Raw genomic sequence first — 72,089 nt, forward strand, 5'->3', positions numbered from 1 at the left:
CCGAAAATCAATCGTGACTACGTCATAGTTAAGGCGAACATTTAATTTTCTCATTCACTCTTTTACAATAGCTTCGTTTATACGCTTCCTATAATCAAATCATTTTATCCATATTATTCAGTAGTGATAAAACTTTATTTTTTTCAACTTATATTCATCATTACAATATTCTTGTTGTAAACAATGATGATCTCTATCAAACTTCATGACTATAATTTTCATGAACTACTCTCTGTTTCTTCTACCCTAATATTGTGGCATAAACACTCAAAGTTTTAAATAAGCTCAATACTATTTGATAATGCTAAAAACGAACATATATTTCATAGCATTATTCCTCAAGAAAGACAAGCTTTTAGTTGCAATTGTTCTATTTACAAGAGATATTCGTTTAAATAATAAAAGGTGAAGACAAAAGACAGATTCGACGAATTGAAGACGCAAACGACCAAAAAGCTCAAAAGTACAAAAGACAATCAAAAAGGTTCCAATTATTGATAAGAAACGTCTCGAAATTACAAAAGTACAAGATTCAAAACGCAAAGTACAAGATATTAAATTGTACGCGAGGACGTTCAAAAATCCGGAACCGGGACCAGAGTCAACTCTTAACGCTCGACGCAACGGACTAAAAATTACAAGTTAACTATGTATATAAATATAATATAATATATAATTAATTATATTAATTATATATATATTATATATATATATTAAAAACCGTCGGCAGAGTAAACTCCAAGGACTGAGCTGTAAATACTATCTCCGCGACTCGCGGAGTTTTAAGAGGTTTTTGCCGCGAGTCGCGGAGCCCCAAAAATCAACTCTGGCTATAAAGCCAACCGAATTCTGATCAAAATTCATCATCTTTTTCTTCCTCTTCATACGTAAAACTTATATATATATATATATATAATTTATATTTTAATTTTAATTTTAATTCTAATAATAAGGGTATGTTAGCAAATGTTGTAAGGGTGTAAAGTCGAAATTCTGTCCGTGTAACGCTACGCTATTTTTAATCATTGTAAGTTATGTTCAACCTTTTTACATTAATGTCTCGTAGCTAAGTTATTATTATGCTTATTTAAAACGAAGTAATCATGATGTTGGGCTAATTACTAAAATTGGGTAATTGGGCTTTGTACCATAATTGGGGTTTGGACAAAAGAACGACACTTGTGGAAATTAGACTATGGGCTATTAATGGGCTTTATATTTGTTTAACTAAATGAAAGTTTGTTAATGTTAATATAAAGATTTACAATTGGGCATCCCTATAAATTACCATATACACTCGATCGGACACGATGGGCGGGGTATTTATATGTACGAATAATCGTTCATTTAACCGGACACGGGAATGGATTAATAGCCACTAGAATAATTAAAACAGGGGTGAAATTACATTCAAGGGTAATTGGTGTAATTGTTAACAAAGTAGTAAAACCTTGGTTTACACGCAGTCGATAACCTGGTGTATTCATTAAACAAAGTATTAAAACCTTGTTACAATTCGAATCCCCAATTAGTTGGAATATTTAACTTTGGGTATAATAATAATTTGACAAGGACACTTGCAATTTATATTTATGACTGATGGACTGTTATGGACAAAAACCAGACGGACATATTAAATAATCCAGGACAAAGGACAATTAACCCATGGGCATAAAACTAAAATCAACACGTCAAACATCATGATTACGGAAGTTTAAATAAGCATAATTCTTTTATTTCATATTTAATTTCCTTTATTTTATATTTAATTGCACTTCTAATTATCGCACTTTTATTTATTGTTATTTAATCGCACTTTTAATTATCGTACTTTTTAATTATCGCAATTTTATTTTATCGCATTTTTATTATTCGCAATTTCATTATCGTTATTTACTTTACGCTTTAATTTAAGTCTTGTATTTATTTAATATTTTACATTAGGTTTTAACTGCGACTAAAGTTTTAAAATCGACAAACCGGTCATTAAACGGTAAAAACCCCCCTTTATAATAATAATATTACTTATATATATGTTTGTATTTTTATAAAAGTAAACTAATATAGCGTTGAGCTTTGTTTAAAGATTTCCCTGTGGAACGAACCGGACTTACTAAAAACTACACTACTGTACGATTAGGTACACTGCCTATAAGTGTTGTAGCAAGGTTTAAGTATATCCATTCTATAAATAAATAAATATCTTGTGTAAAATTGTATCGTATTTAATAGTATTTCCTAGTAAAATATAAACTATTTTATATACACCTCGCTTCACATCAAGTATTTTTGGCGCCGCTGCCGGGGAACTATCTTAAAAGCCGGAAGCGCAACGCTAATATAAAAAAAAAAAAAAAGATTTTTAGTTACTTTTATTAAAAGTCGTTTTTGTAAAAATACGTTTTAATTATTGAAAAATATAAAAAGAAAAACAAAAATATAAGTATTTTTAAGATTTTGTTAAATATTTAAGTTTTATAAGTTTCTTTATTTCTATTTTAGTTTATAAAAATATAAGTTTTATTTTAAAATCTTTTATTTATTTAAAAAACAGAAAACATAAAATAAAAAAAAATAAAGAAAAACGCGTAAAAATTATCAGCTGTCAACTGAATTTCTGAACCCCGCGACTCGCGGGGTTTTCCTCATTAATCACCGCGACTCGCGGAGGCCATCTGACACGCGCACAGAAACCCTAATCGAGCATTAATTACAGTAATTATTAATTATTATTATTTTACCCTAATTATTATTATTATTATTATTATTAGTTTTAGTTTTATTTTTACTTTTTATTTAATTTATGTATTTTGTTTAATTAGTTTTATTAAAATTGTAAAATTAGTAGTTTTATAAAATAAATAATATAAAAATAATATTTTTATAAAAATTGTACTTTTTATAACTTTTTGTATATTTTTATATTTTGTACCTTTTTAATCGTTGTAGCGTAATATTTGTATTTTTCTCTCATATTTAATTTTAAACTTAGTTTTTGCTATAGTTATTTTTATTCCTAGATTTTTAGGCTTTGCCGTAGAATTCCTTAAGTGCTTTTTCTTTAGACTAAGATTTAGGTGCTTTAGAATTTTGCGACGCCATTTTAAGTTTTAGTTTCTTTCCATTTGGGATTTAGTTTTTCCTGTAAGCTTTAATATTTTTAGACCTTTTACTATGTACCAATTGTCATTTCAATTAGTAATTTCAACCAGCGATTATAATTTTAAGTTAGTTGTAGTAATAAGGTTAGGTTAGTTAAGTATTTTTAAGTTTTGATAAGTTTCTTTTATTTTTCCGTCACCTTTTATTTTTCAACCATTTTTTTTTTTCGACCTTTTTCGACGAACTCTTTTTCTCTCTTATTTCTCGCCATTCTAGTTTTTAGGACTTAGAATTTTTTCTACTTCTTATCTAAATTTCTTAAAAATTACGAAAATTTATTTTGAGTGGTTAAATTGATAGACATCAAAATTTTCTGGTTCGTAGTAATAGTTGGATTTGTACGTGGACCGGGTTATTGGAGCCAAACAGTCCTCAATTATATTGAGACCAAATGAATCCTGCCCCTCTGCTGCATCTTTTGGCTATTCGAAATGTGGGCAAAATCAGAAAAGTCTATTGATTGGATAACTTATTATAATTTTTCTTTCCTTTTAAAAACTAATAGGATATTCAGTGAATGCACCGAGCAAGACGTTCATCACCTTTTGTACGTTCACCACCTGTAACTAGATCAAGACATCGTTTAACAAATATAACCGCCGTTGATTTTTCTTTAGAATCGTCATCTAGTCAACCAAGTACTTCAGTTCAAATTTCCGATAATCCATTTTTTGAACCCAACCTCACAATTGAGAATCCGGAAAATATTCAGGAACGGTTCATAGATCCTGAACCACTAAACTTTCCTCCGGAACCACCAATCATTCAAACAGAGATTGTTGAGGAACGAACCATTAAATCAGAATCATCTAGTGATACCGATTCAACAAATTCAATTATGGAAAATCTGGAACCTTTAAGTATGGAAGACCGAATGAGAGCTAAACGCACTGGCCAAGGTCACGCAATTACTCATCCAGACATTAATGCGCCAGATTATGAAATCAAAGGACAAATTCTACACATGGTGACTAATCAATGCCAATTTAGTGGTGCGCCGAAGGAAGATCCAAATGAACATCTACGTACCTTTAATAGGATCTGCACACTATTTAAAATACGAGAAGTGGAGGATGAACAGATATATCTCATGTTATTTCCCTGGACTTTAAAGGGAGAAGCCAAAGACTGGTTGGAATCATTACCTGAAGGGGCGATCGATACATGGGATGTTTTAATTGACAAATTTCTTAAACAATTCTTTCCCGCATCTAAAGCCGTAAGACTTCAAGCAGAAATTGTTACGTTCACACAGAAACCAAATGAAACTCTATATGAGGCATGGACAAGATATGGAAAGTTGTTAAGAGGATGTCCGCAACATGGTTTAGACACCTGTCAAATAGTACAAATATTCTACCGAGGATGCGACATCACTACAAGGAAAGACATAGATATAGCAGCTGGTGGTTCTATTATGAAGAAAACCGAAACTGATGCTTACAAAATTATTGATAACACTGCTTCCCACTCACATGATTGGCACCAAGAAAAAGATATCGTTAGATCATCTAAAGCAGCTAGAGCCGATTCTAGCCATGACTTAGATTCCATTTCGGCAAAGATAGATGCTTTCGAGAGACGAATGGAAAAGATGACTAAAGATATTCACTCAATACGAATTAGTTGTGAGCAGTGTGGAGGACCACATTTGACAAAAGATTGTCTCAGTATTGAATTAACAATGGAACAAAGAGAGAATATTTCATACATAAACCAAAGGCCTGGAAATAATTATCAGAATAATTATCAACCGCCAAGACCGATTTACAATCAAAACCAGAATTATAACCGAAATATTCCATACAACAACCAACAAGGTCCTAGCAATCAACCAGTATCCAATAATACTTACAATCAGCAAAGACCTAATTTTCAAAACAAACCACCACAACAAACCGATGATAAAAAGCCGAATTTAGAAGATATGATGACGAAGCTAGTTGAAACTCAAACGCAGTTTTTCACATCTCAAAAACAAACCAATGAACAAAATGCTCAAGCATTTAGAAATCAACAAGCTTCTATTCAAAATCTGGAACAAGAAGTAAGTAACCTAGCAAGGTTAATAGGTGAAAGAAAACCGGGAAGTCTACCAAGCGATACAAATGCTAACCCCCGGAATGAAACAGCTAAAGCTATTACCACAAGAAGTGGTACAACACTTAAACCACCTGAAATACCTGTAACTTCTGATGAAACTATTCCTACTCCACAAGAACCACAACCTGATCAAGATAAGGAAAAAGAACCGGTAGTTGAAAAGCTTAATGAAGATAACACAGTTAAGAATAAACCTTATGTTAAACCATACCAACCACCACTTCCTTACCCGAGTAAAATGAAGAAAGAAAAACTTGAAGCCGAGCAATCCAAATTCTTGGATATGTTTAAACAGATAAATGTAAATCTTCCTTTCATTGATGTAATTTCAGGAATGCCAAGATATGCTAAATTCTTGAAAGATCTAATCACGAATAGAAAGAAAATGGAAGAACTCTCGGCTGTTACTATGAATGCTAATTGTTCAGCAGTGCTGTTGAATAAGATACCAGAAAAACTATCTGATCCAGGAAGTTTCACAATTCCATGTTTTCTGGGTAGTCTTAGTTCAATAGAAGCATTGGCAGACTTAGGTGCTAGTATAAATCTAATGCCGTATTCACTATACGCTAAACTAGACCTTGGAGAATTGAAACCAACCAGAATAAGCATACAACTAGCCGATAGATCAATAAAATATCCTAGAGGGATAATGGAGAACATGCTAGTTAAAGTTGGTACTTTAGTATTTCCAGTAGATTTTGTTGTTTTGGACATGGAAGAAGATTCTCAAGTTCCTCTCATATTAGGAAGACCATTCTTAAACACGGCTAAAGCAATGATAGACGTGTTCGGTAAGAAACTGACCCTAAGTATAGAGGATGAGAGTGTTACCTTTTCAGTTGATAGAGCAATGCAACAACCACAATCTGCAGATGATACATGTTATTATATTCAAACTATAGATGTACATGCAGAATTATTAGAAGAATTTCCAGAATTACAAGGAACAGGAGAATGTTCTTTAGGAGAAGGTAATGAACCAATTGATGAAGCTGAAATGTTAGCTACACTTATAGCTAATGGATATGAACCAACAACAGAAGAAATTCAAATGCTAAAAGAAGAAGACAGATATCGATATAAATCATCGATAGAAGAACCTCCGAAATTAGAGTTAAAGCCACTTCCAAACCATTTGGAATATGCTTATTTACATGGTGAATCTGAATTACCTGTAATAATATCGTCTTCTCTTACTAAAAATGAGAAATCACAGCTCATTTCTGTGTTGAAAGCTCATAAACCAGCCATTGCATGGAAGATTCATGATATTAAAGGAATAAGTCCTTCGTATTGCACACATAAAATCCTTATGGAAGAAGGTCATAAAACGTATGTGCAACGCCAACGAAGACTAAATCCTAATATGCAAGATGTAGTTAAGAAAGAGATTATTAAACTGCTAGATGCAGGTTTGATATATCCAATCTCTGATAGTCCATGGGTAAGCCCAATTCAATGCGTGCCTAAGAAGGGTGGCATGACTGTCATTACAAATGAGAAAAATGAGCTTATTCCTACTAGGACTGTAACAGGATGGCGTGTGTGTATTGATTATAGAAAATTAAATGACGCCACCAGAAAAGATCACTTTCCCTTACCTTTCATAGATCAAATGTTGGAAAGATTAGCCGGAAATAGTTACTATTGTTTTCTAGATGGATTTTCCGGATATTTTCAAATTCCAATAGCACCCGAGGACCAAGAGAAAACTACATTCACGTGCCCTTATGGTACGTTTGCTTACAAACGCATGCCATTTGGACTTTGCAACGCCCCTGCAACCTTTCAAAGGTGTATGATGGCGATTTTTCACGACATGATAGAAGAATGCATGGAAGTATTCATGGATGACTTTTCAGTCTTCGGTGATACATTTAAATCATGTCTAGTTAATCTGGAACGAATGCTAATTAGATGCGAAAAATCAAATCTAGTACTTAATTGGGAGAAATGCCATTTCATGGTTAAAGAAGGCATCGTTCTTGGACATAAAATTTCAAAAGAAGGAATTGAAGTGGATAGAGCTAAAGTAGATGTAATTGCTAAACTTCCACATCCCACCAATGTTAGAGGAGTTAGGAGTTTTCTAGGGCATGCCGGTTTTTACCGACGTTTCATAAAAGATTTTTCTAAAATTGCCACTCCTATGAATAAACTCCTAGAAAAGGATGCGCCATTCATCTTTTCAGATGAGTGTATCAAATATTTTAATATTCTTAAAGAAAAACTCACTAATGCACCGATCATGATAACACCAAATTGGAATCTACCATTTGAACTAATGTGCGATGCAAGTGATTTTGCAATGGGAGCCGTTTTAGGACAAAGGATTGAAAAACGATTTCAACCTATATATTATGCTAGTAAGACATTACAAGGAGCACAAACGAACTATACAACTACTGAAAAAGAACTCCTTGCTATTGTCTTTGCTTTTGACAAATTCCGATCATATCTCGTTCTAGCAAAAACGGTGGTCTATACCGACCATTCTGCTCTTAGATACCTATTTTCAAAACAATATGCTAAACCAAGATTAATCCGTTGGATCTTACTCTTACAAGAGTTTGATATTGAAATCCGAGATAAAAGAGGAGCATAAAATCTCGCCGCTGATCATCTTTCTCGTCTTGAAAATCCCGAATTAGAAGTTCTAAATGAATCGGCCATACAAGACAACTTTCCTGATGAATATCTATTGAAGATAGATTATAAAGAAATCCCATGGTTTGCAGACTATGCAAACTACTTAGTTTGTGGATTCCTTGAAAAAGGATTATCGTACCAAAGACGAAAAAAATTCTTCAGTGATATAAAACACTATTTCTGGGAAGATCCACATCTGTTTAAAAGTTGTCCCGATGGAATAATACGCCGATGTGTATTTGGAGATGAAGCTAGTAAAATTTTAAACCATTGTCACACAGGACCAACAGGAGGGCATTATGGGCCTCATTTAACAGCAAGAAAAGTTTATGAAGCTGGATTCTATTGGCCTACAATTTACAAAGACGCACACCTTCTTTGCAAATCCTGTGATGCTTGTCAAAGGGCCGGAAAAATAAGTCAACGTGATGAAATGCCACAAAATGTCATCCAAGTATGTGAAGTATTTGACATTTGGGGTATTGACTTTATGGGTCCATTTCCAAAATCTCATAATAATCTATATATACTCGTAGCCATTGATTATGTATCTAAATGGGCGGAAGCACAAGCTCTCCCAACTAACGATGCACGAGTTGTAGTCAACTTTTTAAAACGTATTTTTGCAAGGTTTGGAACACCGAAAGCTTTAATAAGTGATCGGGGAACTCATTTATGTAATAATCAACTTGAGAAAGTTCTTAAAAGATATGGAGTAACTCATAAAATCTCCACCGCATATCATCCACAAACAAGTGGACAAGTTGAAAATACCAACCGAGCTTTAAAACGTATTCTAGAGAAAACCGTAGGATCAAATCCAAAGGAATGGTCCATTAAATTGGAGGATGCACTCTGGGCTTTTAGAACAGCCTACAAAACTCCAATTGGAACCACACCTTTTAGACTTGTTTATGGAAAAGCATGTCATCTTCCAGTAGAAATTGAACACAAAGCATTTTGGGCTTTGAAGACATGTAATCTTGATTTATATGAAGCCGGACGTCTACGATTAAGTCAACTAAACGAATTAGAAGAATTAAGACATGAAGCATACGAAAATTCGTTAATCTATAAAGAAAGAACGAAGAAATGGCATGATAAAAGAATCAGAAGTTCAAAGGAATTTAAAGAAGGAGACAGAGTTCTTCTTTTCAATTCACGATTCAAGCTATTTCCTGAAAAATTGAAATTAAGATGGTCTGGACCATTCATAGTCAAAAGAGTTTTCCCATACGGAACGATAGAATTAATAAATTCAAATGGGATTGAATTTAAAGTTAATGGTCACAGAGTTAAACATTACATACATGGTCCGATGGAAGTCGACAACGAAGTTAATCACAATTTCGACACCACAGCTAACTAAGTGTGGGGAGAATCAAGTCTTTAAAGGATAATATGTATTTCTGTTAGAGTTAGATTGTCTGTTTTCGTGTAGTTCTCGAAAATGGAACCTGAATGGTCTTTCCCTAGCAGACCCTAAAGAACTAGTCTTCTCCCCCCATTCTGAATTTTTATTTTTTTAGGTTTTTACGAAATGAAGACTGCCCGTGAACTAAACCATGGTCTAATGCTACACGCTTTGATCACTAAAAGAAATAATGATATACTACCGAGCGAATTAGTATCAGTAATCAGAGAAAGAATGGACGGAGTTAGAAAAGGATCCAGATGCGAAGATAATAAGTTACAATTTGGTAAAGGAAAATCAAAATCCGCAGCGAAAAGAAGAGCACGACACCTAGAAAGATGTCACAAATGCGGAAAATGGTCACATGGAGGTAAATGTTCAAATAATCAAACCTATTCAAATACCGAATTTGTTACTTTATGCATAGACGGACCGTTCATATGTTTAGAAGAAAAGACACTGAATGCTCGAGGTTACGCCTTTGGAGCCATGGAAAACCAATTAAACCGACTATCTTATGAATGGAATAGATCATATAACTAAGAAATCTATTCCACAGGTATGTCTGTACAGTTTTTAATTTTATTTTTATTTTTAACCTTTTGATAATAAACGCTAATTTGTTCGCTAAAAAGTATTAAATTGGTATTAAATAAAATTAGGTTTGGCGACCGAAATTATTGATATCATTCAAAAATTTATTACATCACTGCGAAATTTAACGTTTATTCTTAAGGTATAAATATCTTTAATCAATCAACCCAAAATATTTCAAAAATTCATCATGAGTTAAATTAGGTCTTGGAACCGAAATTACTTTACCGAAAAGAGGGGCGCATATTTTTGATAATATTTGATTGATTAAAGTGGGATAAAAAGACAAAAAGATTTTTAATTTTATTTTTACCATATTTTTAAAATTAATATTTAAATCTTAAATTAATATTGTAAACTTTGTAAAAACAATATATTTAAAATTGTAAATATTTGAAAAATTAATATAAGTTTGATATGAATTTATAAATTTTTAAATTAAGTTTGGTATGAATTTTTAATTTTTAAAATATAAATTTTTAATTTTATGCATTTCAAATTTTAAGTTTGGTGTGAATTTTTAATATTAATTTTGAATTTTATATTTAAGTTGTGTGAATTTAAAAACAAAAAAATTTACTTTATCTCATTAAGTTAAAAATATGATTTTTAAAATTCGTCGTAAGTTGAAGACTAGGTCTTTGAACCGAAATTGCTTTACCCGAGGGAGGGACGAGAACTTTTATTATCATTATTTTTAATCTTATTGATTTAAAGTATGCCAAAAAAATTAAAAAACCCAAAAATCTTAGCTTTTAAAACAATCGCTACTAAAAGACAAATTTTAAAATTTTGTCGAGGGACGGACTAGGACATCGATCCGAAACGACCTCGTCCTAAATAACAAGGGAAACAAAATTTTAAAATTAATTTCTTAATTGTTTTCAAAAGTTAATTATTATAAAAAAAAAAAAAAAAAAAAAAAAAATACCAAACTCCGCGACTCGCGGAGTTTGCAGTGCAAAACCTCCGCGACTCGCGGAGGGACCAAAATCCAGAAAAAAAATAAAAAGAGCTGAACGATCAGTTCACTCTCCCACACAAAACACTGCGAATTTCACAGCGAAAAAACCCGAAAAAACCCGAGAAAAAACCCCAAAAATCACAATTTTTAACCGTTAATCACCAAATCTTTTGCTAAAATCATGTTGAGAAGGATGATATCTAAGAATTACTCAAGAAAAACGGTAAATTTCTACACCTAAACACCATTTAATTCGAATTTTGGTGTTCTTGAGCTATTTTTTCCCCAATTTGATTTTGATGCTTTTTAGTGTAATTAGACTTAAATTGTTTATGTATTATGCTTGTATAATCTAGATTGATGATGTTTAACATGATTAGAAGCCTTAAACTTCAAATTTTGAATAATCTAGGGTTTGTGTTCTTGAGCAAATTTGGGGCTTTTTGATATAAACAGGTTATGGCCGATTTTTGTCATGAATTGTTGCTAAATTGAGTAGTGTAACATGTCTAGGAAGTTAAATGATCCAAACTTTGAGCCTAAACATGATTTTGAGAATTAAAGTGGACTTTTTCAAGTCTAAAATTCATGAACTTGATTTTTGAAAGATAATGCCATTTGAGACTTGTTTAATTGCTAGTAATGATTATTTTGACATGTTAATTGAGTTGAATGCTTATGAACTTGGCGAAAATTTTCGTATATGCTTATTTGAAAAAGTGTAGATTTGATAAAAATGTGAAAATAAGCTTAAGTTTGATATAAATTGATAATGTCATTGTAATTATTTTGATTGATGATTTTGCTGACACTAATGCATATTTGGATGCACAAAATTTGTGTTTGATGTGTTTTGCAGAATGAAAGGGATGAATCTTCATCCCAAGCCCGCAATGCTCCTGCTGAGAATTTGGAACAACAGGAGGTAGATAACTACTACAAGCAGGATGTACCTCATCCAGTCATGACCTTTTCCGATATGCATTTGGAAGAGTTGCACCCGAACCTGAGATTTGACAGACTTTGGATAGATTATCCAAAATATCAACGGGGTTTGCATACTCTTCACTCTAAGGTTGTTGAGGTACCGAGGGTCATAGAATGGGGACCCTTAGAAGCTGTAGAATTGGCCGGGCCAATTAGGGAATTACTTGTACAGAGGTATGGTAATTCTTCTTTTAATGACTGGATATGTTTATTCACCATACGCAGACCTGTATATAAAGTATGGTGTGAAGAGTTGTTTTGTAGTATAGAGTTGAATGATCGGGTAGCTAGTTTAACCGATCGTTCTTTTATTAGATTTTTGTTAGGCGGTTCGATGCGACACATGTCTTTACTGGACATGGCTCAGGCTTTACGTATATATACGCCTGAGGAGTTAGCGTCTGCCGATTGTAGAGGATTGATACTAAACGGTAGAAAGATAGATGAGAATTTTGATACACACGGTGTGTGGAGTCAAATGACAAGCCATCACCGTTTCAAAGGGGGAAACTACTCTTATTTGGATATAGATAGAGCCGAATTAAGAGTGATACATAGGTTTTTAGCTAATTCGATTACACAAAGGGGTAAGAACAAAGAAAAAGTAAATGAACAAGATTTGTTTTACCATATGTGTATTCGAGACCCACAGAGCGCTGTAAGTATACCATATTGTGTGGGTTATTATTTATCAGCTATGGTTCGGGGGATGCGACCACATAGCATAATAGGAGGTGGTATTTTTATTACTTTGATTGGTGAATATCTCGGTGTGGATATAAGTCGGGGGGGATTATTACTAGAAGAGCCGGAACCCCGCGATACTATAGGTTTAAATGTATACCATGGTGCGAAAGTTTTGAAGAGGCGAAATAACGCCGCAGTACGATACCATGGTAGACATCCACAGGTGGAGAGAAACCAGCAACAAGGTAATGTAGGAGGGGGGAATGAGATGCAAGAAATGCATAGGTTTATAGCTTCTCAGGAATACGAAAATGCTAGACAGAGAGCATTTGAAGATTGGCAAGTTCATCAGAACCAGATCATAGCGCATTGCCAACATATAGGTAGAAACTATATTCCTACACCGAAACCCGTCTTCCCTCCTTGGTCTATAGAGATGCAGCCACCATATCCTACGTATGACCCTGCCGAAGCATTCTATAGCACTTATGGTTATGCCTGGAACCCCTATTGGTACCAATATCATCCTTAGTTTACTTATTATTATTTTTTTTTTATTTTGTAATTTGTAATTATTGATACATTTAATATTTTTGTTAATATTGTAATCATTTTTATAATTATCTAACTTTTATTCTTAGATTTTAATAATTTTTGAATGTGGGGTAATAAACCAAACTTCAAAAATATGTATATATGTTTGCAGTTTATCTTATGTAGACAACAGGGTAAAACAACGCATTTTCAAAGACTGGCATTAAGTTCAGCAAAAGCAACTAATTTTGACGACAAGATGCAAAATATATGTGAAATAACAACAAGACGGAATGAACAAATGATGTGCACCATTTATCATTCAGCAAACAAACGCCAATATATTTGGAAACTTTGGTAAAAATTTAATCATTTTCACACAAATCACCCTCAATAATTTAAATTGTTACTGATTTCTTGCAAATGAGGGCATTGCAAGATCTTAAGTGTGGGAAGGGGTTAAATTCTTTCGGATTTTAAAATTTTTTACTTTATACAATTGGTTACCATTAAAAATACTAGTAAAGCAGTAGTTGTATTAGAATCTAGTGCTCTCTGATAAAAAAGAACAGCCCTAGTCTTATATACTAACTACCCAATTCTAGTAAAATTTTTCAAAATTTTCAATTAAATGAATTCAAATCATGTTTATACATATTTATGAACGATAAAACTAGGTTTTAACACCGAAATTATTGTTATCTCAGAAAGAACATAAATTAAGAAACAAACTAAAATGTCAAAATTCATTTAAAATGGAATAGAGGACGATAAAAAGAAAAATAAAAAGCCAAGTGTGGGAAAATTTACCAAGTTATTTTAAACATATGTCACATATATCTGTAACAAATAACTGAAAATACTTTTGCTTTGGACTAAACTAAACTGTTTTACCCAATGAAAGAAAAGAAAAGATGGATCTACACGATGAATCAATTCCATCATTAAAAGGAAGTAAAGTCTTCCGAAAAAGACACGCGCTTCTTGATTTAGGTCATGAAGTTGTCATCCAGACCAGCTGTAGGTTGACGAAAAATCTAGAAAAGTCATCACTAAAATCAGCAGGAAATCCACGGACCTCAGCATTAAACAGGGTCGCCAAGTGGTCAGATTTATCCTAACCATGAGAAGGATTTATCTCGTACAATGGGGGGGCACCGTGCAAATTAGCTTGATAAGACTAATGAATCAGATCCTCAGAAAGGATAATCTCCTTAAAGATTAAAAATCAGCTTTTAAGACTGATATTACTCAATCCTAGAGATTGACCTTAAAGATTGAGAATTCAAACTCATGGAATTCAATGATATCTAAACTCGAGCTTAAACGAGAAAATATTTTGATCAAAATTACAAACCGATTTGTTTTCTGAAAACCCTATTTTCAATGCGTTCATTACCATTGAACGTAAAATCCTAGGAATTCACCTGGAATTCATTAGGTCACCTGAACCAAATCGGGTGTCAACCGTAAGAACGGTGGTTGCATAGCATGGTCAAAGACAGGACCTTGTGCCAGACCGAAAAATTATAAGGGTGAGCTTTACTATTGCTCCTACCAAGGATAGTAATTGCGTCCGACACGTTATAGACCATAATCAAAAGCATGTCACGGGACATTGCCTTAACAGTTGCTTGTTCAACGCTTTCCTTTACAACCGGACGGTAGTTTGCCGAAAGGTAATATACGGAACAAGTAAACTGGACGTGTTGCTTTCCAAATACAAGGTTAGCAAGTGGGTGACACAAAACCGCAAGTTTTGAGCTAAAATTTTCAAATCTGAAACCCACCAAACCTACAAAAATATTTTGCAAACACCGGTAAAGGGTTATTCCGGAAAACTTATCTAGGGTAAAAACTAAATTTAATTTTCAAAAGATCAAATGTTTTCATAAAGATCCAATTTTCTTAATGGATCTAAATTTTTATAGTCATGTGGGACTGTAAACCATATCGTTACTACCATTGTTTATACCGCCGTATAGAAATCACTGATGTACAAAGTGTGAAGAATAAAGAAGTGATTCTAGTATTTCAAGACAATATTGCTTGAGGACAAGCAACGCTCAAGTGTGGGAATATTTGATAATGCTAAAAACGAACATATATTTCATAGCATTATTCCTCAAGAAAGACAAGCTTTTAGTTGCAATTGTTCTATTTACAAGAGATATTCGTTTAAATAATAAAAGGTGAAGACAAAAGACAGATTTGACGAATTGAAGACGCAAACGACCAAAAAGCTCAAAAGTACAAAAGACAATCAAAAAGGTTCCAATTATTGATAAGAAACGTCTCGAAATTACAAAAGTACAAGATTCAAAACGCAAAGTACAAGATATTAAATTGTACGCGAGGACGTTCGAAAATCCGGAACCGGGACCAGAGTCAACTCTTAACGCTCGACGCAACGGACTAAAAATTACAAGTTAACTATGTATATAAATATAATATAATATATAATTAATTATATTAATTATATATATATTATATATATATATATATTAAAAACCGTCGGCAGAGTAAACTCCAAGGACTGAGCTGTAAATACTATCTCCGCGACTCGCGGAGTTTTAAGGGGTTTTTGCCGCGAGTCGCGGAGCCCCAAAAATCAACTCTGGCTATAAAGCCAACCGAATTCTGATCAAAATTCATCATCTTTTTCTTCCTCTTCATACGTAAAACTTATATATATATATATAATTTATATTTTAATTTTAATTTTAATTCTAATAATAAGGGTATGTTAGCAAATGTTGTAAGGGTGTAAAGTCGAAATTCTGTCCGTGTAACGCTACGCTATTTTTAATCATTGTAAGTTATGTTCAACCTTTTTACATTAATGTCTCGTAGCTAAGTTATTATTATGCTTATTTAAAACGAAGTAATCATGATGTTGGGCTAATTACTAAAATTGGGTAATTGGGCTTTGTACCATAATTGGGGTTTGGACAAAAGAACGACACTTGTGGAAATTAGACTATGGGCTATTAATGGGCTTTATATTTGTTTAACTAAATGAAAGTTTGTTAATGTTAATATAAAGATTTACAATTGGGCATCCCTATAAATTACCATATACACTCGATCGGACACGATGGGCGGGGTATTTATATGTACGAATAATCGTTCATTTAACCGGACACGGGAATGGATTAATAGCCACTAGAATAATTAAAACAGGGGTGAAATTACATTCAAGGGTAATTGGTGTAATTGTTAACAAAGTAGTAAAACCTTGGTTTACACGCAGTCGATAACCTGGTGTATTCATTAAACAAAGTATTAAAACCTTGTTACAATTCGAATCCCCAATTAGTTGGAATATTTAACTTTGGGTATAATAATAATTTGACAAGGACACTTGCAATTTATATTTATGACTGATGGACTGTTATGGACAAAAACCAGACGGACATATTAAATAATCCAGGACAAAGGACAATTAACCCATGGGCATAAAACTAAAATCAACACGTCAAACATCATGATTACGGAAGTTTAAATAAGCATAATTCTTTTATTTCATATTTAATTTCCTTTATTTTATATTTAATTGCACTTCTAATTATCGCACTTTTATTTATTGTTATTTAATCGCACTTTTAATTATCGTACTTTTTAATTATCGCAATTTTATTTTATCGCATTTTTATTATTCGCAATTTCATTATCGTTATTTACTTTACGCTTTAATTTAAGTCTTGTATTTATTTAATATTTTACATTAGGTTTTAACTGCGACTAAAGTTTTAAAATCGACAAACCGGTCATTAAACGGTAAAAACCCCCCTTTATAATAATAATATTACTTATATATATGTTTGTATTTTTATAAAAGTAAACTAATATAGCGTTGAGCTTTGTTTAAAGATTTCCCTGTGGAACGAACCGGACTTACTAAAAACTACACTACTGTACGATTAGGTACACTGCCTATAAGTGTTGTAGCAAGGTTTAAGTATATCCATTCTATAAATAAATAAATATCTTGTGTAAAATTGTATCGTATTTAATAGTATTTCCTAGTAAAATATAAACTATTTTATATACACCTCGCTTCACATCACTATTCATAACACATTTCACGTGTTCAGTTTACTAAAATGCTCGTATAGCACCATCATCCCTTTTGAGGATAACCTAGTCAAATGACACTCTTATTAATCCTTTAGATAACCTCTACATTAATAATAAAATGCACTTTATAGAAGAACCTGTAAGAAATTAGGGTTCATATGATTTAAATGCATGAAACAGAACAATATTCTATCCGTTGAAATTCACGAAAGGCCCCGAACATACCTGGGAACGTGAAGACCAAATAAAACGTAAATATCCTCGTCTATGTACGAACAACGCCGATTGATGGCAAAAACTAAATTTCGGGACGAAATTTCTTTTAACGGGTAGGTACTATAACAACCCTCACTTTTTGACTTCCGATACCTATAGTTGTTATATACGAATAAATTTAACGTTGACCGAATAAACGTACGCTTAAAAATAATAATATAATTATAAATATTATAAATAAGGTTATGTTATATAATATAACATAATTACATCAATGAATATATATAATATTTATATTACTTTTGTTATTTAGTTAATAGAATATATAATTAACTAAATAATAAATAATATTATAATATTTATAAAACTAATAAAAACTATAAAATAATAATCATAAATTTTAATTTTAAAAACTGAATATAATAATAATTTTTATATAAAATTCGTATTTAATAATTAAACAAATATAGAAATAAAATGTTAAATGTTCTTAGAAATGTATTAAACAATTTTTTTTAGAATTTAAAAAAAAAATCAAAACTATATCTACTTTTAATAAATAAATACAAAGATACAAACTACTTTTTCTTATTTTAACTTTTAAGATTTACTTTTAATAAAAATACAAACTACTTTTTCTTATTTTAACTTTTAAGATTTACTTTTAATAAAAATACAAACTACTTTTTCTTATTTTAACTTTTAAGATTTACTTTTAATAAAAATACAAACTATTTTTTTTTATTTTAACTTTTACGATTTACTTTTAATAAAAATACAAACTACTTTTTCTTATTTTAACTTTTAAGATTTACTTTTAATAAAAATACAAACTACTTTTTCTTATTTTAACTTTTAAGATTTACTTTTAATAAAAATACAAACTACTTTTTCACATAAATCTACTTTTTTAAAAAAAAAGAAAGTAAAAACTACTTTTATTATTTTATGATTAATATGACTAGATGATATTACTTTTAATTTTTAAAACCCATTACCAAACCCACTAAGATTTAATATATATTTTTCTTTTTATTTCTTTTACTTATTTTATTTTTTTTACCTAATATTTTCAACTATAAATACCACATACATTTCTCATTTCAAACTTGCACCTTAATCTCTCATTTCTCTCTTGAAGAACTACTTCTAGTAAGTATTATATTCTTTCTTTTATTTTTTTAATTTCATTTATAATCAAAAAAAATTAATTAATGATATAATCTATATATATAATTGTTATAAATATACATAACATGTTATAATTAGTATTAAATATTGCTGGAAGTTATAAAAATATTTTTATGAATTAATATTTCGGAATTATATTTATTTTGTAATTAATGAAAATGTATATGCATATACGATATATATATGGAATAATTAGGGAAAAATTAAATAAAATAATCCTAAAGGTTTCTTAACCTTAATATGATACAATACTGATCAAATATAATTTTTAAAATTTTTATAAATGTTAAATACGAATTTATAATTATTATTCATTTATTATTTCGGTATATAATGTATATAATATTTAATTCGAAATAAATATTTTTAACAATAATAAAAATATATATAAAATTTTTATGGGATTATAAAACTCACATAAACAAGCGAAAATTATAAAAATAATTTTTTTAGTCGAATTGGTATTTTATCTTTATTTAAACTTATTTATGGTTAAAAATGAAGGTAAATACTAAATAAATATTAAACAGTAATAACAATATTTATAAAATATTTTTCTGAGTTTGTTAAACTTATAAAAGTCTGATAAAATTATAAACTCAATTATTTAAGTCGATTTGGTATTTTATACATAATTAATTTTGATTTAATGCAAACCGAGAACAATATTAGAAATAAATACTAAAAAGTGATAAAAATATTTTATAAAATTTTCTTATGTTTATTATGATTAGTAGATACTTATAAAAATATAAAATGTAATTTTAAACTCATTTACCTATTATTTTGTATTTTAAGTATTAAATGATTATTGAAAATAATAATTAATACATAAAAAATAGTAATATTGTATAGATTATTTTATAAAATTTTGTACAAATTATATACTTATTTGAAGTCAATAAAATATTAATTGGAATTATTAGATGATTTATTGATATATAAATTTGAATTTAGATAATTTATATATATAAATTTTGATATATATAATAAATATAAGATTTATATTAATCAAATAATAGTATATAAAATAAATATGTAAGACATAATTATTATATATTTATCCTATCTACATAATTAAACTTATAATACTTTGTTATAAGATTAATTTTAAAATAAATTAATAATGATAATACATTAATAATATTAAATATATTCAAACTTAATATAATATATATTTACTATATAAGTAAATTATATCAATGTGTCGTAATTCTATACGCACATAACGTGAAGGTTATACTCTAAAGATAACGTGCATTATATACAAACTTCATCGCTACTTACAGTCGTAAGTGAATGATGTCTAGGTTGCCATTTATGGGTAAGCTTATGAATCTCGAATGCCAGGACTTAGATTCTGGTCAAGAGTCCTGGGTCCCCGGTTACATCTAGTCATTCCTGACTTATTTGATAGCAACGAAGTTTGAGTAAAGTTGTACAACGTCTTACTAATGAATATAACCTGAACTTATAAACTTTCCATAAGTTGAAATCTTCCTATTTTGGACTGTCACTATTAATATAATTCATTATATTAATAAACATACACTTGGTCTATTAGACAATTACTGATCGAACGTTATACCTCTAGGTTGATATCCCGGTCACTTACTTGCTTTACTTTCCTTTCTTGCGTGGAATACTTCAACTGCTATTTAAGATGATTTTCATAGCCCCGCTTTTACTGTTTATTAAATTGTTTATAACTTTTGGGGTGAGACACATGCTTGCTTTATAACTGTTTTACGTTTAGACACAAGTACTCAAATGTTATTATGTTGTCATGCTTTGATTCATGCAAATCCTCACCGTAATATCGTCAATTGCTGCGTATAAAAGGCAAACTTAATTATTGTGAATAGGCCTATTGAGAGTAACGTCTCTAACCATTTGACCGTTGGTCTTTGGTTACATAATAATGATTCAACGACACTGAATAACAAGGTGTCACGAGGTAACTTTTGTTTAGTCGCGATATTACAAACTTCAGCAACACTTTTAAATTGATATGTTTGGTATCAATCAACTTTAAACTAAATCTTGTGGTCTAATGCATATTATATAAACCTATGAATTTCACTCAACCTTTTTGGTTGACACTTTAAGCATGTTTTGTCTCAGGTGACGAATAAGATGATTACCATGACTGCTACTTGATGAATTGAATGCTGCTACATGGAGTCTTCATTTCATTACATTTACTTTACATTAAGACTACTATTATTATTTCAGTTTGAATTTGATGTAAAACTTTTAATGCTTCCGCTATTTTATTAATAAATGATTTATTCAAAACATCTCATTTAAAGTCATTCTCGTTTATACAACTGTGATTTGATATAATTAGTCACAAATACCCCAGGCCCTATTTGGGGGTGTGACATTAGTAGTATTCCTCGTTAAATTAACTTTCCAACGATATAAGATACGTGTTTTGAATATTTACGATTCATTAGTTGTGCTTGAAAGAAGCTTGGTTCGTGCACTTGAAAATTCAGCAACAACACCTGAAACCAGGGGCCTCGCTATAGCGAGCCCTGGTGTGCACAAAATCTCGCTATAGCGAGAATATTTCTGTCCCAATTTTTTTTTTTTTTTTTTTTTTTTGATTTTTCAAGTTTCGTTTCCGCTTACTCGCAACTCCGTTTAACGTGAAATTTTACCAACATGCTTATATATGACTACGTTTATATGTGCAATAGTCGGATACCCGACCCGACCCCGTTGACTTTGACTTTGACCAAGTTTGACTTTTAGTCAAACTTAACCAAACACTTATGCAATCGTTCTAACATGTTTTTATAATTATATCTTGCATGAAACTTGACAATTTGACTCACATGATATATTAATCGAGTCGTAACGAGCCATAGGACTAATTGAACACATTTCACCCGATCTCGTGTCGTAACCGGTAATTGATACAACTTATTTGTTTAGGTCAAGGTTAAGCAACTTTCATTTGCACAACGTTTAATTTCAAACACTTTGGCGTGCAACTACGGTGAGATCATAGTCCCATCTTTTCAACAACTTTTATACTTTTAAATCATGGGATGAGAAACATATAAGGTTTATAGTTTTATACGTTGAACACAAGTACGAAAACAAACATTCCACGTACGAGTTAGAACAAAAATCCTCAAGTCCAATTATCATTAGTTACACTTGTAGGGTGTAAACGAGAACTTATGTTGTGTGACCATACGGGTTTGACGAACCCTCATTCAGATGAATGAAACGTATTTTCGGGGTATAGTATAGGTTCTAACACTATGATGCAGAGGTACTATTCAGTTAAGCCTTGGTAATTGGGTGCTCGTGATACAAACAACCACTTTTGGAATGTAAACGATTTGGATAATCATCTTATACTAAATCTTGTGGTTCAAAAACATACGTTTACAAATACACCTATTATTTCACCAACGTTTTTCGTTGACAGTTTTCTATATGTTTCTCAAGTTCATACTTGGCTACTTGATACATGCTTCCGCACACTTTGATTATTTGCTTGGGGTCAAGCATACATGCATACGCTAGTGATGTCACATTTGGATTCAAACTTAAAGCATACATACTTACGCTATTTATAGCATTCGTGATTTTCAACTTATATTATGTCGCAAGTTATTTCATTTATACTTTATAACTTTTGTAAACTTATACATGTTGTCGAACCGTTTGGTTTACTTAAAACTTTGCAAGTCATATACGTTTCAAATGAATGCGACATAATTTTGGTCAAACGCGTCTCATTTAGGGACTATGACCACGTAACGGGACCTAAGTTAACGGCGCCGTCAATGGCGATTTTGACGGGTCGTTACATATAATATTTCGCTAAATCTATAGATAATCCTTTTATTTTTTATTGCAATAATTTTTTAACATTTTTTATCCTGAATGGTAGGATATCTCCTTTCATATTTAATATGTATGTTGTTTATTTGTTGACATTGAATCGTATATTTGTATATATACACAAGTTATCTAGTCACATATGTTATTTATAACATCTATGTTATACGCTATTAATGGTGCACCTTATGCGTTGCACGCATTAAGAAAGACTTAGTTACCATCAAAGATAGGAAGATGTGCTTAAAAGTTACAAAAAAAAAAAAAAAAAAAAAAAAAAAAAAACGCACTTTCACTCAAATACTGTCTGACGTCCTTAATCAATAAACTATAATCAGACCGCCCAGCATTTATCGTAAGCCCTGCAGACTACTTTTTAGCATAATCCTATATATTAAAGCACAATACTCTTGAGCAACATAAATGCCATGTGAGCGTAAAGTGAAAAGCCGATTACGCACTTTTCGGATAAAGTAACTAATGATAGCATGACATGTCTCCGAACCGCTAATTAATCAACTTTTGAGTACTATAAATAATAGGTAATAAGTTTAGAGATCAACAAATAAAATACGAAACTTGATAGAAAGGACTTTATATTTGTTTGGCATATAACAAATGCATGTTTTTTTTGGTAAATTACACTTTACACATTAAACAATTTTCGGCCCGCAGGAACCAGGACTAGGATTTTCTGGATCAAAAGCATACGCGGCTACTTAGAACTAGGACTTTTAAGGCATCTGAAAGTAGCATGACAATGGACCCAGGAACACAAGGACCAAAGGTTAGCCACCACACGTATATACAAAAATCAAACAGGCGAAAACCAAACATATGATATCTTAACTCGGGACATACCAAGAAGATTATTAGCAAGCGTCGCTTTTTTAAATGAATTAATTAATATAAAAAAATAAACAAGAGATTACATGGCATCCACTCTTTGTATTACTACGAAACATTAAACAAAAAGAAAAGAACCCGCTGTTCTACATAATGCAGGATCACATTACAGAAACTATTATTACTTCATTCCTACCTTTGATGATGAAATGGTAAAGTTCCATGTTTACCTAGACTTCTTACTCCGCATACCCATCCTCGATTTAGCAAATCTAGTTTTCTGGTTAAGCAAAACCTTACCATAAGCTTAAATAAACAAAAAAGATGACGGATTAAAATTTGGGAAAAATTATATGTAATCCAGGTCTAACACTTATAAGATCAATCAGTTTGCTTGGGTTCATGATTTGCTCATTCACTAAAAAATAGCTTGAAAAGAAGTGGGTCAAATAGATTGCAACACTTGAAAGAATTTAACTTTCTTCGTCACACTTAAACAAAGATCATATAATATAAAACATACATATTTTGGATGGAAATAGTATTTTGGTAACCTGACACGAACCATTCTGACAGTTACCGAAAAAATTATCATCCGACCTAAACCTACCCGTTACCCAACCTTTCCCACCCAACCCATATTGCCAACTTCCCAAGAACCACAAATTTTTTATTGTGAATGGTAAACATGAAATAAGGTGGGTAAATTAAAAATGCCAATGGCAGAATGAAAGGATACTCTAGCCGCATTCCTTCACCAGTTATTGATGAGTGCAAAACAGTGCCTTGCAAGTGATTTAGTGCTTCATTTGAACAGGCTGTATCCTGCAAATAATTGTCAATTGTACACATATTATCGTGTGCATAAAACTTGAAACACCAGGCTAATTAACAGGTTCTTTTCAACAAATTATGTGTATCGATATCTGATTCTATATGTACATAGATGTACCTCAAAGTCTACAAATGCCACCGGAGTCCCATATGTACTCTGCATCTTTAATTTCAAATATCCACGACATCTGTAATTCACAATGATGGTAACAAATAAAGAGTTGTGTCAAGCTACCTCAATATATCAATATATCCAAAAAAAAAAAAAAAAAAAAAAAAAAAGAAAGATAATATATATTAAGTCAGGAACCTTGAAAACACTTGAGTTAACTCTTGTTCTGTACAAGTTGGTCCCAAATTCGCCACGAATATTGTCGGACATGGGGGAGCTGATGAGTTTCTCTAATCATACATAAAAAAATAAGGAATAATTAAATTAGCAAGTTATATCATGATTTGTTTAATTAATTACTAATTGTAAATTCCAAAATATAATATATGGAATATACCATTCTTGAACCGATGTTCTCCGCTCTACCTTCAAAGCTTCCGTGACTGATATTGTAACAAAAATAAATGTATCATATTAGAAGAGTTGCTAATTTTACATGATGATGACATGTGTTTTGTTTGCCCTTTAACCTTTTAACAACAAGCAATCATGTAATTTACATGTGCTTAATTACAGTGAAAAAAAAACATTTTTTTAAATCAAAGTTATGAAGTAGTGTGCAGATGACCTTTGTGCAGGTGGATTACCAATCGTGTTGTAAGCAGAATTACTGAATCCAGGCATGTGAACGCTACCAACACCTGCTAGTGCCCAAGTGTGCAAACATGTGCAATGTGAGCTTCTATAATAATGTTTTCACCCCTTACTAATTCTCTGTTTTGCATTTTTGCCCCTCGTATATATTAACAGAAAGCCAACAACTTGAATAGTTGCTAGTTATTCGTGTTTGTGAGCATTTTAATTACAATATTAGTGTACGAGTAATAGTAGTGTCTCACCAGGATCTGGAACACTCCTTAAAATTCCAGGAGACGCTTTTGCCCTTTTGTTAGATCCGTATCTTTCATCATCTAGTTTGTACAGATACAAAGTTTAAATTGAAATTTATATTATAATATATATGTTCATCAAAAGGTAGATTGTATATGGCTTTAAGATTAAAGAAGAAAATGTAACTGACAATATACCTGATCTTGAGCGTTTAGACCTCGAATTTGATTTTGCAAGATCGATAAATAACTTTGAACCCTTCTCGAGATCAAACACCATCCCCTACAACCCAAAAAAAAAAAAGAAGCCACAGTAAGATGATATATTGATATCCTAAACTCATGTCCTCGAAGTGTTATAAGGTGACAATGTACACAAGATACTATAAAATGCTATATAAAAAAATGATTAAATTTCCATGTAGTTTATGCAGAAGACTCTTACAAGGGAGGGAGTACACTATAAACACAAATCATTAAATATAATTAACTAGTCATTGATGAAGCAAAAAGGAGAAGAAACTATAATGCAAAAATTCCCTGATTGGGTAATTTAGCATTAATTATTATCGCTTAACCGACATCTTCACAACTTTATAACTAAAGTGAGGAACTAATCAGAATGCTAGGTGTTACTTAAGCCATATTTTGTTTGGTTTATTTTTAGCCTATCACATTAGGAATGTTTCATCCAAATGCTCTGACACCTTCAAATATGATAGTCTACATACACATACTTATCGAAACGATCATAAGTGTGTTACGCAATTAAGCCACCAGAACTATAAACTCAAATGCAAATATAATCATAAACGTCATATCCAAAATGTGAAGAAACGAATACACATTTAGAAGAAAAAGCATTCTCACATTTAACGCATGCAATGCTGCAACCGCAGAATGCTGATCCACGAAAACCGCAAACCCGAACGGCTGTTTTACATCCAATTAACAAATTAGAACCAACACATTACACATTCATCATCAAATTACATAATAATATATCTCAATAAACCAAGAGTCATTTCATTATTTCTACATGATTACCTGTGTTTGTGTAGCGCTAGGGCTACGAAGGTGACAAGATTCATAACCAGGAAATTCACGAAAAAGATTGTAAATTTCACGAGGTTTGACGTCTTCTGGAAGACCTGCAATGAATAGCGTCCGTACTTCGTCTGTAAACGATGGAGTGTATGACGTCAGTGGTGCGTAAGAAGTAAACGATGGCTGGTGGACGTATTGGTGTGGTAATTGAGGTACGGCGGCCGGTGGAGGAGGGTACGGGGCTCCCGGCGGAGGAGGTGGTGGTTGGTGGTAGGAGTATTGGGTGGTGTGAAGACCTGCCGGTGGTGGTAGGTAGTAAGCTACTAGATCGTCCATCTAGGGTTTGTTTTTTTCTTCTTCAAGCCCTAATTTGTTCCCCAATTATATGTATTTACGGTTATTATTTCTGTTTTCGTCTAAAAATTAATTTGTATTTTGTCCCCTGTCTTCGGAAAACCGGTTTAAAGGGTCCATCAAGTGTTATTATAGTCCATACATATCTTTTTTTTTTCCCCCCCCTTTTTTTTTAACTGGCAGATTTTCACAACGAATACTCTCATTTGCGACCCATACATGCTAGGTAGGAAACTTCAAGAATTGACCCGGGTTGCTTGGCAACTAATCGCGAGTTCCAGATTGTTTGGTAACTAATCGCGGAAAAATTATGGAGAAAACCTCCCCTTATCGGAATTGAATCCGGGTTGCTTCGCAACTATTCGCGGGTCCCCCTACTAAAACTTGCGAAGCATCCCACGATTAGTTGCGAAAAGAAAAATAAGAATATACAGTGAATTTATATGATTCAGGGTATTCATATAAAATAGTTATCAAATAAGTTATTGTCATTCACAACTCAATTCAATTTCAATTAAAACATTAAAACATTTGAATAATTCAACGGTTTATCCTTTTCTTTATCATACGTAGCCTAAATTTCAGTAAAAAATTACAATTACCTTTGAGAAAATTGCGCAGATAGTCCCTGTGGTTTGTAGCACCCAGCGTGGATAGACAAAGTTGGTGATTTGGGGTTGGATAGTCACTATTTTTGAAATGTTGAGCAAGGATAGCCCAAGTGACGTTTTCTGTTTGATTCTTCCGTTAACTCATTGCCATGTGCATTCCACATGAGGGTATTTTTGATCTTTATATTATTACATCTGAATATCCTCACCCACCCACATACTTTTCTTTTAAACCCTATTAAATTCTATTGAAGTTCTTCCTTCCACTCAATTTCTTCATCTCTTTCTAGATTTTATACATCTGAATATACATAACTATATATATTAAAACATTTCTTCAACATATACATCTGAGTTCTAGATTTTATACATAACAAACAAATTTAACAAAATCTGAGTAATGCATAACGATTGGAACATATTCTTCAACAAATAACCAAATTAAAACTCAGCAAACAAAGATCTGGAGTTCAAGTTATCGTTCATCTTCATTACTTCTTCACCAAAAATCATTTCTCTAATTTCTAGTTCTCAAAAACAACATAAGATTTCAGATTTAAAAGTTACAATTCGTTTTCGTCATCTCAGATCTGGAGTTCAAGTTAGAGTACCAAAATATCAATTGGTTTTGGTCTCTGGATTAGTTCGGTTGCTCAAAACTCGAATCGATGTCAAATCTGATTTCCAATCACTTATTCAAACTACCTGAAGCCTCAAATCGAATAGAGAATCACTTCAAAATTCTCAGATCTGAAGTCAAACCTCAAGCTCATTCGGTCAAATTCTCAGATCTGAAATTGTTTTTGGATTGTGAATTCATATGAAAATCATGCCACTTTCCTTCACTTGATTCTGTATTTTGTTGATATTTTGGTTCTTGCTTCTTCACGAAAGTGGTTAAACAGTACATCAGGAAACTATTGTGATCAATTTTAATTGTTAATTTTATTTTTTGATGATTTTGGTTTCATTGAACTCAAGAACAGAATTGGATGTTTGAAACCTAACAGGTTCGATTGAATGGTGGATTGAATTACAGATCTTGATTTTTGGTTCAAAAATCGTTACCCTGCCAAAATCGGATGGTGAGGGTGAGTTAAAGGATCAGATGGAGATGGTTGATGATGACAGGTAATGAGATTCAGATCACTTGTTACTAAAGCTAGATTAGGATATCTTGTCACTAATTAGGGAAAGGCCCAACATGGTCTTAACATAACTAATCGTGGCTTTTTTTGTTTTTTTTTTTTTATCTTTATTTTTTTGTCTTTAATTTATCATATATTTGTAGTTTTGTTTATTGATTATGCATTTAGTTTTAGCTTTTCAAAATTTGGGGTTATTATTTTGGATGATGAATATGAATATGAAGATGATTATGTTAAAATACAATTAGGGTTTAGTATTGAAGAGATGAAGGTTAAAATAAAAAGGTTGAAGATAAAAAAATTTCATAGATAAAAGGGAAGTGTAAAGAGAAATGCTAGAACCACTCCATTCTTTTACTCAAAATAATCCACATACATACGTGGCAACTGACATGTACTCCACGTAATATATGCAACTGCACCTTTATTTTTGAATAAATATTTACATATATATTTTTTACTCCGAAATATATTATCCTTTCAACCAATAATAATTCATCAAACCTAAATACTCACCTTCCACCGCACATCACTCGATTGAATTCGATGAACGTACTGCATAATCTAATGGCTTACTGGTACATCATCAGACTTGATTGTATCTTACTGGTACATCTTCTTTCCGGAACTCCGTTTCGGTGACGTTTGGGTCGTGAAGACAACGATGACGGTGATGCTTTGGTGCACGAGTAGATTAATTGATAGGTGGAATCGCCATAAATAGAGGAGATAACGGAGATGATGAAGATGAGGCGATTTACGGTGGTGAGAATGTGAGATCGGAGCTGAAGATGAGCGGAGCGGTGGTGATAATAGTAAATCACCTTGTTTGTATCAATTGCTTTACTTTCACCCCCAAAATGCCAAATATTCTTTCCTCTCAAATTATAATTTGTTTAATATCCATATTCATCCATTTAAAAAAAAAAATAGACCTCTTGTATACATTTCGTTAAACTTAGGAGGGTTTTTAGTTGCTAACAATTTTTTTACGAATTTTTATCAGTCGATTGAGAGTATAATTTATATGTCATCTAACAGTTCTATCTTAATTAAATCATCCTCATCTCTATCAATAACTACGTGCTTAATTTTGTTTGATACAAGGCGAGGATATTGTAGATGTTAAAGTGGTTGCCATGAGTTGATAATTTATAGTGTTTTAAAAGATTAATGAAGTTCTGGGTGTCTACTACCAAAGAACAAAAAATATGGGGTAATGGAGAAATTAAGGTTAATAGTAAATTAGTAATAGAAAAGATAAAAATGAAACTGTATTCATCTCAATGATATTCGTAATTAAGAGTTAAATATTAAATGAGATTTCTTTGAATGGAAAAATTTAATACGGGGTAATTAATTAAAAAAAAATATTTAGCAAAAACAAAGGGGCAGTTACAAATAATACGTGGAGGTTACAAATATTATGTGGAGGTACATGTCAGTGACACGTCTATGTGTGAATTTTTTTTGTAAAAGAAATTGAGTGGTTATAGCATTCCTCAAGTGTAAAAGGATGAATATACTAAAAATACCCTCACATGCTTGGCACATGATTCATGTCTAACAGAAAAATTTAACAGTGTTAGTGCATTGGACTATCTTTGCTCCACTTGAAAACCACAAGGACTATCCACACTCAAATCACCAACTTTGTCTATCCACGCTGTTGCTACAAACCACAGGGACTATCCGCGCAATTTTCTCATTACCTTTTGAATAAGTTGAAGATTTTATACATCACTCAAATGTTCATACATGCCTAAACTATTGTACTATAACCAATATTCGGTTACCTAAGCTATCTGAACATAGCGTGATTTGATTAGCCTACTAACTTATGCCCAGCATGCAGATGCAAAAGAATTGCAAACACAAAGCATACATATTCAAAACAATGAAGGACAATTGTTGATGAATAATGACTAGTGTGACAATCATAGGTAAACAATAGTAATGGTAATAAACAATAAATAAAAAGGTATTAGAAGAAAATAGCCATGGCCATGGGCAAATTGCAGTAGAATTATTAAGGAAATTTAAACCCCAAAAGTACTTGCAGGGATCCAAATACCATTGGGTTCCCATTCCTCATGTTATAAGAATTTAAGAACCCTTTGAATATGTTGGATTAGTAACATACAACCACACCAAAAATAAAGCAAAGGTTTAGCCAGGTCTATTGGCATTTCATCAACTAACAATTTCCATCAGCTGATTAATCTTTTTTCCAAATATGAAAATAAGTTAAAAATTCAACGATAATGGGTGCCATAAAATATCATCAAACGTTTCATCAAGATTGTCTACATGAAACACACCCAAACGATAACCAACCCACTGATTGCTTCTAAACGAGTGGGGGATACAACTTTGCCTGCTGGCGGACCCTTCTCTTATACTCCACCGTATCCTGCACGCAACATCAATCAGATGTAATTATGTAAAATCAATATCTAAAATGAAAACAGCAATATCACGAATTTATACAGTTTATGCCTTTATGGTTGTCTAAAGTTAAACTTCAACCATAGTTGGTAGTGGTACATGCACAACCTCACAACAGCAGAGGTCACAATTATAATCAATTTGGGATGACCCAGATAACACTTGATCTCTTAACGGGTCAAATCATTATAAATCACAATAACATAGCTAACAAGGAATGGGTCAAAAGTTGTTTGTATCTGACACAAAATAGTTCACAAATATCAGAAAACTCACAAAAAGATGTTTTTGGTGAACCCAACCTGACCCATTAGCACCATTACTTTCAGGCTTAGCCACAAATAACCCCAAATAATAAACAAATAAACAAATGAAGTGTTAACATTACCTGGATAAAGAGGTGATATCCATCGGTCTGGGCGGGATCAGCAGGGTTGGGAGAATCCAACAGATCCTGGATACCAACTAGAATCTGTTTGACAGTTATTGCTGGTCTCCAACCCTGAAGACAAACACATTACACAAAATTATATAAAAAAATAGATAATTAAACATCTTTCTCAAGGTGTCTTAGTAAAGAGATACAAGCAGTAGAACTTACACTATCTTCATTAAGGATAGACAAACAAACAGTTCCAGACGGGTAAACATTGGGATGAAAGAAGCCCTGAGGAAATTTACACTTAGGCGGCTTGCTTGGATAATCCTCAGTGAAGTGTAGTGCAAGAGGGTAATAACCTCCTTCCCAATCAGTCTGCAACATTAAACTATAATAAACGCCCACAAAATTCTCTAATAAAATGTAAAAGTTCATGTTTATGCGAAACGAGTACTGTATTTTGTACCCTACTATCCTAAAGTGGTTATTCGGGGGGCCAACTCCAATATCCATTAATCTATGAGAAAAATTAAGCTTACGAGTAGACAAGCAAATCCACTTCATTTTTTGTGGGACATCAGTTTGGGATCACCCAGGGACTAAACTATCCACGCGTTCATCTTCCGTAGTTGCATAATCCGCCCCCAACTACTGCCCTGGAGGAAACCCGGACCAATAAGAGGGCATGGCCGGTATAACCCCCCTCCCCGCTGCTCCCGCACTAAGCGAAAGGCGACCTGGGTGGATACTTCAGGGATACTTCATTAATTTCACAAATAATCAAATATTGCTCAAGTTAATAATCTCAATTACATATCAACACACCGATAACAGATATTAAGCTCCTTTGATAAGAAACTAATTTCATTAATTAACAAAAGTAATCTAAATTAACAAAAGTAATCTAAATTAACAAAAGCAATCTAAATAATGAGATGTAACGAAAACTTACCCCAGTCTTACCAGGGATGGTACACTGCCAAATCATCAAATTCACTGAACCATCAGGTAGAGTCTCAGGTTTCGCAACAAAACCCTAATTAATAATAAAAATGAAATCAAACACAAAATACAGCTAATCATAAACGCATATTACAATATACAGCTAATTATATAAACATATATATACATGAGGATGATTTTTTCGCCATGCTTTTCGTTCCTCAGTAAGACGGCCACGAGCAATACCACCAGACATGTTTTAGGGTTTCTGATTGATATGTATGTAGTCAAGGTGGAATTAAATTGAGTTTTTGAGTTTATTAATAAAGTTAAAAAAGTAATAATGCGATGAAGAAGACGAAGGTATGACTTTATAGCAATTACCCTCCCCCTTCCCCTGTATATTTATGATTTTATTCGTTACCTCAACGACACACATCACATTTCATAAAATATATTTATATTTATATATTTATATATACACAGTACTTAAAGATAAGTACGAATATATGTTTTTTTTTTTCTTCTAAGGAAATTAAATTAAACTAGTTTATCAACTATTGATTCGTGTCGGGGGTTCGTTTTTCAATATATTTTATTGTATTTAGTCTGTAAAATTATTTCGTGGCTAACGATGATATCGTTTAAGCGCAACTCGATAATCCGTGAAAGATTTAAATGTTATTTTGAATTAACAATATATAATCATCTCCGCGTTTCGCTATGAAATTTTCGACTTTTAAAAATGTAACGCAAAATCAACGTGTATGAAAAGTACCTCAAATATTTAACATTTTCTAAAAAACGTCCGTTTTGCGTATAGTTAGTGACATTGTGTTCCTAAAATTATTTAGAGTTTAACGATGGTGCCGGAAAAATTTAACTCGTTGCGAGCGAGAAGATATGACCTGTTGAATATTTGGGTGGAGTTTATTTAAGATTTTTTTATGAAAATAAGTATTTGAAACTTTACCCTGGGAAGTCGATTTTAATTTTTGAAAAAAGTGTGAGGTTTTTTTGAAAAATAAAAAAAAAGTGAAAAAAATGTGAAAGGACGAAAACGCTCCTGATACTATTTATGGAACCTTTAATCGATTGATGAAAGACTCCTACATTACAAATAATTGAACGAAGTGACAACACGAATATATGTTTTTAAGCTTATTATTATATTATTTATGTAAAGTAAATTAATTAGCTAAATAACACTTAAATACTAGTAGGTTTTCCTTTTGACTTTATAGCTTAAAAAGTTATTGAGTAATTACATCATAATGGTTTTAGCTATGAGCTCTCATTAAATTGTTTGTTAGTCAAGCTTGTTAGTTTCTTGTAAGGGTGTCCATTAAACGGTTTCGACCACGAAACCGACCAAACCAAATTGATTTGGTTAAAGTAGATTGACTTATTTGGTTTTGGTTTGGTTTATAGGTTTCACCCGAAAATATTTACGGTTTTCGGTTTGGATTTGGTTCGTAAAATTAACATTTGGTTTCAAACCAAAAAACCAAAAGATACTTTTATTTATGATATATATATATATATATATATATATATTAAATATTTAGTTTATTTTATTTTGGATTTGAAGTATGAGTTATCTTTTATTTTGTTCTTGTTTGAAGTTAATGTTTTTATTGGTTTGATTTCATTTTAACAATTGAATTTGTTTATCAATTACTCCGTATTATGAATTTTTTATATCAGAAAACTTAGCTGCTGCTGATTTCGTTTTTATTTTTGTGTTACTCAGTTCATTGATATAGTTTAGATTGTAAATATGAGTTGTATACTCTTGGGCTGCTTCTCACATTGCCTTTTAAAAATATGTTTGCCTTTTAAAAAAATCTACACACTTTTTATCAAAAAGTTTTAATTTGGTTTAACCAAAATCAATCCATATAAACCGATTTCTTATTTGGTTGGATTGGTTTAGTTTTGTCAAATTTGGTTCGGTTATTGGTTCTCAAAAATATTCTTGAAAACCGAATAAACCAAACCGAATAAACCACGTAAACCATAAACCAACCGAACGAACACCTCTAGTTTCTTGTTGAGATTGTACGGTTTTTTAAGTGTTTCATTTGTTTAATTAAACTTCGTGTTGTTTATATAAGTTTTTTGTTTTTTCGAAGGAGAAAAAGTTTGGAAAACATTACGCCGTTGGTACCTGTGGTTTGTATATATTTTCTTGATAGCACCTAAACTTAATTTTTTGCATAGTTGGTACCTAGGTCTTGATTAAGTTACGTGGTTGGTACCCAACCTAACGTCCATTAGGTTATAAGGTTAACCCCTCACATATGCCACGCATGTGAGGGTAATATCATCCAAATGATTTTTTTTAATCCATATAAAAAAAATATCAAACCTTAAGTTAACTTTCCACCATCTCATTACTCCATTCTAAGTTAACTTTTCATAAACAAAATTCTTATTATAAATATCAATTTTCAACCGTCAAGAATTACCTCAAACCTACATGAATTTACCACCAGTCCACCATCTAATTATCTGTAATCCATCGTAATCGTAATAAATATTATAAAACACATGTTAAGATTTTATAAGTTTTATATCAGTAAACAAGAAGGTAAGCTCCAGGTTAAGATCTTCTGGTCTAAATCTTGTAAAATCAAAGTAGTTTATTGCGTCCGATATATCTTCATTTTCCATTATCACCGTCGTAGATCTGAAAAAAGTTCTGGCATCATTTTCTTACTTCCACTTCTAAGAACCGTCCCTACCGCCGACCGACATACGTCCCTGCCGCCGCCACCGACCAATAAACCATCCTTACATCTCCAGTTATCAGATTCTCCGTTCGCCCATACGCTTCAATAATTGGTGTTGGCTTCAGTTTGAGGAGTGGAGATGCTACATAAAGTGATCCTAAGAATGCAACTAATATTGCAACCCGTTTGAATAACCGGGGTAGAATTTGCAACTAATGGTAATTTTTTGGATATTAGTATAATTTGTTGAGCTATGTAAGTATAATAAGTTAACCAACAATTAAAAGAGAAAAGGGTGATGGCGATTAGATTGTAGATTGTGCTAGAAAAAGAACTAAATAATATTGAGAAAATTAGGGAAGGGAAAGAGATAATAGGGTTGAATATTTAGAGACTTAATTAAAGATATATGGAATACTAGTGCAGAGACACATGGAATCACGAAATTTCAAAGGGAATCTTTTTGAATGATATGTTATATAATCAACATGTAAATAAAATAAGGTATTTTATCAAGTTCTACGAAATAGAAAACAATAATGTTTAACCGAATACTCGAATGAACAATGTTCATAGGATAATTTCAGCTGATTGAAAGTGATGATGTAGGTTCTATTGTCATACTGCATATTTATATAAGAATACAGCTGATTGAAAGTGATGATGTAGGTTCTATTGTCATACTGCATATTTATATAAGAATAGTCATTATAAATGTTAGTACTAAATTACTACTATTAAGATGCCCCAAAACAATAACATATGGTTCAGGCAAGTCACTAACAGATTAGCCAATCATAAGAGAAGCAAAACTAATTTTTAAATGAAGCCAACCCAAACACCCCAATATAAATAAGTTCAAAACACCTCTCTTTTCTTCACATAAATAAGACATTTCCAAACAAACAATAATCAAAGTAGTCATAGTTGACTGCCCATTTAAAGAAGTGAAATTTTTAGAATACTAAGTACCAAAAGCAAAGCATGCTTTAGGAAAAGAAACGATATAGAAGCATGGTAACAAACAGAGACATGTTTCTTAAAAACAAAATTAATTCATGTGCAGTTCATATTTTATTAGGTCCTGATGGGAAAATAATCACAACGGACAATCTACAAAGCGGAAACAAACCCGTTTGACCAATACTTTCCCGACCCGTATGAACCCGTGAGGAAACTAACAAACAAGCTATATCAAATCCAACCCAAATCAGTCCCCAAATCTGTTCCAAATCAGTAGCAAAACAATAATCAAGCACACACTAAAACACGAGACTTTTTACGTGGAAAACCCCTCAAAACCGAGAGTAAAAACCACGGGACTCGTAAGCCACTTAAATTCCACTATCATCAACAAAGAGAGCAATACAATAATTCTTCTCTAGATCAACTAGAGGCATACAACATCAACATACTCTTGAACAACAATAATCAACAAGTATATGAAACAATTAAAGACAAAAGAAGAATTTCATCACCCAAAATTCTGCTACTGTTCGGCCTGTTGTAACTCGAGCTACAGAACACTTGAGACGAATTCAACGGTTGAAAATGTTGGCACTGATGTCAGGAAGACACAGCCCAAAAATGAAGAAGATCCAACGGTCGGATCTCCGGGGATCGAAGGTTTTCTGGCCTGCTGTCACTGTAGACGGGAATTGGGGTTTTGACTCTTTTTCTTGATCTCTCTGTGATCTTTCTTTCTCTCTTGATGATAAAAACAGCTGCACCCAATTGAGATTTGAAATGCCCTCAAATGATTGACCAAGTCAACCAACATTTGGGCCTAATTTGTTGGGCCTTGGGTTTGGTTTTAATTTCCTCATATTTGGAAACTAAATAAAATACCCAACAAATCTCCCCCTTTTCAATTATGAGGAAGGAATCGCCATCCCGGCGATCGAGCAACATACCTTGAGCTTCTCACTTGCTAAAGCCTTTGTGAACATGTCGGAACCATTATCATCGGTGTGAACTTTATCAAGTTCAAACGAACCATCTTCAAGACGTTCTCTAATCCAATGATACCGCACATCTATATGTTTTGTCCGCTTATGATACATAGAATTTCTAGCCAAATGAATCGCACTCTCATTATCACAAAGAACCACATATCGTGATTGCTTAAACCCAAGGTCTTGTAGAAACCTTTTCATCCACAATAGTTCTTTGCACGCTTCTGTTGCTGCCATATACTCAGCCTCGGTTGTAGACAATGCAACACACTTTTGTAACCTTGATTGCCATGAAACTGCTCCCCCTGCGAAAGTCATCAAATATCCAGAAGTGGATTTCATGTTATCTTTGTTTCCTGCCATATCTGAGTCTGTATAACCAACAAGCACCGGCTCTCCATTTTCGAATGTGATACCTAACTTTGAAGTACCTTGTAAGTATCTCATAATCCATTTAACCGCTTCCCAATGCTTCTTACCTGGATTTGACATAAACCGACTAACAACACTTACCGCATGAGCTATATCTGGCCTAGTACACACCATAGCATACATCAAGCTACCAACTGCTGACGCATATGGAACTATATCCATCTCCTCAACATCCTCCTTTGAAGTAGGACAATCTCTTTCTGTTAGCTTAAAGTTGTTTGTAAGAGGGGAACTAACCACTTTAGCATTCTTCATGTTGAATCTACTTAGCACCTTTTCAATGTATTGCTCTTGTGATATATGTAACGTCTTAGCACCTCTATCTCTATAAATCCGAATGCCAAGAATCTGTTTTGCTGGCCCCAAGTCTTTCATAGCAAAAGACTTGCTCAATTCTCGCTTCAACTGCGCAATTCTTTTAATATTTTTACCAACAATTAACATATCATCAACGTATAACAACAATATGATGAAATCATCATCACCAAACCTCTGAAAGAAAACACAATGATCTGAAGTTGTCTTTCGGTAGCCTTGCTTTCCTATAACCGACTCAAACTTCTTATACCACTGTCTCGGTGCTTGCTTCAACCCATATAAACTTTTCTGAAGTCTACAAACATAATTTTCTTTACCCTTAACCCGAAAACCTTCAGGTTGCATCATGTAGATTTCCTTATCCAAATCACCGTGAAGAAAAGCAGTCTTGACATCCATCTGTTCAACCTCAAGATCAAGACTAGCAGCTAATCCAAGAACCACTCGAATAGATCCCATCTTCACAACCGGTGAGAAAATCTCATCAAAATCAATACCCTTTTTCTGGCTGAATCCTTTAACGACTAACCTAGCTTTGTACCTTGGTTGTGAAGTAAGCTCATCTGTCTTCACTTTGAATACCCATTTGTTTCTCAAAGCTCTCTTGCCTTTAGGTAACTTTACCAGCTCATAAGTATTGTTCTCATGCAAGGAATTCATTTCATCTTGCATAGCTTCACCCCACTCTTTCTTATGCTCATCTTTCATTGCTTCTGAATAACATTCTGGCTCTCCCCCATCAGTAACTAATACATACTCATCAGCAGAATATCTAACAGAAGGATGACGGTCTCGGGTAGACCGCCTAAGTAGGACAAATGGGGGCACATCTGGTACTGGAATCTCTACCTGCTCCGGAGCATAATCATCATCAGTACCATGTTCATCATTATGAACATCATCTCCAACATGTTGTGGAGTAACTGGATCCAAATCAACAAGATCAGCACTAGGTTGAGGAACTGAATCTGTCTTATCAACATCTTTTAACATCTGATCTTCTGTAAATACAACATCTCGGCTTCGTACGAGTTTCTTCTGAACTGGATCATATAACCTGTACCCAAAATCATCTTCACCATAGCCGAGGAATACACATGGCTTAGTCTTCATATCAAGCTTTGACCTCTCATCTTTGGGAACATGAACAAAAGCTTTACATGCAAAAACTCGTAAATGACGGTAAGAAACATCTTTGCCGCTCCAAACCCTGTTAGGAACATCAAAACGCAAAGGAACACAAGGGGTTAGATTAATAATATGAACTGCCGTATTTAAAGCCTCACCCCAAAAGGAATCGGACAACCCTGCATGTGAAAGCAAACATCTAACTCTCTCAACCAAAGTTCTGTTCATCCTCTCTGCTAAGACATTCAACTGAGGTGTCTTTGGTGGAGTCTTTTGATGCCGAATACCATTCTCCTTACAATAAGCATCAAATCTGCCAATGTATTCACCGCCATTATCAGTCCAAATGCACTTGAGTTTCTTCCCTGTTTGCCTTTCAACTAGTGTATGAAATTCCTTAAACTTTTCAAATACTTGATCCTTTGACTTTAAGGTATAAACCCACACCTTCCTGGAATGATCATCGATGAATGTAACAAAGTAGGAACATCCACCAAGTGTCCTAGTCTTCATAGGCCCACAAACATCCGAATGAACTAGATCAAGTACGTTCTCCATTCGAAAAGGAGAATGACTCTTAAACGCAACTCTGGTTTGTTTCCCTGCCAAACAGTGAGAACACTTACTCAAATCAATACCACTAACACCCGACAACACATTCTTCTTGAACAAGATAGACATCCCCTTTTCACTCATGTGGCCAAGTCTTTTATGCCACAACTCAGTAGAATCAACATTGTCCACTGCGTTAACAATGTTCTGGATGATCTTAGGACGCGTGATGTATAATCTTGAGTCTTTCTTGCCTCTTCCCACTATCATAGAACCGAGAGTTAGTTTCCAAATACCATTACCAAAACCGTTATAATAACCATCATCATCAAGAATGCCTGTTGAAATAACATTAAGTCTCATATCCGGAACATGTTTTACATTATGCAAAACTAACTCCATTCCCGTGTCAAATTTCAAACAAACATCTCCAATACCAACGATCTTTGATAACCCGGCATTACCCATCCTAGCAAATCCATAGTCACCTGGAGTGTAAGATGAGAAGTGATCTCTACAAATTGCAACATGACATGTAGCACCACTATCAACAATCCAACTCGTGTCATCATGAGTAAGATTGATCATATCATAATCAATACAAACAAAGAACTCATCTGTGATAGCGTTAACTTCAACCTTATCATCATCACCACCATCACTTTTCTTTTGTTTATTCTTGTCATATGCCTTTTTCTTCTCATTCTTCAACTTTGGACAATACCACTTTGTGTGCCCCTTTTCATGACAATTATAACACTCAACATTAGCAAATTTGCCTTTGCGTGAGCTGCTACGATGATTGCCTCTTTTACCCTGACCTCTACTATGACTTCTCCCCCGCGTTTCTGTGACCAAGATATCTGACTGTGAAGAGGAACCTTGTGACTTTCTTCTCATCTCTTCATTCAAAATACTACCCTTAGCCAATTCCATGGTGATAGTACCATTCGGTGCAGAGTTGGACAAAGATGTCCTAAAAGTCTCCCAAGAGTCCGGTAATGTACCAAGTAACCAGAGACCCTGAATCTCATCCTCAAACTTGATACCCATACCTGCAAGCTGATTTATAATACCCTGATATGCATTTAGGTGATCTGTAATAGGAGTCCCATCATGATACTTCAAAGCCATCATCTGCTTAATTAAGAACAACTTGTTATTCCCAGTCTTTCGTTCATATAACTGCTCAAGCTTTTTCCATAAGGCTTTAACATCAGTCTCCCCAGTAATATGATTCACAACATTATCATCAACCCACTGCCGAATATACCCACATACTTGTCTATGCAAAATTTTCCATTGAGCATCAGATTTTTCCTCAGGTTTATCCTCAGTAAAAACAGGCAAATAATAATCTTTCACATAAAGAAGATCCTCCATTTTACCTTTCCAAACATGATAATTTGAACCATTTAAACTAATCATTTTACTTGTATTAGCTTCCATCTTTCACACAAGTCAAATCAAATAACCTAGCTCTAGATACCAATTTGATGGGAAAATAATCACAACGGACAATCTACAAAGCGGAAACAAACCCGTTTGACCAATACTTTCCCGACCCGTATGAACCCGTGAGGAAACTAACAAACAAGCTATATCAAATCCAACCCAAATCAGTCCCCAAATCTGTTCCAAATCAGTAGCAAAACAATAATCAAGCACACACTAAAACACGAGACTTTTTACGTGGAAAACCCCTCAAAACCGAGAGTAAAAACCACGGGACTCGTAAGCCACTTAAATTCCACTATCATCAAAAAAGAGAGCAATACAATAATTCTTCTCTAGATCAACTAGAGGCATACAACATCAACATACTCTTGAACAACAATAATCAACAAGTATATGAAACAATTAAAGACAAAAGAAGAATTTCATCACCCAAAATTCTGCTACTGTTCGGCCTGTTGTAACTCGAGCTACAGAACACTTGAGACGAATTCAACGGTTGAAAATGTTGGCACTGATGTCAGGAAGACACAGCCCAAAAATGAAGAAGATTCAACGGTCGGATCTCCGGGGATCGAAGGTTTTCTGGCCTGCTGTCACTGTAGACGGGAATTGGGGTTTTGACTCTTTTTCTTGATCTCTCTGTGATCTTTCTTTCTCTCTTGATGATAAAAACAGCTGCACCCAATTGAGATTTGAAATGCCCTCAAATGATTGACCAAGTCAACCAACATTTGGGCCTAATTTGTTGGGCCTTGGGTTTGGTTTTAATTTCCTCATATTTGGAAACTAAATAAAATACCCAACAGGTCCAACAGACAGAATAAGAACTAAGAGTACATTCTGTGAAGTAGTGTAGATAAAATAAAAACATGTTAGAAACTGATAGACCACATTCATCTGTATCCTAGTTTATAGGATAGTCATTGTATATTGTTATTCGGTCCACGTATATCTCTTATTGATAGGCTAATTTGTTATGTATTATATCTTATAAATACATTGAATATACTGCTCACACAATTAACGTGTGTTTTCATAAACTCTATATGGTATCAGCTGCACACACCTGGACGGCCTAATTTTTTTCATCATCATGGAAGTCACTTCTTCATCTTCTTCCGATCATGCTGATTCTACTCTTCCGTTAGCTGGGGTTCTTCACATGCTCTCAATCAAGCTTTCCACAACCAATTATTTATTATGGCACAAGCAGATTGTTCCTCTTCTTGCTTATCAACAATTATCCGGCTATGTAGATGGAACCATAACTAAACCATCGCCTACTGTTACAACATATGCTACCACTACTCCTAATCCTGCATATGCATCATGGGTTGCATCTGATCAAAGAGCTTTAATTCTACTTCAAACATCTCTATCAGAGGAAGCCATAGCTGAAACTCTTGTCCACGAAACTTCTCATGATGTTTGGTTGGCTCTGGAACGCTGTTATAGACATGATTCACTAGAATGTATTCACACGCTGCGTGATTCTCTTCGCCATATAAAAAAGGGCTCTTCTACGGTCCCTGAATTTTCCAAAAAGTTTAAGGCTTTATGTGACCAACTTCAAGCAATTGGACATCCAGTCAAATATGGTGATAAAATTCACTGGTTCTTATGTGGTCTTAGTTCATCATGTGAAACTTTCTCCACCACGTACTCAACGCCTTATCACTCCACAACCCTCTTTTCATGATCTTGTATTACAGGCAGAAAGTCATGAAATATTTTTGCAATCTGTTAATGTAACGACCCGGATTTTTTCGATCGTTTATTGCATATAAGATTAATATTTACATAAATTAAACCTTACCAACATGATAAGCAATCTAAATTGTTGAGATTTATGTTTTTGAAAAGAGTTTTACACAACGTTTGACCGTCCAATTTGACCGATGATATCACGAACTATATAACATATGATAATTATACGTCTGGGTATATATATGTATCTATATATATTTAACATGATCTAAGGATGTTTAACATCTCATTGTGTACTAATAACAATGAGTTGTAGGTATATTTTGAAGCTACTAACTTAAGTTTTCAAAACGATAACTATACGTAACGTTCTTTGACATAAATACTTATAATCTATAATACTTATACATGCATCGTATAGATATGTATTTAATCACTTTTAAAGGGCTTACATACATAAAACAATATAAGTATATTTACAAAAGATAGTTATATTTGAATCCTCGTTCCATTTTCTCAAAGATTTCTATACGTATACCTAGGGTATATGTACCGGTATCATACCCATCTTCTAGATGTATTTACTATTGGTATATACATGTCAAATCAACATCTATTCAGCTCTTGTTCATGCCCTTAAGGCTAGGTAATTAGAATTGGAAGTATGCATGACTAATTTTACAAAATAACAAAATGAAAATTTGTCCATGTTCCCCATTTTCACATTTTTAAGACCTCCCCCCCATTCCATTTCTAATTCAATCTTTTACCTTCATTTCCTAGCTAAACACACACATATTCATGAGCCTTAAACACCTTAAACATCTCAGCAAACAACCATGAAGATCTAGCTTCAAAAACAACACTTAAACATCATAAGAAAATCTTTCCAAGAACACTTCAAAAATCCTTCCAAATTTACAAGTTTACTTCCAACCTTTTGATCCAACTCTACCACTCTTTTGGTTCTAGGATTTTACTCATCTTTTACAGCAATCTTGTCCAAGTAACTTGAGGTAGTAACCTTGTTCATAATTTTATTCGATTCATATTTATATAGCTATCTTATTTTGTGATATAAAATTTTAACAACAAGAACATAGTTTGAATGATTTCAAATTTGTTCGCAAACTAAATAGATCCTTCTAACTTAACTTTTAAAATACTTCAAGACTTGTAATATATCATAATGATATGCTAATTTAACAAGATACAACTTGTTTTTACAAAGAACACCTTAAAACTGAATCTATGTCGTCGGAGTGTAACCGGAGGCTGTTTTGGGTTGGATAATTAAAAACCATCTTGAACTTTGAATTAGAAGTTCATGTTCTGGAAAAATGATATTTCTTATGAATATGTTAACACATAAAAATTTCATGGTTTAATTCAAAGTATAAGTATTTTTAGAAAAATGACCATTAAATGTTGTTTTTATGACAAAAATGATTACTTTCATAAGATTCACCTAGAGTTTGGACTATAACCTGTGATTCTGAATGTAAACCAAGGTATTTACAGTTCATATTCTTAAAATTTGACTCGATCCAAGGAAGTGGCAAGTTGAATCAACAAAAACGGAGTTGTAACGAAGAAACTATGACTAAAATAAGATCGGGTATCCAAAGCTTGTTTAACAACGAAAATAATTGGAGAAAAATTAAATAAATCATATCTTTCCTAATTAATATGATATTTCATATATATTTACTCATGATTTAATTTTATATATTTCAGGACCACCCGTAAACAACACGAGAAGATTAATCATAAGACCTCATGTACGTACGCAACACGTCATTTGACAACACGGTACTTTATGTACGTAACACGTCATTTGACAACACGGTACCGTGGGTCAAGATTAATTCCGATCAACATGAATACGACGGGGTCTTTATTTTTTTTAGCAACTAATTGTGGACTACTAACATCGGACTGCTAACTACGGACTAAGAAATTATTAAAAGTATTAAAAGTATATATATGAAACGTTTATTTCTTAAAAAGAAAATATGTTGATATATCATATATATGGTTAGGTTCGTGATATCTATCGGAGACCAAGTCGAGTTAAATACCTTCAAGGAAAAGGTGAGTATATAGTCCCACTTTTAAACTCTAAATATTTCGGGATGAGAATACATGCATTTTATGATTTACGTTATAGACACAAGTACTTAAAAATATATTCTACGTTGAGTTGTACCACTGGCATATCTCCCTGTAACTTGGTAACTACTATTTACATGCGGTATTGTAAACGCGAATCCAGTTGATAGATCTATCGGGCCTGACAACCCCAACCGGACTGGACGACCAGTATTCAACGGTTGCACAGTACTTCGTTTCGGTGACTACACTTGGTACGGTGTAGTAAGATTTCATAATAAAGGGAATATGCGATGTTGATTAAATGTTAAGTATGGTTATCAAGTGCTCAACAACTTAGAATATTTTTATTGAAACGTTTATATATGAAATCTTGTGGTCTATATTTATAACGCTGCCGGCATTAAACCTATATCTCACCAACTTTATGTTGACGTTTTAAGCATGTTTATTCTCAGGTGATAACTAAAAGCTTCTGCTGCAACATGTTGAATTTAAGCAAGATCTTGAGTATGCATATTTGTGTCAAAAATAAAACTGCATATCGGAGGATTTGTAATGTAAAATATGTTGGAGGTCGTATTGTTATTATCACATGTAAAGTTTGTAAGTCTAAGATTATCGCTAAACGATAATCATTATTAAGTTGTTTAAACCTTGTATTTGTAATAAAAGCTATGGTTTGTATTGTAAAAACGAATGCAGTTTTTGAAAAATGTCGCATATAGAGGTCAATACCTCGCGATGAAATCATATGTTATTGTATTCGTCCTTATGGTTAAGGTCGGGTTATGACATGTGGTATCAGAGCGTTGGTCTTAGAGAACCAGAGAATTTGCATTAGTGTGTCTTATCGAGTTTGTTAGGATGCATTAGTGAGTCTGGACTTTGACCGTGTTTGATTTCGAAAACTATTGCTTATCCTTGTTGGTTAAAAATTAATATGTAAATATTATGTAGTATTAACGTGCTAGTTGTTATGTGATAGATGTCTGGCTTAGAACTTATTATCACATTCAGCGACTCCGAACCAGACTCTTCAGATGGTGTTCCAGTCATTAATCTATCCGATGATGAAAACGACACCTTTGGGGAAGACTCACAAGTTCCAGATGAATCAATTGAAGAGGAACCGGAAAGTGATCCTGAGGAGGAAGAAATACAGGAAATTACGAAAGACAAGTTCGAACGAGGAAAGAAACGAAAGGCTACTGAAATGGAAAATCTAAATCCCGAGTCTAGAGAGGATGTTGTGGCACCAACTCCACCAGATACTTCCACACCTATTCCCGCTATTCCTATTAGTTCTATCCCGACATCCAGTTCTTCGGTTCCTCAGCCAAAACGCAGGGAGACAACCAGGATAACCTTTAAGCGATTTCTTTGAACACGAACGCTTTGGGTTAAATGATGCGCTGTTGTTTTAAACTATGGGATTATATAATGTTTTGTATAATATTACTAGTGTGGTTTGCTTAACGTTTGATGTAAGATAAGCATATGTAAAATAGTGAAGTGTGAAATGCAATAATTTTCCATGGTTAAGTATTATTTGGGTGGTAGTAATCGATTTTCGTACTAAGCTATTAAGTATGAACTTTAACGGGTAGGTACTACCCTAGATATAATTATAAAACGCTAATAAGAAGAAAAGGCTTTTATAATAATAACTGGTTCATATTATTAATAAGCTACGATGTACTGTAAATACATACTACATCTATAATATTCCATGTGAATAATTATTTTTTTTCATTCTTATTGAAGATTATGGCGCGATTGAACCGAATGACGGAACAAGAAATCCAGGAACTCATCAATCAGCGAGTGAACGACAGAATGTTATGGGTCGAGGCTGCAAGAGGTGCTGCAGTTAACCCAAATCCTCGTGTGGGGTGCACTTACAAAACTTTTCAAGGTTGCAAGCCCTCATCATTCAGTGGAACAGAAGGACCGGTAAGTTTAACCCGGTGGATCGAAAAGATTGAGTCTGTGTTTAAAATCAGTGGTTGTATTGAGAAGGACATGACCAAGTATGCATCGTGCACCCTACAAGATAGTGCACTCACGTGGTGGAAAAACTATGTGAAGGCCGTAGGAGGAGATGTAGCTTATGATACTCCTTGGGAAGAATTCAAAACAATGCTAATCAATGAATATTGTCCAAGGAACGAGGTTAGGAAGTTGGAAGCTGAATTACGAAGCCTGAAAGCTGTTGGTACTGAACTCACCAACTACAATCAGTGATTCATGGAATTAGCTTTGCTATGTCCCGAATTAGTACCAACCGAAGAACGGAAGATTGAACTGTACAAAGACGGTTTGCCTAAAAAGGTCAAGGCAAATGTTACAGCATCCAAACCCAAGACTATTCATGAAGCTATCACCATGGTGAACGAATTGATGGACCAGATTATTCTGGATAAGAACACCGATGTCAAGACATCGGGAAACAAAAGAAAGTGGGAAGGTAATCATCAACAATCCAACAAGAAACAAGAAACCACGCAAGGTGCGGGTAGCGGTTCAAACTCAGGTTACAAAGGATGAAATCCTTTATGTAACAGATGCCACAAACATCACTCTGGTTATTGTAATGTGGTGTGCAACAATTGTAATCGAAAAGGTCATCTTGCTGAAGATTGTAGGGTTCCTGCTACAAATACAAACGGTACCAAGACTCCTGCCACCAATGCAAATAGAACTGCCTTGGCCACTGTTACTTGTTATGGGTGTGGGAAACAGGGTCATTATAAGAGCCAGTGTCCGAATCCAGAGAAGAATAATGGATCTGCACGTGGAAGAGCATTTGTTATTAATGCTAGAGAGGCGTGTGAAGACCCGGAGCTTGTTACGAGTACGTTTACCATTAATAACTTATCCGCATCTATTATATTTGATACTGGTGCTGATAGAAGTTACGTGAGTAGAGACTTTTACGCTAAATTGAATTGTTCATCATTACCTCTAGATGCTAAGTACATGATTGAGTTAGCTAATGGTAAACTAATTAAAGCCGATAAAATTTACCGTGATTGTAAAATAAATTTAGCCGGAGAAACATTTAAGATTGATTTGATACCCGTAGAATTAGGAAGTTTTGTTGTAATGGTCGGCATGGACTGGATGTCCAAAATAGGAGCTGAAGTTGTGTGCGCCAAGAAGGCAATTCGCATTCCTCGTAAGGATAAAACGCCAGTAATGATTTATGGAGAGAAGGGTAACTCAAAGCTAAAACTCATTAGTTATTTGAAAGCTCAAAAGTGCTTGAAGAAAGGGTGCTATGCTATCTTAGAATATGTTAATAAAGTCAAAATGAAGGAAAAAGTGAAGAGCATCAACGACGTGCCTGTGGCAAGAGATTTTCCTGAAGTATTTCCGAAAGAGTTACCAGGATTACCTCCATTTAGATCTGTAGAATTTCAAATAGATCTAGTACCGGGAGCTGAACCAGTGGCTCGTGCTCCATATAGAATTGCACCATCTGAGATGAAAGAGTTACAAAGCCAGTTACAAGAATTACTGGACCGTGGTTTCATTCGACCGAGCACTTCACCGTGGGGAGCTCCGATTTTATTCGTCAAGAAGAAAGACGGATCTTTCCGAATGTGTATAGATTATTGTGAATTAAATAAGTTAACTATCAAGAATCGGTATCCACTACCGAGAATTGATGACTTATTTAATCAATTGCAAGGATCATGTGTTTACTCAAAAATCGACCTAAGGTCGGGCTATCATCAACTACGTGTCAAAGAAGAAGATATTCCGAAAACTGCTTTTCGGACACGCTACGGTCATTATGAATTTTTGGTCATGCCGTTTGGATTAACGAATGCGCCAGCTGTATTCATGGACCTCATGAATCGAGTTTGTAGTCCGTATTTAGATAAGTTTGTTATCGTTTTCATTGACGATATTCTTATCTATTCCAAGAATGAGCAAGAGCATGAACAGCATTTAAGATTGGTATTAGAATTGTTAAGAAAAGAACAATTATATGCCAAATTTTCTAAGTGTGCGTTTTGGTTGAAAGAAGTGCAATTTCTTGGCCATGTTGTTAGTAGCAAAGGAATTCAGGTTGACCCAGCTAAAATTGAGGCCATTGAAAAATGGGAGACTCCTAAGACACCAACGCAGATACGCCAATTTTTGGGTTTAGCCGGTTATTATAGAAGGTTTATTCAAGATTTTTCCCGAATAACTAAACCATTGACAGCGTTAACACAAAAAGGGAAGAAGTACGAATGGACCTTTGAGCAGGAGAGTGCATTTCAATTACTCAAGAAGAAGTTGACCACAACACCTATTTTATCGTTACCTGAAGGGAACGATGATTTTGAGATATATTGTGACGCTTCGCGACAAGGTTTTGGTTGCGTCCTTATGCAACGAAAGAAAGTTATTGCATACGCATCCCGACAATTGAAGATTCATGAGCGGAATTATACGACGCATGATCTAGAATTGGGGGCAGTAGTGTTTGCATTGAAGATATGGAGACACTATTTATATGGAGTTAAATGCACTGTGTTTACTGATCATAAAAGCCTTCAACATATTTTCGATCAGAAACAGCTGAACATGAGGCAACGTAGGTGGGTTGAGCTGATAAACGACTACGATTGTGAGATTCGCTATCATCCCGGGAAAGCGAATGTAGTGGCCGACGCTTTAAGCAGAAAGGAACGAGAACCAATTCGAGTACGAGCAATGAACATAAAAATTCGCATGAATCTCAACTCACAAATCAAAGAGGCTCAACGAGAAGCTCTTACTAAAGAAAACATAAAAAATGAAATAATGAAGAAGTATGGGAAACAACTCATTATGCGGGAAGATGGAATTCGATATTTTGCAAACCGTATTTGGGTACCAAAGTTGGGTGGATTAAGGAAGTTAATATTGAATGAGGCACATAAGACAAGATACTCGATACATCCTGGAGTTGGAAAGATGTATCAAGATCTTAAGACGCATTATTGGTGGCCTAATTTGAAGACAAACGTTGCAACATATGTTGGGGAATGTTTAACTTGTTCCAAAGTCAAAGCAGAACACCAGAAGCCGTCAGGATTACTTCAACAACCAGAAATCCCAGAATGGAAATGGGATGGTATTACCATGGATTTCATCACAAAATTACCTAAGACTGCCTGGGGTTATGGCACCATTTGGGTAATAGTTGATCGTCTCACCAAATCTGCACATTTCTTGCCTATAAAGGAAACGGATAGAATGGAGAAACTATTACGATTATACATAAAGGAAATTGTTTCAAGGCATGGAATACCTATTTCCATTATATCCGATCGTGATAGTAGATTTACATCAAACTTCTGGCAATCACTACAGGAGGCCCTAGGAACTCGTTTGGATATGAGTACCGCATATCATCTGCAAACTGACGGGCAGAGTGAAAGAACAATTCAGACTCTTGAAGACATGCTTAGGGCATGTGTAATGACCCAGAATTTTCCGACCAAATTATACTTATGAGATTAATATTTATATAAATTAAACCATACCAACATGATAAGCAATCCAAATTGTTGAGACTTGTGTTTTTGAAAAGAGTTTTACACAACGTTTGACCGTCCAATATGACCGATGATATCACGAACTATATAACATACGATAATTATACGTTTGTGTATATATATGTATTTATATATATTTAACATGATCTAAGGATGGTTTAACATCTCATTGTGTACTAATGACAATGAGTTATAAGTATATTTTGAAATTACTAACTTAAGTTTTCCAAACGATAACTATACGTAACATTCTTTGATATATATACTTATAATCTATAATTCTTATACATGTATCGTATATATAATGTATTTAATCACTTTTTAAGGACTTAAATACATAAAACAATATAAGTATATTCACAAAAGATAGCTATATTTGAATTCTCGTTCCGTTTCCTCAAGATTTCTATACGTATATCTAGGGTATATGTACCCGTATCATACCCGGCTTCTATACATATTTACTATTGGTATATACACATCAAATCAACATCATAATCAACATTATTACTACCCTAGATATGAGGTAACTAGGATTTGTCAAGTAGCATAAATTATTAGTAAGAAAACAAAATTAGGAATCCTTTTCTTTCTTTATAAACTAAAAACGTTTTTATGAATGAACACCATTTCTTCACTCCATTTTCTCATACCTACACCCTCATTTCTCTCTCAAAATACTTCTAACTTCATACTTGATCATCTCCAAGCATTTTTCCCATCATTTAGCTTCAATTACAAGCCTTAAACACCATAAGAAAACTCTTTCAAGAACATATCAAAATAACCACCCATTTGAAGAAGTATACTTCCAACCTTTTGATCTAACTCCACCACTCTTTGATTCCAAGATTATTTTCTTATCTCTTACAGTAAATTTATCCAAGTAACTTGAGGTAGTAACCTTGTTCATAATCTTGTTCGATTCATAATTATATAGCTATCTTATTTTATGTTGTAAAATTTTAACAACAAGAACATAGTTTGAATGATTTCAAACTTGTTTGCAAACTGAATAGATCCTTCTAACTTAATTTTTAAAACACTTCAAGACCTGTAATATATCATAATGATATGCTAACTTAACAAGATATAACTTGGTTTTACAAAGAACACCTTAAAAACTGAATCTACGTCGTCGGAGTGCAACCGGGGGCTGTTTTGGGTTGGATAATTAAAAACCATCTTGAACTTTGAATTGGAAGTTCATGTTCTGGAAAAATGATATTTCTTATGAATATGTTAACACATAAAAATTTCATGGTTTAACTCAAAGTGTAAGTATTTTTAGAAAAATGATCATTAAATGTTGTTTTTATGATGGAAAATGATCACTTTCATAAGTTTCACTAAAATTTGACCTATAACCTATGATTTCGAATACAAACTAAGGTATTTTCAGTTCATATTCTTAAAATTTGACTCGATCCAAGGAAGTGGCAAGTTGAACCAACAAAAACGGAGTTGTAATGAAGAAACTACGACTAAAACAAGATTGGGTATCCAAAGCTAGTTTAGCTACGAAAATATTTGGAGATAAAGTAAATTAATCATATCTTTTCTAATTAATATGATATTTTATATATAATTACTTATGATTGGATTTTATATATTTCAGGACCACCCGTAAACAACACGAGAAGATTAATCATAAGACCTCATGATTGTACGCAACACGTCATTTGACAACACGGTACTTTATGTACGCAACACGTCATTTGACAACATGGTACCATGGGTCGAGATTAATTCTAATCAATACGAATACGATGAGGTCTTTATTTATTTTATTTAAGCAACTAATTGTGGACCACTAACATCGGACTGCTAACTACGGACTAAGAAAATATTAAAAGTATTAAAAGTATATATATATATGTAACGATTACTTAAAAAGAAAATATGTTGATATATTATATATATGGTTAGGTTCGTGATATCTATCGGAGACCAAGTCGAATTAAATACCTTCAAGGCAAAAGTGAGTTTCATTTGCTCCCTTTTTAATTGCTTTTGCAATATATATTTTTGGGCTGAGAATACATGCGCTGCTTTTATAAATGTTTACAAAATAGACACAAGTACTTAAAAATATATTCTACGTTGAGTTGTACCACTGGCATATTTCCCTGTAGCTTGGTAACTACTATTTACATGGGTATTGTAAACACGAATCCTGTTGATAGATCTATCGGGCCTGACAACCCCAACCGGACTGGACGACCAGTATTCAACGGTTGCACAGTACTTCGTTTTGGTGACTACACTTGGTACGGTGTAGTGAGATTTCATAATAAAGGGAATATGCGACGTTGATTAAATGTTAAGTATGGTTACCAAGTGCTCAACCACTTAGAATGCTTTACATACACTTGCGAGTGTATTATGTTTATGATTATGAAATCTTGTGGTCTATTAACATATTGAAATGATTGTTATGATAAACCTATGAACTCACCAACCTTTTGGTTGACACTTTAAAGCATGTTTATTCTCAGGTACGAATTAAGTCTTTCGCTGTGCATTTGCTCAATATAAGGACATTACTTGGAGCCGATCATCGCAATGGGACCAAATGTTGATGACTTCGTCCAGGTGGATTAGGACGGGTCCTTTCAGTTGGTATCAGAGCGGTGGTCGTAGCGAACCAGGTCTTGCATTAGTGTGTCTAACTAGTAGTTGTTAGGATGCATTAATGAGTCTGGACTTCGACCGTGTCTACATGTCAAAAGTTTTGCTTATCATTTCTAGTCGGAAATCATCTGCTTATCATCCTTAGGAAATTACCTGCTTATCATTCATAAGTCTAGACACGTTTTACTGCATTGATAGTGTATAGACGAATTCTTATCTTAGCATATCTGTTATTGCGAATTTTGACTGATATCATTTCAAAGATTCTCCGTAATTTAAGGGATTTTGGTATTATATATACATATGTAAATTATGTATTGAAGAGTACCAAATCTAACTCCTATAATCTATTCCATACCAAAAATTCATTTTCCCCATTATACAAGATGGATTCTGCATCTAGTTCGAATTCTTCAGATTCCGACAGTTATGCCGATATGGATTTCCATTCGGGCTCCGAAAGCAGCGTCACCGGAATGGATCAACCAATTTCCCATCATCTATTCTGGATGAATTGGGGATGGGTTCGTAATATACTAAATCACTGGAGACAAGAAGAAGGTGATCCATTTCATCCACCAAATTGCCCTCTTGGCGATGAACCTGAAGCACTTACTGGCGAACCTATTCGAAACACCATTTTCTCTCTCATTTCTAGAGTATCTCGTCACGATTATATACTATCCCATATTACAAATCTTGTTCATTCGCTCGCTCCAACCGCCAATCATCCCGGTGTACTAGCAGAAGTTAACGAACTTCGCGCTCGCGTGACGGCTTTGGAGAACATGGTGCGAAGGTTGCAAACACCAGCTGCAGCACCAGCAGCATAATCATCACCACCATCAATAACATCAATAATACCATCATCACCACTAACAAACAACGTCCGCATCACACGTCTCGACATCATAATCTGTCCCACAAACATCAACATCATACGCACCATAGATACTAAGGAGTACCAACAATAATGAACGATGAAGTATTGATCCATAACTTCATTGATATTCTGCGAAGAATATGTGGCTTCAAAATGTTTTAGAGATTTCTTATTCTAGCTCAAACCGAAAAGCAAATGAGATTAATATCATATTAACTCATTAAATTCATGATTTCATCTGAAGAAAATATATATGTATATATGTTTTCATAAAGATTGTAATTAAAAGTTCTTTTGTACAAAATATTAATGGTGAATTTTTTTTTTTTAACGGGTAGGTAATACCCGAGGAATAATTAGATTTCATCTTAATAAGTTACATTGTACATTCGTCGAAGCTGATTCAACAGTCATTTACTATCCTACTTACAACCACCGATATACTTATCCGTTCACCGCAGAATAACCATTTTCATTCAATTTCATATTTGGATTTTGACTTCCCAGAAATCAACAAGTGGCATATGAAGAAAACATATGACAAAATAAAATCTGTTAGAAACAAACAAATTAACTATGAAAAATTTTGTTAAGAATCCACGCTAACTGTTCCAGCTAACTGTTCCTAGCTAACTGATTACATTTTATTTATCGCAGTTTATTTATCGCAATTTAATTATCGCACTTTTATTTATCGTCATTTAATTTCTGTAATTATTTTACGCACTTTAAATATCGGGACACGTATACAATGTTTTGACATATCATATCGACGCATCTATATATATTATTTGGAATCACCATAGACACTCTATATGCAGTAATGATCGAGTTCTCTATACAGGATTGAGGTTGATTCTACAATAATATATATAGTTTGAGTTGTGATCGAGTCTGAGAGGTATACGGGTCACGACACGTATTAATTAATTCGTATATTATATATTAAACTATATATGAATTATTGGACTGTTACTGTGGACTATCGACTGTGGACTAATGACACTGGACAATTAAAATGAATTAAAATATTGATTATAACATATGAAACTAAACATTTCTTCAAGATTGCCACTTGATTTCATCTTAAACCTCATTGTATCTCGACGATTACAATCAGCGTTCAAATCTATCATGATTCTTAAAAACACCTCAATTGAGAGGATAAACCAACCGCACTTCATCTACGGAAGAAAAGATTGATGCATATAGTTATGCACCTGAAAAACCCTCGGAAACTGAGTAAACGTTTGACACGTATCTGTTCTAGTTCCTTTGACATTGTTATTACCAAAGATCGTTTTGCAATCCCTTTCCAAAGTAGCTAATTTTGTCACAGCTCCAACAAGTCAACTCCGACTTTTCATCCGAAACAACTCTATTATAACCGCGATATATATGCGTACTCTTTATTGTTACTGGGGAACCTTTTATATTCTACAATATTACCATCAGCGATTAATCATTCTAATAACACAATTCTCCTGAAACTACCTCGATTTGATAACCGATGACCCAGATCAGTTAACTTTGAAAATGCTGACGAAGCAGCATGTTGTAGATGATCTTAATGGCCAAAAGTTTGATGATAAAGAAAGGAGTGTTAGGAACGCTAGATAGAAAATTTAGTACCGAAAAGCGGATTATGCAAAACTATGAAGAAAGTCATAAAGAATAAGTTTGCCTTCAAAGAATCCAAATGATTCTGTGCCTGCTGAAATCGTTAGCAAACATCTTATTTCTCATTCTAAACCTTCACAGACAAATCTTCTTCATCATCCATTGATATTAGAAATCCTAAGATATTCTCGTATGTTCTATTATAAATATCCTCCATATTTCTGGAGATATTTTCACAACTATTCTTATCTGAGATCATTTATCTCTCCGTAATATCTGCAACATAAAAGAAACTGTGTTAGTTTCTAAATTCTAAAACCTTCGAGTTTAAAATATGAATGTTTTGAAGTAGTGTTGGGAACTGAAGCATGGATTAGTATAATATAATGACACTTGATCAACGTCATTATATTACAGTAAGTCATGCTGAGTTTCTAATGAAGCATGATGATTCACAGTACCGTCATCATGTGCCATTTACACGACTCTTACATTCTATCTAATCTCTAAACATATCAAGAGAATATTTTTCTGGATGACTCGGTCTTCTCCAGGGTATTCTGGTAATTTAATAAATCAAAATCGTTCTATTACCATTTTCTTCTTAGAGCATTAGCTATGTTCATTCTGAATTTCATATCTACGAATTCCGGACCATTACTCGCTTGACTCGAAGTCGGGAAGAGAAAACGAAAGCATGAAGCTCTGAAAAATAATGAAGAATTTAAACTTCGATAATAACCCTGAAATTACAAACCATGTATATCGATGCAGATAGCAATATAGAGACACGGGAGAATTAGAAACACTATAAACACAAGAGTATAGTAGAAGTAAATAGATTCTTCTGGTGGTAGATGAAAAAGAAGAATGACATATATAAAAGTTAGGAGTATATCAAGAATCAGGACTGGATGGAGCATATTGATGAATGCTTTAAAGTAAGAATCAAGGGAGAAAGAATAGAAGGTGTGAGTCGTGGAAAATAAGGAAACGAAGGGGTGAATTTATAGTGAAATATCCGACAGAGCAATCGAAACAGATTATTGCATATAATCAAAAAAGATCCCAATTTCCTTAATCACCAAAGAACCAAATCTTATTACGTAAGATTCTCTTTAAATCCCGGAAATCAATCATAACTACGTCATCGGTTAAGACGAATATATTTTACTCATCTCACTCTTTTACGATAGTCTCATTTATATTCTTCGCATAATCGAATCGTTTTATCTACATTACTCAATGATGATAAAACTCCATTATCACCTTATATTTGTCTTAAAAACCTTCTTATTTTTAACCATAACAACCTCTATCAAATTTCGGGGACGAAATTTCTTTAACGGGTAGGTACTGTAATGACCCGGAATTTTCCGACCAAATTATACTTATGAGATTAATATTTATATAAATTAAACCATACCAACATGATAAGCAATCCAAATTGTTGAGACTTGTGTTTTTGAAAAGAGTTTTACACAACGTTTGACCGTCCAATATGACCGATGATATCACGAACTATATAACATACGATAATTATATGTTTGTGTATATATATGTATTTATATATATTTAACATGATCTAAGGATGGTTTAACATCTCATTGTGTACTAATGACAATGAGTTATAAGTATATTTTGAAATTACTAACTTAAGTTTTCAAAACGATAACTATACGTAACATTCTTTGATATATATACTTATAATCTATAATTCTTATACATGTATCGTATATATAATGTATTTAATCACTTTTTAAGGACTTAAATACATAAAACAATATAAGTATATTCACAAAAGATAGCTATATTTGAATTCTCGTTCCGTTTCCTCAAGATTTCTATACGTATATCTAGGGTATATGTACCCGTATCATACCCGGCTTCTATACATATTTACTATTGGTATATACACATTAAATCAACATCCTAATCAACATTATTACTGCCCTAGATATGAGGTAACTAGGATTTGTCAAGTAGCATAAATTATTAGTAAGAAAACAAAATTAGGAATCCTTTTCTTTCTTTATAAACTAAAAACGTTTTTATGAATGAACACCATTTCTTCACTCCATTTTCTCATACCTACACCCTCATTTCTCTCTCAAAATACTCCTAACTTCATACTTGATCATCTCCAAGCATTTTTCCCATCATTTAGCTTCAATTACAAGCCTTAAACACCATAAGAAAACTCTTTCAAGAACATATCAAAATAATCACCCATTTGAAGAAGTATACTTCCAACCTTTTGATCTAACTCCACCACTCTTTGATTCCAAGATTATTTTCTTATCTCTTACAGTAACTTTGTCCAAGTAACTTGAGGTAGTAACCTTGTTCATAATCTTGTTCGATTCATAATTATATAGCTATCTTATTTTATGTTGTAAAATTTTAACAACAAGAACATAGTTTGAATGATTTCAAACTTGTTTGCAAACTAAATAGATCCTTCTAACTTAATTTTTAAAACACTTCAAGACCTGTAATATATCATAATGATATGCTAACTTAACAAGATATAACTTGGTTTTACAAAGAACACCTTAAAAACTGAATCTACGTCGTCGGAGTGCAACCGGGGGCTGTTTTGGGTTGGATAATTAAAAACCATCTTGAACTTTGAATTGGAAGTTCATGTTCTGGAAAAATGATATTTCTTATGAATATGTTAACACATAAAAATTTCATGGTTTAACTCAAAGTGTAAGTATTTTTAGAAAAATGATCATTAAATGTTGTTTTTATGATGGAAAATGATCACTTTCATAAGTTTCACCAAAATTTGACCTATAACCTATGATTTTGAATACAAACTAAGGTATTTTCAGTTCATATTCTTAAAATTTGACTCGATCCAAGGAAGTGGCAAGTTGAACCAACAAAAACGGAGTTGTAATGAAGAAACTACGACTAAAACAAGATTGGGTATCCGAAGCTAGTTTAGCTACGAAAATATTTGGAGATAAAGTAAATTAATCATATATTTTCTAATTAATATGATATTTTATATATAATTACTTATGATTGGATTTTATATATTTCAGGACCACCCGTAAACAACACGAGAAGATTAATCATAAGACCTCATGATTGTATGCAACACGTCATTTGACAACACGGTACTTTATGTACGCAACACGTCATTTGACAACATGGTACCATGGGTCAAGATTAATTCTGATCAATACGAATACGATGAGGTCTTTATTTATTTTATTTAAGCAACTAATTGTGGACCACTAACATCGGACTGCTAACTACGAACTAAGAAAATATTAAAAGTATTAAAAGTATATATATATATGTAACGATTACTTAAAAAGAAAATATGTTGATATATTATATATATGGTTAGGTTCGTGATATCTATCGGAGACCAAGTCGAATTAAATACCTTCAAGGCAAAAGTGAGTTTCATTTGCTCCCTTTTTAATTGCTTTTGCAATATATATTTTTGGGCTGAGAATACATGCGCTGCTTTTATAAATGTTTACAAAATAGACACAAGTACTTAAAAATATATTCTACGTTGAGTTGTACCACTGGCATATTTCCCTGTAGCTTGGTAACTACTATTTACATGGGTATTGTAAACGCGAATCCTGTTGATAGATCTATCGGGCCTGACAACCCCAACCGGACTGGACGACCAGTATTCAACGGTTGCACAGTACGTCGTTTTGGTGACTACACTTGGTACGGTGTAGTGAGATTTCATAATAAAGGGAATATGCGACATTGATTAAATGTTAAGTATGGTTACCAAGTGCTCAACCACTTAGAATGCTTTACATACACTTGCGAGTGTATTATGTTTATGATTATGAAATCTTGTGGTCTATTAACATATTGAAATGATTGTTATGATAAACCTATGAACTCACCAACCTTTTGGTTGACACTTTAAAGCATGTTTATTCTCAGGTACGAATTAAGTCTTTCGCTGTGCATTTGCTCAATATAAGGACAATACTTGGAGCCGATCATCGCAATGGGACCAAATGTTGATGACTTCGTCCAGGTGGATTAGGACGGGTCCTTTCAGCATGTGTGATCGATTTTGGAAACGGATGGGATAAATATCTACCATTAGCAGAATTCTCGTATAATAATAGTTATCATGCGAGCATTAAAGCTGCACCATTCGAAGCACTGTATAGAAGGAAGTGTAGATCCCCTATCTGTTGGAACGAAGTAGGAGATCGACAATTAACTGGACCCGAGATCATCCATGAAACTACTGAGAAGATAGTGCAAATCAAGGAGAAATTGAAAACAGCCCGTAGTCGCCAAAAGAGCTACGCCGATGTCCGAAGGAAACCATTAGAGTTTCAGATCGGTGACATGGTTATGTTAAAGGTGTCACCTTGGAAAGGTGTAATACGTTTTGGAAAAAGAGGTAAACTGAACCCAAGGTATATAGGCCCGTTCAAGATCATCGAACGCATTGGACCGGTAGCTTATCGACTCGAATTACCACAACAACTCGCCAGAGTACATAATACATTTCACATCTCAAACCTTAAGAAATGTCTTGCAAAGGAAGATCTCACCATTCCTCTTGAAGAAATTCAAGTCAACGAGAAACTACAATTCATAGAAGAACTAGTCGAAATCATGGACCGTGAGGTTAAACGGCTTAAGCAGAGCAACATACCAATCGTCAAGGTTCGTTGGAATGCTCGAAGGGGTCCCGAGTTTACTTGGGAACGAGAGGATCAAATGAAACAAAAGTACCCACATTTGTTTCCCGATGACGCAAAATAGGTACAATTTTAAAATTTCGGGACGAAATTTATTTAACGGGTAGGTAATGTAACGACCCGGATTTTTCCGATCGTTTATTGCATATAAGATTAATATTTACATAAATTAAACCTTACCAACATGATAAGCAATCTAAATTGTTGAGATTTATGTTTTTGAAAAGAGTTTTACACAACGTTTGACCGTCCAATTTGACCGATGATATCACGAACTATATAACATATGATAATTATACGTCTGGGTATATATATGTATCTATATATATTTAACATGATCTAAGGATGTTTAACATCTCATTGTGTACTAATAACAATGAGTTGTAGGTATATTTTGAAACTACTAACTTAAGTTTTCAAAACGATAACTATACGTAACGTTCTTTGACATAAATACTTATAATCTATAATACTTATACATGCATCGTATAGATATGTATTTAATCACTTTTAAAGGGCTTACATACATAAAACAATATAAGTATATTTACAAAAGATAGTTATATTTGAATCCTCGTTCCATTTTCTTAAAGATTTCTATACGTATACCTAGGGTATATGTACCGGTATCATACCCATCTTCTAGATGTATTTACTATTGGTATATACATGTCAAATCAACATCTATTCAGCTCTTGTTCATGCCCTTAAGGCTAGGTAATTAGAATTGGAAGTATGCATGACTAATTTTACAAAATAACAAAATGAAAATTTGTCCATGTTCCCCATTTTCACATTTTTAAGACCTCCCCCCCATTCCATTTCTAATTCAATCTTTTACCTTAATTTCCTAGCTAAACACACACATATTCATGAGCCTTAAACACCTTAAACATCTCAGCAAACAACCATGAAGATCTAGCTTCAAAAACAACACTTAAACATCATAAGAAAATCTTTCCAAGAACACTTCAAAAATCCTTCCAAATTTACAAGTTTACTTCCAACCTTTTGATCCAACTCCACCACTCTTTTGGTTCTAGGATTTTACTCATCTTTTACAGTAATCTTGTCCAAGTAACTTGAGGTAGTAACCTTGTTCATAATTTTATTCGATTCATATTTATATAGCTATCTTATTTTGTGATATAAAATTTTAACAACAAGAACATAGTTTGAATGATTTCAAATTTGTTCGCAAACTAAATAGATCCTTCTAACTTAACTTTTAAAATACTTCAAGACTTGTAATATATCATAATGATATGCTAATTTAACAAGATACAACTTGTTTTTACAAAGAACACCTTAAAACTGAATCTATGTCGTCGGAGTGTAACCGGAGGCTGTTTTGGGTTGGATAATTAAAAACCATCTTGAACTTTGAATTAGAAGTTCATGTTCTGGAAAAATGATATTTCTTATGAATATGTTAACACATAAAAATTTCATGGTTTAATTCAAAGTATAAGTATTTTTAGAAAAATGACCATTAAATGTTGTTTTTATGACAAAAATGATTACTTTCATAAGATTCACCTAGAGTTTGGACTATAACCTGTGATTCCGAATGTAAACCAAGGTATTTACAGTTCATATTCTTAAAATTTGACTCGATCCAAGGAAGTGGCAAGTTGAATCAACAAAAACGGAGTTGTAACGAAGAAACTATGACTAAAATAAGAATGGGTATCCAAAGCTTGTTTAACAACGAAAATAATTGGAGAAAAATTAAATAAATCATATCTTTCCTAATTAATATGATATTTCATATATATTTACTCATGATTTAATTTTATATATTTCAGGACCACCCGTAAACAATACGAGAAGATTAATCATAAGACCTCATGTACGTACGCAACACGTCATTTGACAACACAGTACTTTATGTACGCAACACGTCATTTGACAACACGGTACCGTGGGTCAAGATTAATTCCGATCAACATGAATACGATGGGGTCTTTATTTTTTTTAGAAACTAATTGTGGACTACTAACATCGGACTGCTAACTACGGACTAAGAAATTATTAAAAGTATTAAAAGTATATATATGAAACGTTTATTTCTTAAAAAGAAAATATGTTGATATATCATATATATGGTTAGGTTCGTGATATCTATCGGAGACCAAGTCGAGTTAAATACCTTCAAGGAAAAGGTGAGTATATAGTCCCACTTTTAAACTCTAAATATTTCGGGATGAGAATACATGCATTTTATGATTTACGTTATAGACACAAGTACTTAAAAATATATTCTACGTTGAGTTGTACCACTGGCATATCTCCCTGTAACTTGGTAACTACTATTTACATGCGGTATTGTAAACGCGAATCCTGTTGATAGATCTATCGGGCCTGACAACCCCAACCAGACTGGACGACCAGTATTCAACGGTTGCACAGTACTTCGTTTCGGTGACTACACTTGGTACGGTGTAGTAAGATTTCATAATAAAGGGAATATGCGACGTTGATTAAATGTTAAGTATGGTTATCAAGTGCTCAACAACTTAGAATATTTTTATTGAAACGTTTATATATGAAATCTTGTGGTCTATATTTATAACACTGCCGGCATTAAACCTATATCTCACCAACTTTATGTTGACGTTTTAAGCATGTTTATTCTCAGGTGATAACTAAAAGCTTTCGCTGCAACATGTTGAATTTAAGCAAGATCTTGAGTATGCATATTTGTGTCAAAAATAAAACTGCATATCGGAGGATTTGTAATGTAAAATATGTTGGAGGTCGTATTGTTATTATCACATGTAAAGTTTGTAAGTCTAAGATTATCGCTAAACGATAATCATTATTAAGTTGTTTAAACCTTGTATTTGTAATAAAAGCTATGGTTTGTATTGTAAAAACGAATGCAGTTTTTGAAAAATGTCGCATATAGAGGTCAATACCTTGTGATGAAATCATATGTTATTGTATTCGTCCTTATGGTTAAGGTCGGGTTACGACAGTTAATGATACTGTAGCTGCTCCTGTCGCATTAAACACTACTACCACCACTCAATCTGCTTCTCGTGGCTGTGGTAGATCGAAGACTCAAGGTTCTTCGTACTGGGACAGTGGACGTGGTAATCATCGTCCTCTACGTTGCCAATTATGCCGCATAGATGGGTACTACGCCACCCAATGTCCAGATTTGCCCACATTTTCTCGTAGCCCTGCTAGTGTTGATGCTAACCTGGTCGAGGATTTTCAGGCTCAATGCAGTACCACACCGGACTGGTTCGTGGACACAGGCGCTTCGGCCCATATGACTCCCACCACTGCAAATTTGGACTCTACTACACCATATTCTGGTAATGAATTTGTAACCTTTGCAAATGGTGATATCTCTTCTGTATCTCATATTGGCAAATCTATTATATCCATTAATATATCTCTTCTTGATGTTCTTGTTGTGCATAAACTCACCAAAAATCTTCTTTCGGTGAGTAAACTCACACAAGACAATCAAATTGATGTTTTGTTTTCCGATCCTTTGTTTTATATTCAGAAACGGCACACCAAAGAACCTCTAGGACAAGGAAGACGTAAAAATGGCCTTTATGTACTTGAACTAAGCAATCAAGCCTTTCTTGCTAAGCTCACCTCTACTCGCAATTCTGCTTCTTTTAATTTATGGCATAGTCGCTTAGGACATGTTTCTAATGACATTATTTCGGTTTTGAATAAATTGGGTTATTTATCTATTACCTTTGGATTACCAAACCCAAGTTTGTGTTCTCCTTGTCAATTAACAAAAAGCAAACGTTTACCTTTTGATATTAATGTTAAACATGCTTCACATATATTAGATTTGATTCATTGTGATCTATGGGGGCCATCTCCTATCATGTCAATTGATGGTTATCGTTACTATGTCATTTTTGTGGATGATTATTCTAGGTTCACATGGTTTTATCCCTTAAAATCAAAGTCATATTTAAGATTTATCTCATGTTTCAGTCTCGCCTTTGCATCATGCACTTTTTACTACAACCCAACCGAAGGGCTATAAATTTGCGGCTAAGGACCTCAAATGGTTTCAAGCAATGCCTGATGAAATGCAGGCCCTGAATATTAATTCTACATGGGAGTTAGTACCACGTCCCCTTCACACAAATATCGTTGGCTCTAAATGGATTTTTCGAACTAAATTCCTTGCTGATGGTACCATTGACAAATACAAAGCACGTCTTGTTGCTCAAAGGTTTACCCAAGTTCCAGGAATTGATTATTCGGCCACCTTTAGCCGGTAGTCAAAGCCTCTACGGTTCGAATTATTTTGTCCCTTGTTGTGCTAAATAAATGGCCTCTTCATCAACTAGACGTTAAAAACGCATTTTTAAATGGCAACTTATCTGATGTTGTTTACATGGAACAACCCCCTGGCTTTGTGGATCCCAAGTTTTCCACTCATGTTTAAAAAAGTCTTTGTACGATTTAAAACAAGCACTACGGGCTTGGTTTAAACGCTTGAGTTCGTTTCTTGTCTCTCTCGGATTCATTTGTAGCCGTGCCGACGCCTCATTGTTTGTCTTTAAAAAAGGACCGAATCTCATCTACCTACTGGTCTACGTTGACGATTTCATTCTTACCGGCAACAATGTGTCTCTTTTTCAATTTTTTATTTCATGGCTCAGCAAGGAATTTAAAGTCAGTGATCTCGGTAAACTGAACTATTTTCTTGGACTCGAGGTATCATATCATGACAATGGGATCTTCCTAAGCCAATCTAAGTATGCCCACGATGTGCTTACTCGTGCTAAACTGTTGGATGTTAAACTTGCTGCCACCCCTCTTTCGACAACTATGTAATTAACGAGTAGAGGTGACTCATTTGACGATCCTACGCTTTATCGTTCTCTTGTTGGAGCACTTCAATATCTTACCATCACACGTCCCGATCTCTCCTATGCCTTGAATCAGGTGAGTCAATTCCTTCATGCTCCCATAATTGAACACTATCAGACAGTAAAATGGATATTACGGTATTTCTAGAGAACGATCTCCTATGGTCTTTATTTTTTCCATTGTGCAGCACCTACTATCCTTGGCTATTCGGATGCCGACTGGGCACGTTGTATAGAGCACTGTTGCAAAACACCCCGTCTCGAGCAGTTGCGACGGTTTGGTGACTAGCCCGTCCCGTCTCGAAGAAAACGTTTAATATGACAGTCAACGGTCAAAATTCGGGTCAAAGTTGAAAAAAATCAGGTCAAAGTCTCTCAAAATTCGGAAAAGCCAGAAAGTCAGTAAAATCGGTCAAAATTGTCGTATTTTAGTTTGAATTTTCTGTATTATATTAAGGGTGATAGCGATTATGGATACAAATTAGTCAACAAAAGTTTTTGGTTTTAAAATATGTACACATATATACATTTATATACTTATATATTTGAAAGTCAACTTTGGTCAACATCCGTCTCGACCCCGTATCGAACGTCACGACGTTTTTAGGACCCGACCGTCTAGACCCCGTCTCACGTCTTTTGCAACCTTGGTATAGAGACACGTCGCTCAACTTATGGATATTCTATTTTTCTTTGGGGTAATTTAGTATCTTGGAGTGCCAAGAAACAACCAACAGTCTCCCGTTCTAGTTGTGAATCAGAATATAGAGCACTTGCTAACACTGCATCTGAAATTGTCTGGGTGACTCATCTACTTCGTGAACTTCATGTGTTACCATTGGGATGTCCTACCATCTTGTGTGATAACCGTAGGGCATTCTTTATGAGCCAGAATCCAATCTCTCACAAACGAGTTAAACATATTGACATTGATTACCATTTTGTTCGTGAATTGGTACTCTCTAGAAAACTCTACACCAAGTATGTATCTACACATCTTCAACTAGCTGACATATTTACCAAGAGTCTTCCGCAACCTCTTTTTGAAGACTTTCATTCCAAGCTACGTGTTGGACCTTCCCCTATTCGCTTGCGCGGGGGGGGGGGGGGGGGGGGGGTAATAGATTACATTTATCTGTATCCTAGTTTATAGGATAGTCTTTGTATATTGTTATATGGTCCATGTATATCTCTTATTCATAGGCTACTTTGTTATGTATTGTGAGACGACCCGCCAAGTAACCTTAACGGCTCCGTCACTTGGTCTCACAGCTTGATCATAACTCTAAATGAATTTAATAAATAATATTGCATTCTTTATTTAAAAATGATTTCCTATAAAGGAAACCTAGAGTAAATGTAAGTTTAGAAAAACCAACATGAGTAACTAATAAAAGTCGACCAAAATCGAGTCAACAAACACCCACAATTTAATGTAACAAAAATAGAATGCAAGTTTAATAGTTTAACAAAAGCTGCCAACAATATGCAGACTCTCTAAGCACATCGGAAACAATCAATCAAGTACCTGAGAAAACATGCTAGTAAATTGTCAACAAAAATGCTGAGTGAATTATAGGTTTAAATAACGTATAAGATTTAGACCACAAGATTTCAAATGTTAGAAAATATAAAAATATTATCCATTAACCCGTGAGCCACCTGGTAACCACTTAACCATTCCTTACCCTTAACATACATCAATATACACTGAACATGTGTATCTTTAAAAATTACGAAGTACTAATACATTTCGATTATAAATTGATAGTGCGACTAGCACAAAATGGGGCTATCAAGCCCGATAGATCTATCCATATGATTCACGTTCACCAGTAGAAACCAGTGATTACAATTACCAGATTAGGGAATATATTTGTTCAACTCACAATGAATAACTTAAATCAATTTCCACTTGTGTCTAAAATGTAAAACAAAAGTTACATGTAATCTCATCCCAAAAATACTTTAAAATAGTATAAAAACGGGACTATAACTCACCTTAAGCAAATGAAGCAAAAAGGAAACAAGTATGCGAACAACAAGGCAAATGATCAAGAATGATCACAACTCCGACCTAAAAATAGAGCAGGTCGATATAAATAACTAACTTGGGTCAAGTCTTAGTATGTTCACCATAGTGCTTGTTGTAGTAAAGCAAAGAACAGCAATCATATGATCAGGATAACGTAAAACACGTACTTTCTATTTTTAGAAAGTTTCTATTTTTAGTAAGTTTCTATTTTTGGAAAGTTTCTATTTTTGGAAAGTTTCTATTTTGGAAAATTTTCTATTTTTAGAAAGTTTCCGTATTTAGAAAAGTCAACAAAAGTCAACTGACAGTTAAAGTCAACTCAAAAGTCAACTCAAAAGTCAACCTTGGTCAACATTAGTCAACCTTAAAGTTTAAAGTGTAAATCACATTAATAATATACGTTATAATATTATTTAAAATAATATTTGTATAAACCAGTCATATGATAAGTTTAATTAAATTAAATTGAATTATAAAGTTAATATAAGTTTAAATGATATAATATATATAACATAAGTATTTAATTAATTAGATAAATATTAGTTATATCATAAGTATTATAAATTAATAATGAATTATTAACCATAATATAAGTATCTAAAATTAATTATGAAATGTTACACATATCATAAGTATTTTGTTATAATTATTAAACCATAAGTTTTAATAATTAAATTGTATCATGAATAATTAATAACTAAGTCTTATTATAAATAAATATATAATTAATCTTTATTATAAGTCTTGATATAATAAATCTTATATCATACGTTTTATACTTATCATAAGTCTTTCATTAATAATAATTGTATTATTAAATCATAAGTTTAATTATAGGAATAATTAAATCATAATATAATTATTAAATGATATAATAAATATATATCATAAGTATTAATAATATTAATTACTTTTATAACCTAAGTAATTTAATAATAATGAAAATCATTATTTATATACCTAAGTTCAATTTCATAATCATAAGTTTCATTAAAATTTTGCCGGGTCATAACTTGAGCCTCGGGTGTCGGTTTTTGACGAATCTTATATATATCTCCTCGTCCAACAAACCATCCCGACACCTTAGGATACTCAAGAACACCCCATTCAGTCTTAAAAGCCGTGATAAATAGCCATGAACCAAACATCACTTTAATCCGTTTCAAAAACCGTTTTAATCATTCCGGGTGATCCGTGGCTCGGATTTTGATGACCCGCACACAGGGCCGGTCCCGAGAATTTGAGTGCCCTGAACGATGCGAAGAAAAAGGGCCCCAAGACCTGAAAGAATAAACTATGTTTAGCAAGAAATTTCACTACTCTAACGATTCTCAAAAGGACTTGCATCCAGTAATCTCTTTCTTTCATCAATTATTCATATTGAACTTTATTAATTGTTTCCTTCAACTTCAATCTTTTACGCATATCATACCATTTGCTCATATTTTCAAGATGAACCGGGGTACTTTCATGTATTCTGAGTTTTTTCGGAGCATGTAACCAATTTTTATAACCATTCTCGGCCAAACCACCTCTCGGCTGCCCTTTTCTAAAGACTTTACAACAAAAACAAAATATTTTGTCTAGCCCTTTTGAATATACTAGCCATGGTCGGTCACACTTCTCCAAATTTGATAAAGTTCTTGTGTATAAAGTTGCACAAAACATTCCCTTTTTGGTATACGGACCAAACTCTATGTTATTATCTCTTTTAGGACCCTTCTCAACCAAAAGTTTAATCTCATCAGAATTAAGTCCTTCCCAATTTCTCGGGTCAAATATATCAACAATGTTATGTATCACATCTTCTTCAATTATATTTGTCTCAACGGGTTCGTCTATTTCCGCCTCTTGTTCATCAATATGCTTTTGCCCTTCAGTTTCTTCTAGATTTACTTGTATATGCTCGTGCTCTTCAAGAATCGGTTTACTCAAATACTTTTCTAGTGCACCAGCTTGAGATTTTTTCATATCATCGTCTAGTCTTTTTCTCTTACGTTTTTCACAACCGGATAATTGTTTAGGCGCCATCCTTAATTCTATTTACCAAATCTATAAGACAATAACCATAAAACAATGATTGAGTCAAACTATACTCATAAACTCAAACATACTTATAATAAAATAAATAACATCAGTAAGAGTAATATAAAGATCGTCACATATATGAGCAATTTAACTACAAATAAAATAAACTATAAAGGCAAACTAAGGCAAATTTGAAATTTGTATGAAAAGTTTCAAGCTTGAACAGTTTATAGCACAAAAATAGCTACCAATTACCAAATAATGAAATAACAAACCCCCAAGGCCTTAAATAAATTGATGTGAAAGTCACATGATAAAATTTCTCATGTTAATCAAGTAATCAACGACCACCAGGTCGTCTAGGTCCACCAACATCATAAATTTGTAATTAAACATGCCAATTTTCAAAAGTCAAAAACCCTCATCTGCTCATCATAATAAAACAGGTTACACCCCAATTACGGATTATGCAAAAAGAAAAAAAAACAGAGCAAATATTAGAAACAAAAAAATACAAAAAAGAAAGAAAAATAGATACCTGGATGCGAATCGGGATTAGCAGATGAATACGATTATACGAAGTACGAACCCTTGTTTTTCTTTTAAGTTGACTGGAATTCTGATTTGGAATGGAACCGATTGATCACGTTTGTTTGTAAAGCTTGAAAAAAATGAAAAATTACATGGACTAGTATTGAGGGTATAATAAAATTGGGCCCCTTAAAATATTGGGCCCTGAATATATGTCTACTTTGCACCCCTTATGGGCCGCCCCTGCCGGAACATGAAAGTTCATCCAATCATCAATCCTAACCCAATGGTACACTCTAAAATCTCAAATTATGGTCCTAAAGTCGGACCAAAACCTGGTTTCACAAGTCATTACATTTCAATCTTTACAAAACCTCAAATCAAGCATAGATTTTGATCCGTAACTCAAAACGAGACGAATCCAAAGCATAAAATTATGTAGTCAGAGAGAGGAAATCATTGAGAGACTTTAATTAACCAAAAACATGAGCCAAATACACTAATTATATCAATAAAGCTGCTGTCCACAATTTGATCAACCGAAATCATACGCAATCGAGCATTTCTAAACATAATAACAACAATACAATAACATACAAGCACTAATACATTAATATATGATCAAAATCAGTAAAAATAGATGAAAATGAAAAGTTTAGGGTTTATGTTTATACCCTAATCGATAATCAAGTGATATAGACGCATAGAGAACGAAGAGTAGAATCCGGTTATACAAGAAGCCCTAAATCTTCAAAACAAAAATCAAAAGATGATGATGAATGTGTGTGTGACAGAAGACGGCCAAGAGGAGCAGGGGGGAAGAAAAAGAAATAAAATGTAATTAGGTTTGAAATGAAGTAGTGATCTAGGTTTAAGGATAAGCAAGTTAGCAAAAATGACAAAACCAACCCTCCCAATGGGGAGTTCGGCTGAAACAAGGGAGAGGGGTGGGCTCCCTTAGCCCATCTTGAAGTATTGATAAATAGCTTGTGGACCGAACGCCCGATTCGCGAAAACACCGTTACACGATTAAATCTTCGGAAGAAACACACACACACACGAAAAATAAAATATAGAAATATCTTATAAACTCATATAATATAGAAATATCATAAATAAAATAATTTGGATTCGAAAATCATAAAAGTCTGATTATTGGTTTGAAAACCGAAACGATTTACCGGATAGAAATTCAAAATACGTAGAAACGTACAATTCTAAATACGAACACATATATTCATATAACATATGATAATGCTAAAAACGAACATATATTTCATGGCATTATCCTTCAAGAAAGACAAGCTTTTGGTTGCAATTGTTCTATTTACAAGTGATATTCGTTTAAATAATAAAAGGTGAAGACAAAAGACAGATTCGACGATTTGAAGACGTAAACGACCAAAAAGCTAAAAACTACAAAGTACAATCAAAGTGATTCAAATTATTGATGAGAAATGTCTAAAAGTTACAAGAGTACGAGCTGCAAAACGCAAAGTACAAGATATTAAATAGTACGAAAGGACGTTCGAAAATCCGGAACCGGGACCAGAGTCAACTCTCAACGCGCGATGCAACGGAGCTAAAATTACAAGTCAACGGAGTACAAGAATATAATATAATATATAATTAATTATATAAAATTATATATATTATATTATATATATTATAAAACTCGAGCAGCCCACGTTTTTGGAAGCATATGTCACCAGGAAAAGGCGGCCATGCGACCGCATGGCCAGAAGCACAAAATCTATGCGGTCGCATGGATCACTGTAGCAGCTGAGGTCCTATAAAGTTCGCATGTTTTGGCCGAATTATATACACCTTTTCATCAATCTCTCTTACTCTCAAATATATATATATTTATATTTATAAATTTAATTTTAATTTTAAATTAATAATAAGGTTATGTTAGCGAATGTTGTAAGTGTGTAAGTCGAAATTCTGTCCGTGTAACGCTACGCAATTATTAATCATTGTAACTTATGTTCAACCTTTTTAAATGAATGTCTTGTAGCTAAGTTATTATTATGCTTATTTAAATCGAAGTAATCATGATGTTGGGCTAAATATTAAAGATGGGGTAATTGGGCTTTGTACTATAATTGGAGTTTGGACAAAAGAACGACACTTGTGGAAATTAGACTATGGGCTATTAATGGTCTTTATATTAATTAAACGATACCTCGTTAATTTAATATAAAGATTACAATTTGACGTATCTATATATAACCACATACGCTTAATCGGGTACGGTGGGCGGGATATCTATAAATACGAATTATCGTTCATTTTACCGGACATGGGGATGGATTAATAGTTAATGGACTCATTAAAACAGGGGTGGATTACATTCAAGGGTAATTGGTGTAATTGTTAACAAAGTAGTAAAACCTTGGATTACACGCAGTCGATAACCTGGTGTATTCATTAAACAAAGTATTAAGACCTTGTTACAATTCGAATCCCTAATTAGTTGGAATATTTGACTTCTGGAATAAGGATAATTTGGCGAAGACTCTCGCACTTTATATTTATGACTGATGGACTATTATGGACAAAACCGTATGGACATATCGAATAATCCAGGACAAAGGACAATTAATCCATGGTAATAAATTAAAATCAACACATCAAACATCATGATTATGGAAGTTTAAATAAGCATAATTCCTTTATTTTATATCTCGTCGCACTTTTATTTACTGTCATTTTATTTATCGTATTTTTAATTATCGCAATTTTATTTACTGTCATTTTATTTATCGCACTTTAAATTATC

The 72,089-nt window shown here is 33.3% G+C and overlaps 3 protein-coding genes across 3 annotated transcripts; all 3 read right to left on the reverse strand.

The window, feature by feature from the left end:
* Positions 1–23,325: 23,325 nt before the first annotated feature.
* On the reverse strand, positions 23,326–26,570 carry LOC139858305 (uncharacterized). The gene is made up of 10 exons (XM_071847161.1): positions 26,178–26,570; positions 26,001–26,063; positions 25,329–25,413; positions 25,140–25,211; positions 24,869–24,944; positions 24,638–24,683; positions 24,439–24,530; positions 24,247–24,316; positions 24,034–24,119; positions 23,326–23,566 (listed from the first exon to the last, which is right to left on the reverse strand). Exons 1-10 carry the CDS (start codon positions 26,511–26,513, stop codon positions 23,521–23,523), a joined length of 972 nt encoding a protein of 323 aa, XP_071703262.1. The 5' UTR covers positions 26,514–26,570; the 3' UTR covers positions 23,326–23,520.
* A 3,746-nt stretch (positions 26,571–30,316) lies between these two features.
* Positions 30,317–32,495, reverse strand: LOC139857448 (SUMO-conjugating enzyme SCE1-like). The gene is made up of 5 exons (XM_071846199.1): positions 32,247–32,495; positions 32,070–32,153; positions 31,340–31,492; positions 31,127–31,240; positions 30,317–30,703 (listed from the first exon to the last, which is right to left on the reverse strand). The coding sequence occupies exons 1-5, from the start codon at positions 32,313–32,315 to the stop codon at positions 30,641–30,643; spliced, it is 483 nt and encodes a 160-aa protein (XP_071702300.1). The 5' UTR covers positions 32,316–32,495; the 3' UTR covers positions 30,317–30,640.
* A 35,621-nt stretch (positions 32,496–68,116) lies between these two features.
* On the reverse strand, positions 68,117–68,776 carry LOC139859397 (uncharacterized). The gene has a single exon (XM_071848187.1). It carries the CDS (start codon positions 68,774–68,776, stop codon positions 68,117–68,119), a length of 660 nt encoding a protein of 219 aa, XP_071704288.1.
* Between the last annotated feature and the right edge of the window lie 3,313 nt (positions 68,777–72,089).

This window comes from Rutidosis leptorrhynchoides, chromosome 7, assembly GCF_046630445.1.
Source record: "Rutidosis leptorrhynchoides isolate AG116_Rl617_1_P2 chromosome 7, CSIRO_AGI_Rlap_v1, whole genome shotgun sequence".
In the NCBI taxonomy this organism is placed as follows: domain Eukaryota; kingdom Viridiplantae; phylum Streptophyta; class Magnoliopsida; order Asterales; family Asteraceae; genus Rutidosis; species Rutidosis leptorrhynchoides.

Excerpts from the sequence above, each read along its gene's own strand:
- LOC139858305 (XM_071847161.1), bottom strand. The coding sequence starts at position 26,513 with ATGGACGATCTAGTAGCTTACTACCTACCACCACCGGCAGGTCTTCAC. Across the intron at positions 24,531-24,637 it reads AGAACATCGGTTCAAGAATG|AGAAACTCATCAGCTCCCCC; the intron begins GTATATTCCATA and ends ATGTATGATTAG. Across the intron at positions 24,317-24,438 it reads TTAACTCAAGTGTTTTCAAG|ATGTCGTGGATATTTGAAAT; the intron begins GTTCCTGACTTA and ends TGTGAATTACAG.
- LOC139857448 (XM_071846199.1), bottom strand. The coding sequence starts at position 32,315 with ATGTCTGGTGGTATTGCTCGTGGCCGTCTTACTGAGGAACGAAAAGCA. Across the intron at positions 32,154-32,246 it reads GGCGAAAAAATCATCCTCAT|GGTTTTGTTGCGAAACCTGA; the intron begins GTATATATATGT and ends ATTATTAATTAG. Across the intron at positions 31,241-31,339 it reads CTATCCTTAATGAAGATAGT|GGTTGGAGACCAGCAATAAC; the intron begins GTAAGTTCTACT and ends GTTTGTCTTCAG.
- LOC139859397 (XM_071848187.1), bottom strand. The coding sequence starts at position 68,776 with ATGGCGCCTAAACAATTATCCGGTTGTGAAAAACGTAAGAGAAAAAGA.